The 72089-nt window shown below is 32.4% G+C and overlaps 3 protein-coding genes and 1 pseudogene across 5 annotated transcripts; all 4 read right to left on the reverse strand.

The window, feature by feature from the left end:
* Nucleotides 1-18801: 18801 nt before the first annotated feature.
* On the reverse strand, nucleotides 18802-26509 carry LOC105775572 (MDIS1-interacting receptor like kinase 2). Its single transcript, XM_052622502.1, has 3 exons — nucleotides 26369-26509; nucleotides 19626-21231; nucleotides 18802-19488 (listed from the first exon to the last, which is right to left on the reverse strand). The coding sequence occupies exons 1-3, from the start codon at nucleotides 26507-26509 to the stop codon at nucleotides 19100-19102; spliced, it is 2136 nt and encodes a 711-aa protein (XP_052478462.1). The 3' UTR covers nucleotides 18802-19099.
* Nucleotides 26510-29872: 3363 nt separating this feature from the next.
* Nucleotides 29873-38311, reverse strand: LOC105777742 (MDIS1-interacting receptor like kinase 2-like; annotated as a pseudogene).
* Nucleotides 38312-53788: 15477 nt separating this feature from the next.
* LOC105777741 (MDIS1-interacting receptor like kinase 2) lies at nucleotides 53789-57723 on the reverse strand. Of its 3 annotated transcripts, none has more exons than XM_052621790.1 (3): nucleotides 54709-57723; nucleotides 54191-54575; nucleotides 53789-54092 (listed from the first exon to the last, which is right to left on the reverse strand). In XM_052621790.1, exons 1-3 carry the CDS (start codon nucleotides 57707-57709, stop codon nucleotides 54062-54064), a joined length of 3417 nt encoding a protein of 1138 aa, XP_052477750.1. In that variant the 5' UTR covers nucleotides 57710-57723; the 3' UTR covers nucleotides 53789-54061. The 3 variants fall into 3 exon arrangements, with proteins under 3 accessions (XP_052477750.1, XP_012456596.2, XP_012456595.2); XM_012601142.2 differs by having other exon boundaries at nucleotides 53789-54049; nucleotides 54155-54575; XM_012601141.2 differs by having other exon boundaries at nucleotides 53789-54049; nucleotides 54150-54575.
* Nucleotides 57724-64480: 6757 nt separating this feature from the next.
* LOC105775573 (probable leucine-rich repeat receptor-like protein kinase At1g35710) lies at nucleotides 64481-67993 on the reverse strand. The gene is made up of 3 exons (XM_012598080.2): nucleotides 67336-67993; nucleotides 64744-64805; nucleotides 64481-64639 (listed from the first exon to the last, which is right to left on the reverse strand). Exons 1-3 carry the CDS (start codon nucleotides 67991-67993, stop codon nucleotides 64481-64483), a joined length of 879 nt encoding a protein of 292 aa, XP_012453534.2.
* Nucleotides 67994-72089: the final 4096 nt, after the last annotated feature.

Below are 72089 nucleotides of genomic sequence, written 5' to 3' on the forward strand. Positions count from 1 at the left end.
AAAAGACAACCAACAATGTCTTTGTCAACCACCAAAGCGGAGTACCGAGCAGCAGCGATGGCAGCTCAAGAGAGCAGTTGGCTTATGCAACTGTTAGAGGAATTGCATCAACCAGTAACGTATCTTTCCTCTATATTGCGATAGTTTGTCAGCAATACGTTTGACAGAGAATCCAGTTTTCATGCAAGAACTAAGCATGTAGAGGTGCATTACCACTTTATCCGAGAGAAAGTCTTACAAGAGGAGATTGAGTTGAAGCATGTTAGAACGGAAAATCAAGCTGTAGATTTTGTTTACAAAAGGCTTGAGTGACAACAAGTTCGAAAGCTTCTATCATCATCTTGGTGGGGCAAACAAAGAAGAAGCTGATGTTGAGGGGGAGTATTAAAGATATCAACACCAGAGCACCAACACGTGGTCATTTGTGGACCAAGTTTATCTCCATATTTTCTTTGTTTGTTTATTAGCTATTTTTGGTTACTTAGTTGTTTGGTTGTTACCAAATTTTTTGTGGATCTGTTTTGCCTATAAATAGGTCTTTGCTAAGCCTATAAATATGCAGTCATTTCATTTAATAATATCATCATCCCTTTGCAGCCTTATTCTTCCTGTGAGTTATATGTTCTTTCTTTTTGTCGTTTGTCAGCTATTAGTTCTACATATAGGCCTTTATTAATCCTCAAGACATCAATCGAAACCTCGTGAAAAGCCTTAAGGTCTGGAATAAGACCTTTTAATTGATTGAAAGACACGTTCACAAATTCAAATGATGCATATCATTAAAAGCTTCTAGGATGGAACCGTTGAGCATGTTGTGAGAAAGGTTTAATACTTCCAAAGATTGTAGTTTTTCAAACTATTGTGGGATACCTTCAATAAGTGAATTCTGACTTAAATCTAGAGCATTAATGTAGCTTATTGAAGGTGGAATGCTCTATTTGAGATTGCTCTTGCTCAAATTCGAATAACTTGGAGCAGTTTGTAAGATCATCAAGAATATTCCCACTTAAATTATTTGATGCTAAGTTAAGTTCTTTTAGATTTGAAAGATGCCTAATCTTTGACGGAACTTTGCCTGAAAATTAGTTACCTCTTAGCAGAAAGTGGGTAATCATTTTCAAAGCTCCTAGTTCCTTAGGAATCTCACTAATTAGGTGATTCAAAGAGAGATCAAGTTCCTCTAATTGACTTTCATTTCCCAATTCAAATGGTATATTTCAGGAAATGTTATTGTTAGATTATGACATTTCCCCAATTTGGAGAAAGTTCACCAAAAAAAATTGTCTTAATAATAAAAAATTCAAATTTGGATGTATATGCCAAAAGCTTTTGATATATTTCCTGTGAAATGGTTTTCATCAAGCCTAACTGAAGAATGGAGAGAATGTCGGCAAACAAAGAATATAGATGTTTCAATCACTCTCACAAGTGGGAAAAATGCAAGTTGTAAACATGATGTGAACATGTTTATACTTTTCCTATCTTTTAAGGTTTTTAGGCATGCTCATTACCCTTCAATTTTTAAATAGGAGAAATTTCACACTTAATCACATTTAAATTCATATCTTTCTAATTATAATAATATAATAATATTAATTGAGTTTAGATTCAATCAAAATTTTTATAATTAATTTTAAAAGTTTTTAATGAAATATCATCTTATAATACATTATCCATAATATATTTGATAATAGTGAATAAATATTAACAATGGCTAATTATTATATATGAAAGCCGCGATTATGAGAGCCAGCTTTAGCAATGGACCCAACTTTTCTCTCCATGTAAAGCAATGAGTGGTCTCTCATACCCTCGAAGATTACAAGAGCAAGGAAATAAAGGTGTAGAAGAATTGGACGAAGGAGACTTAAAATGTGCTTGGTTGAATGAAAAAACGGAAGGCAAGAATGAGAGAATAGAAAAGTGAAAAGAAAATTAATTTTAAGTGTGTTTGGTAGAAAAGAAAATTGATAGGAAAGAAGATATGAGATGTCATTTTTCATTCTAATGTAAAATAAAAACAAGGCATAATTGCAAAAAATACCCTCAATGTTTAGGGGTTTTTGGATTTGAGCCCTTAACCTTTTTTTTATTGACACACTACAACAAAAATGGTTTTTAGCGGCATTTTTTTGGGCTTATGTGGCGTTTTGATAAGCACCGCAAAAAACACAACTATATATATCACCGCTAAATTTTGTGGCGTTTTTAGAACATGACTTTTAGCGGCGATTTTCCCATAAACGCAGCTAAAGTTCCTTTCCCACAAATGCCGCTAAAGAACATGACATTTAGTGGCGCTTTTCCCACAAAACGCCGCTAAACAACATGACCTTTAGCGGCACTTTTACCAAAAACGCCGCTAAAGGTCATATTCTTTGCTGCGTTTTTAGTAAAAGCGCCGCTAAAAGTCATGTTCTTTGGCGGCGTTTGTGGAAAAATGACACTAACTTTAGTAGATTTTTAACAACCCATTTTCATTTATATAGAACCCGAATTGTCAACATAATTTCCTGTAACATCAAATCCAACCAAAAACTGTAAATCTAAATGATACTTCAAATCTAACAAAAGAAATATGTATATGATCTAAATTAATAAATGAAATAACAAAATATATTATATTCAAAATTTATATTTTTAAAATATTCTCACAATAAGAAAACAAACGTCTAAGATGGCGGATTCTGCGACTGCTGAAACATCTTCATTATATTCTGAAGCTGTAGCTGGAGTTCGTCATGTTTTCTACTTGCCTCTGCTTCCCTCGATGTTGTCTCCGCTTTAAGTTGTAGATGGAATTCTTCATATTTTCTTTGAGCCTCTACTTCTGTCGATGCTGCCTCCACTTTAAGTTGAGCAATTTGCTCAATTGTGCTAACTTGCATCTAAGTCATCTGGTCTCTTAACCTCTAAACTTCAGCTTGAGCCTGATTCCTCGAAGGCATGTATTGTTGTGAGCTGGATCCAAAATATTGGGTTGGGTTAACAAAAGATCCTTGAATTCAAACCCGACCATACTTTTCAGGACCCAAAACTTCAGTAATAATTCGGTTATCAATGTCATCAAGATTAACAGAACTATCACTCAAAGCGATTGCTTCATACTTCGCCCTTTTATCCCTTAGTTTCTCCTAATAAATCAATCAAAGAGTTGGAAACGAAATATATAATCAAAACAAATGCAACATAACTTAATATTATTTGCATTACAAATGACGAATTAAACCATTATAATTAAATATGATAAATATTTAAAATAATTCAAATTTTATTAAGTAAATATACCATAATTTCTGCAGCTTCAGTAGTCATATGAGATCCATCTTTCTTTCTATGTGTAATGTCAAAAAGTTAAAGGCGTCAAACTTTTTGACCAGATGACAGTTCCTACAATATAATAGGAAAAATATTATTTAGTAGAAAGTAATTAACATTTGACATAATTAATAAATTCAAAATACCTTCTCATCAGCTACACAAGCAAATTTTTCGACCCAGCTGTGTGCGTGAATTTTTGTTTTTGCCTACTTGTAGTTCCAACTCACTCACGATCCTACATTATGAAGTTATTATTACGTATATAGTAAATACTATAAACTGAAACAATTATAAGAGTTTAGAAGTACGTAATACCTCTCATTTCTTTGAATTTCAAAATCTAACTCCATCTTCCCATTGGTACCTTAGCATTCCCGGCGGGACATTTTGCACTTTCTCTTCGAGGCTTATATTTTTCTTAAAATATTTCTTTTTTAAAGAACTTTTATGGTCTCTCAATTTGTTTTCCTAATGCCTTCTTCACATAATTATCTGAGACCTCTAAATCAAATCTCTCCTACAAATAACACAAGTTTAGAAAGTAAATGTAAATGAAACTTAAACCAAAGTATTATAAATTACATTCACGTTATTACCTTAATATTATCGAGAGCTTGATTTTTGTTACTATCAGGCATATGATGCCATGACTCGTAGTTGATAGGCAACAGATTGGCATTTCATGCTATAATGCCCAAGTATCCTGCTAAAAGTCGAGCTTCTAATCTAATAGGCTGACCAAGACTGTTTCTAGCTACTTTGACACGTTTGACAGAATTTAACTCGTATAAATCTTTTAATAGTGTATGTCCTCAAATTTTGCGCCTCCCACCACTTTCAGCTAAAAAATGGTATATTATAATATAAGAATTTGAAACAAAAATCAATAATAAAAGTCAACATGCATGTAAATTAAAGTTAACATTACTTTGAATTTCTACAGATTCGTCAGCTGTATTCAGAAATTTCGAACATCCAATAGCAGTCTTGTTCACTATTTGTTTCTTTCGAATTTGGAGGATTTTGAATAATACTGAGATCTTACAATCTTCTTCTAGGCATTTTATCTAAAATACACATAAAATAGTTGAAATATTAGTAACTAATTACAACAATAATAGTACATATAAAATAGTTGAAATATTTAAGAAGATTAGGATTTAAATTATAATATTACGTATAATTAAAAAATCGTAAAATCTTACTACATCATGATTCATAAATATCTTCATCCACATCTTGGCTAACCCATTGAAATTGTGTACTAGTACTAGGAATAGTTTCATTTAAGTTTTGTTTTAGAAAAGACAAAGTTTCTGATCTTTCGTTGATGTCATCTCTACTTCCATTTTCCATGTCAAACAAGTTTTTAGGGGTGTTACGGGGTACAACGTACCAACCCTCATCAGTTGGATCTTTCGAGTAAAAAACTTGTTTGACTTGAGAAGAAAATACATACGGCTCGTCTATCAATTGTTGTCCAGTGTAAATTAATCTAGAGAAGTTCATCATTGTAAAACCAAATATATCTTTTTTAATTCTGCGAGCAGTATTAACATCAGCCCAATCACATCGAAATAAGACAACCTTCTGTTTGCCATAATAATCCAACTCAATAATGTCAGTAAGAAGTCCGTAATACTCCACATTTCCCTCAACAGGATTACTGTCCCTAGCACTAGCGTAACTTGTAATTGAAAAATTAACAATTATTCCACAATTTTAAGTCCTCCTCAATCTTTTTGAGAGATTTTGTATGAAACCTGAATCCATTAATAAGAAAGGCAGCATATCTTTTTACTACTCTATTCAGACCTTGAGAAAGTCATTTAACTTTGTCATTGACGTCCTTTCCACTCCAAACCTATTGAATCGAAATTAAATTGATTAATTATAAATGTTATACGAAAACATTATTATTTGTCAATGAAAGCTTCAGTTACGTACCGTTTGCCCTAACCATTCATGAAAAGATTCTATGAATAACTTATAAATCGGTCAATGTTGTAATCTTCGGGAGCATGAACGAGATCTCAAGACTTGTTTGTACTTACTATGTTAAAAAGTGGATTACTTGGTTAGAAGATAAACAAATTAAAAAGATGAATATTTATTAAATTCTAAAACTTACTTGCGTAATGGTTCAATTGGATCTTAGTGAAAAAGAACATATCGATGTGCTTGTACCCAATATCTATCATCTAAGTGTGCAATTTCAACTTTAGCGATTGGTTCTCCATAACTTTGAAATAGATAAGTTTCAGCTAAGTTATGATTAGTGAGCCCAACATTTCTATTTGGTCTATTCAATCTTGTTTCAACATCTTCTAAATATCTAGAGCAGAAAGTCATACACTCCTTTGCCAAGTAACCTTCAGCAATTAATCCTTCTGGATAACGCTTATTACAACAATAAGACTTCAATTTGCATAGGAACCCAAACACGATATACAACATTATAAAAAAGTTGTAACTAAAGGTATATTCATGAATGAATGAAAACTTTACAAATAAATTAGCACCTCTTTATAGGATACATCCACCGATAGAAAATCGGTTCACCAAGTTTTGCTTCATGAGGGAGATGGATTAGTAAGTGCACTATAATAACGAAGGAGGAAGGTGGAAAGATCTTCTCCAACTTGCATAAAGTCAAGGCGGCTCGATCTTGTACTTTCTCAAGTTCTTCAGCAATAAAAAATTTACCATAAATAGCTTTCATTATATTGGATAATTCAATTATACAAGACGTCACATTTTTTGACATACAACACCGTAAAGCAACTGGCAATAAATCTTGCATCAAGATGTGATAATCATGTGATTTTAGGGAATATAGTATTCGATCTTTAAGACTCACACATCGAGATATATTTTAGGGAATATACGCATTGGGACCTTTATATCTTTCAACACCATGTAGAACACTTCTTTTTCTTTCTTCCACATTGCAAAAATAGAAGGCAGCAACTGAGATTTTCCATTTGAAAGTAATTGGGGATGAAGATTGTAATAACCCAAATTTGCCCGGCCCAAATTAGAAATAAATAAATAAACAAAAATATAAATAAAAACAAAAATTATTAAAAGTCTATCAGTCCATATTACAAACCGAAAATGCATTAGACCCACTAAGCCCCAATATCACAACCCAATTATTAACCCAACTACCCAATTACAGACCAAAATAGCTAAACCCAAACCCACTAAGACCCACTAACCTAACCCTAGCCCAGTTACGAAGACCTAACACTTAGCCTAGCTGAGGAAGAAACCTTAGATAGCAACAGCTTCCAGCGCCGCAGCCACCAAGGCCATCCTCCGCGCTTGCTGAGCCACTCTGCACTCACGCAAGCCCCCGTACGCGCGCGCTCGCCACATCCGTACGTGCCACGTCCCAGCTAGCCTTCGTACGACCGTACCTGCGTAGCAAACAAGCAAACAACCATGCATAAAAGGAAAAGGACAGCAAAAAAATCGAAAAAACAACGAGCAGAGAAAATAGATGTGATTTTATCTTCATTTTATTTTTATTTCTTTTTTCCGATTCGGCTATATAAAGCGAAATACTACAATGTAAAGCTTCTACACACGGAGATTGAATAAAAAAACAAGAAAAAAATATTCAAAGTTTCGCAAGGTTTCTTTTTTAAGTTTCTCTTTGTTTTTTCTTTTTTATTCTTTTGTTCATAGCTAGTGTAAAAAAGGGAAAAGAGAAAGCAAGTTCAGAGTGAGGAACGTACCTGGTGGCCGACTTGCCTTCTACTCCATCGCAATTGGAGCCGGAAGGAGGTTAAAGGTGAAATGGCGCACCAACGGAGCTCCGTTCACTCCGTCCAAAATCGGAGATGAATGGGGATTTCGGGATTGCGGCACATAGGGGAAAAATGACCATTTTTTAGGGTTTCTTAGGTTTTTTGAAAAGAGATTGAAAATTTGTTGGTTTTAGGCTTAGTTTAGCCTTTATTTGCTGAAAGAAACGACACCGTTTAGGGGTTTATGGCCATAACCCGATGACCCGACCCGAGCGTGGTAAGACCCGCGCATTTTGGTCTTGGAGGGGACATTTGCGCCATCATCCCCTCTGATTTGTTTCGTAGTTTCAATCTGATCTTTCTTTATTTTCTAAATTGGTCCCATATGTTCGACTTGATTATGCTTTGGTCTACGCTAAAGACGCTGCGTTTTGGGGAAGGGGAATATTTCCCATTCGGTCCTCATATTATTCGCGCGTCACGATTTTGCCCTCCATTTTGATTTATTTTCATTTTTCTCCTTCCAGTTCTGTTTTGATTTTAATTTAATCCTTTACTTTGTTTGAATTTGTTTTTTTATATTTTATTTAATTATTTGTTATTCCACTATTCTTGATATATTTAATTCTAATTCTAATAATAGTTCGATGTTAAAATGTAACGTTATCCAAAACTTATAGTTAATCTTATTTTATTGTATATTATTATTAAAATTTATCAAGCATTGTTATAGAATTTGTGTTTCATTACTTTAAATTCATTCTATTTGTTCTTTTAAATCTATTATATATATTGTTGTTTCAAAATTATTACGTATTATTATTTAAAGTTATCTCATATTTATTTTATTGTTTTAATTATAATTTGTACTTATCTTAATGTTTTCATTTTATTTATAAAATTCTTCCTTACATTTTGCTATATTTTTTAATCGTTCTCTATAAATATAATATCGCATATAACATTATTTTATATAATAAATTATTTCATTTTTATACGTATGGTTTTATTTTACATCATTATATTAACTTTGAATCCATTTAGCTTTTTAACATTGTTGTTAATATTTGGATGATATGTGATATGAAATCATGGTATTAATGTGTTTTGTATTGTTATTTATACTTATTGATTGTTTAACATTCACTAGTATATGTTTTAGTTTATGAATCGCCATCTCGCATTGTGTATTATTATTCAATCATTTTTTACTTGCTTAAAAGGTTACGTTTCACATTTTTTAAATACCGAAATCATTTTATACAAAAGTCTTTCAAAACAATTCGGGATCCTCGAAAAGATTGTGCCGTAACTTACTAGATTCCAATCTTTCTCGGGATCTAAGAAACTGAATATCCCTTTTAAGTAAAACATCAATAAAAAGCTCACTCTCAGAAATTCGATAGGCTATGACCAAACGCATCGAATATGGCATGTTGTTTTCTCGAGACGAGGAATTTTCTAAATAATGAATAATAAATAAAGGCAATATTCGACATTTAGGAATTTCGAGAAATTAAACCTTAACTTACTGGGTTCTGATTTTTTGTTTGACCCGATTAACTAAATGTCCTGGCCTCTCAAATGCATGGGTTTTTTTTAAAAAAAAAGGGGATAGATCTAATTTTGAAGATTAAAAATGTTGCGCCCTAACTCACTGGGTGTGACATTTTCTTTAAAATAAGAGTGTCTCACTATTCAAATCAAGGAATCCAAAGGATCGTATTTTAAAATCTTTTCAAAGTTTCGACACTAAGACATTAAACAATCGATTCGGTACCAATTTTGGGCGTTACGAGGGTGCTAACCCTTCCTCGTGTGTAACCGACTCCTGGACCTATTTTCTCAAATCTCGCAAACCTAAAATTTATTTTTAATGGTGAACTGATCACACCTTAATAAAAGATCGGTGGCGACTCCCACTTTATTTTCCAAAGTCGATCCTATTTTTTAAATTTAAAAAGGTGGTTTCGACAAAGATCATGCCGAATTCCTATGTCAACTAGACCAAGTCGACTCTGAATATTATCTTTCGATTTTCTATTGACATTCAGAATTGTCCCAATGATGTTCTCGCAAACATTCTTTTCAATATGCATGACATCAAGATTGTGTCACAAAATGTGATGCTCCCAATAAGGCAACTAAAAAAAAATACTTCTTTTTTTCCACAAGTCCACCTCATTAGGATCATCCTCTTTATCATATTCATCATCAATTTGCCAGTCAACATCGCCAACATACACCTCCCTCAGTCTTCTCTTTGTTTGCATGTTGGGTGGTTGATTCATCTTCTCGTAATTAAAATTGATATCTTTTAAGATGAACAAGATTTCAGATCCAATGGTCTGCTCAGGAGCTTCTCTGAACTCTTTAGTACAATCAAATAGAGTATTTTGAAATTTAAATCTATGATTTCCATCTAACCACTGATGATGCCCCATATAAGAGAACTTTTTCCCATTATATAACCATTTCGAACATGTTTGGTCCGCACAACAAGGACAAGCATAACTTCCTTTGGTATTCCAACAAGATAAATTGACATAAGTTTGGAAATCATAAATAGTATACAACAAAGCTACATGTAAATAAAAGTTCTCATTTCTTAAGACATCATATGTTTCAACACCCGCCCATAATTGTTTCAACTCTTCAATAGGTGGCTACATATAAATGTCAATATCATTTCCGGGACCTTTCTCTCCAGGGATAATCATAGATAAGATTAAAGAAGATTGCTTCATGCAAATCCACAGAGGCAAATTGTAAGGAACAAGCATTACAGGCCAAGTACTGTACGAAATACTCATGATTTTAAAAGGATTAAATCCATCAGATGCTAGTTCAAGCTTCATATTCCGATGATCGCTTACAAAGCTTAGAAATTTACTGTCAAATGATTTCCAAGCTAAAGAATCTGCAAGATGCCTTAATAATATATCATCGATTCGTTGATCATGATGCCACCTCATAGACTAGGTTGTCTTTGACGACATGAAAAACCTTTGAAGCCTTGGTATTAGTGGAAAATATCGCAAAATATTTATTGGCTTCTTTCTTGATTGTGCTTCACCTTCATCCTCATTCACATCTTCTGTATTCCTATTAATCCAACGAGATTTACCGCAAACATGACAAGACTGTTGGTTTTTCCTATCACCCCAATATAACATACAGTCATTTGGGCAACTATGAATTTTGCCGTACCCAAGGCTTAAATCTTTTATCAGTTTTTTCATACCTTTACATGAATGAGAGATTTTTGCAAACGAAAACATATCTCTCAAAAGCTCTAACAGTAGTGTAAAAGAGTTTCCGGTCCTCCCTCATAAACATTTTAAGTGAAAAAGACGAATGCAGAAGGACAGTTTTGAAAATTTCGATCGCTCATAAATTTCTTCATTCATTTCATTAAGTAACTTGTAGAACTTCGCTGCTTCTCCATTTGGCTCTCCATCAGGTACACTTCTTCCCGTTTCGATAAAAACATTTTCACCAATATCACAATCATCAGATGCAATAATCTCAGGTGGAAATGATTGCAAACCATGATTGCGCATATGAAATGCATCCTGCAACATACCTTCCATGTCATCTTCTCTAACAGGCTGATGGTAAGCATTATGAGGATAAGTCGGATTAATCATTGAAGAGGTTCTATGAGGTGTACACTCTCCATGGAAAATCTATTTTTTATACCCCAAAATAAAGCAATCAACAATTAGATGTTTGTAGACAATTTCACAAATATGCCAATTGATGTTGCCACACTTCTTACACGGGCAAAGAATCATATTCTCTTGGCTTGCATTTTGAAATGCAAAATTTAGAAAAATTTGTACTCCATTTCGATAATTCAGGCAAGTTGTTTATTTATAAGTATAATTAAGAGTAGGGAAAAACAATAGTATTGCTCAAATTTCTATGATTCTTATATATTTATGTAAGTTATGATATGATATATATTTATGTATTATGTAAGTTATGTAAATTATGATCCAAAGTTTTTTTATTCTTTAAATGTTTATGTAAGTAATGATTATCATCTTTGAATTTTAACTTTAAATTTAACCCTTTAATTATACTCTTTTAATTTTTAAATTTGTGTTTTCGTCACCTTTATGTTTACTATACTTAAAAGATAAAATTAACAAATTAATAATTATATGTAATAAAGTTAATATTTGTTAGTTTTTCATCTATTAATAATTGAATTAAGAAAAACAAAATTTCATTTTTTGGGTAAGAACAAAAGGGCAGAATGAAGAAGTTGGAGAATTTTTGTTGTATAAAATAAAACTCATAACTTAAGAAAAGAGGTATGCGTTTGGATATGCGTCTCAATATTGTTTATGGGTAAGTTTGAGGCGCTGAATTTAAGGTTTTAAAATTAATTAAATCAATTATTAAAATTTATAAAAAATTATTATTAAAATAAAAACTTGATTCAACAGATGGTTGAACCTCAATCAATTCTAACAAATCAAATTTGAAATTTTTTATATAAATTATATGCGGATTTAAATTAGAATTTTTCCAATTCAAAATTTTAATTCCATCCTATTTTATAATAGATAATTATTTAGATAGGTATTATTAATATTTTTTAAAATAATTTATTAGGTTAACAAACAAATATTGCTTTTCAAATGTAAAATAAAATTTGGAGAATAAAAGATTAATTGCAGAATAATTTTCCAAGTAAAATAATATTATTTTGTAATTTTACCAATTAAAGAAATTGATGTGTAATTTTCCAAGTAAAATTATAACAAATCTCAACATTTAATCATAAGTAGAAAACTTCCCTCTCAACCTTTCATTTATTTATTTTTATGTACATTTTTTTTCTTCTTTTCATTCTAGTTTTAATGAGAGGGAAATGTGAGGTTTAAGCCGTTGTTGGAACATTTTAAAAGGAAAAAAAGCACAAGCACTTGTTTTAGGCAATGAATTGAAGCTGTAGTAGTGGTTGATTGAAATTATAAGCTATATTGATTCTTTTTCACATTTAATTGTAATCAATAGAAAAAAAATGAAAAAGCAACCATTAAAATGGAAGGAATATATGATTGCAAAAGGTAGAAGAAACCCAGAGAAGCTTTGTGTTCATCTAACACCATAATGAGAAGTTAAAGAAGCTAGCTAAGACCCAACAATTGTTGAACCCTATGTATTTATTGGAAGCAAGGGATAATAATTTAATGATATTATGTGCAATTTAAATAGAGCAATTAAATATACATACATACCTCTTAGAAATTGTAAATTGGATAGTAGAGTCGATTCCAGCAACTAGTGTTGTGGTGAGCAAAGTATGCCCAAAACTTTTGAGATGCTATAAGAAGAATAAAAAGAAACTCCATAATAGCAAAAATAATAAAATAAATGAAAAATAAAAGAGTATAAATAGCAAAATTACGAGTGAATTAACTTACATGACGAGTGAGAATGGTGCGAACAAAGCGAACTGTAGCAACTTCTAAGTATTTTTCCCTTCTCCGAGTCAATAACAAAACTTTTTCTATAACATTGTTAAGGATAAAATTACACCTGCAAATAATGAAGATAAGGTAATTAACATCTTCAGTTCATAAGCCCAATTTTACAGAACACAACAATTCACATAAGTTTGAGAGAATTTCAGGCTTTGAACTATTTTTACTTTCAACTTTTCCGGCATTTCTAACAATTAGCAGACATATATATAATAAATCACAAATGAACATCCAAAATTTTTACACCTGCATAAATAAACTCCAAACTATTGTGGACACAAAACGGGAAGATAACACAGGTACAAGGTATGAAAATCACATTATATTAAAATCACATGACAAGCATTCTTCACCCTGATTTCTAGCATCTTATATCATAACAATCACTCAGTGATCAACAAAACAAAAAAGATCAGCTAAAGTTTTGATTGTGCTCGTTAGACATGATAGAGAAAAAAGACACAAGCAAATTTATCAATATTTAGCTTATTCAATAACTATATCTCTATGCATGAAGATCCAAGTTGCAACCGTGCCTGGATTAAAATTTGAAAAATGTTTTTGCTTCTCTAAGAATTGCAATAAGAACAGCACCGCATTCTTGTGCAGTAAAGCAAGACAAGGGTTAGAAAGAGGTTAAGCTAGATCCAAAAGTCATGATCTTAAACTATGAAGAGTAGAAGAAAAGGATCCAAGAAATATGCCCCAGTTATTTTGGTATTTAGGTTGAGCATAAGTCTATAAAATTTCCCATCTACCAAAATATAAAATTTGCACAGAGAAATCAAGAATCAAAGGTAGGCAATTGACAATTAACAATCTAGTAATGAAGGCAAGTTATTGTTTCTCTAGTTTAGTGAAAACCATTTCCCCTTCCTATATGCTAATTGTAAACAATTTTGTCTGGTTAATGTAGTGGTTCTCATGAAGGATATGTTTACTTGATCAATGTGTTCTAGAAGGCATCACATTGGTTTTATTCTTTTTATTTAAGAGCCAAGTTTCAAGGCATTAATAGAAAAGGGTCCCTTTTGAAAGATGAAACATGGAACCAATTGAAAAGATAAAGCATGCTCTTTTTTTTTACTTAAAACAATGAGTGGGGTAATATATTCTGAAAAGATAATAGAAGCCAAAAGTTACTTTAGCCAACAGCTTTGTGAATTATTTTCATGCATCTACAATCTATGAAATTTCTATTGGAATTGGACCGGTTAGATTGTTTCTCATGAAATAAATGTGTGAAATTGTACTCAGCCTTCCTATGTCTCTTGGAATGGAACCACTGATTGAATTGTAGCGTAAGGAGATCGTATAAAGACTTTTGAATAAGCCAAATTCTAAAGGGGTATTCCCAGAGAAATTATTGTGTGACAAGGCAAGGAAGTTGAGGTTGGAAAGGTTCCCGATGTATGAAGGAATGGACCCATACAATGAGTTGTTTCGAAGATCAAGCGTAATCAAGTTGGGGAAGTAAAAGAAGTTGAGATTGTGAAGCTTATCGCTCAATTTCAGTTCATATTCTCTCAGGGTCATATTGGTGACGCTTCCAGCATTGTTGCAAGTGATTCCAGTCCAATTGCAATGGTTTCTTCCGCCCCACAAAGAAGAGAGCAAAGTTTGGGTGTTGCTGGGGAGACTGGCTTTCCATTTTAAAAGCGCTTCAGCTTCCCTGGAGGGTATGGTTTTAGAAGAGAAAGCATGGGAAGATGCAAAGAAGAGGAAGGAAGAAGAAGATTTCGAATGGTATTGAGAAAGAAGGCATCAAAGACACTGCCTATTTATACAAAAATGTCAGAGCTGTTCCAATCACTCAGACAAATACATTTTCTATTATACTATATAGGAATAGTTATTTATTAGGTTTTTCCTTCAAATAATTATTAATTAGGTTTTTATATTTAATGAAATTTCAAGGTATATTAATTTGTGCATTTAGATTACGTGTTGTCACTTTGTTAAAATTTTTTTATCTGAATTTATTTTTATGGATTTATTTTATAATTATTTTAAGTATTTTAACGAGATACCAACATATAATATATCATTAGATTAAAGAGTGAGTAAAATACAAACCTTGATTATTATATATGAAAGCGGTGAGGATAATATGCCATATTTGTATAGTTAATAGTTTAATAAAGGAAATTATCCCATTTGTTATCTAATTAATTTTGTCATTTAAAATGAAATCTTTGTAATTTTATCATTCAATTTTTAAGGTGTTTTTATTTTATTACATAAGTATTAAATCTTTAATGGCAATTAACTATATCGACACATCATGTTTACACTTTTATTTTGATCATCTAATTTTAAGTCATTTTCATTTTGATTACTAGAAAAATATTTTCTTTTGAAGTATGGAAAAAATAAAATTAAAATGAAAAAATGATAAAAGTTAAAACAATACATTAAAATTTATCAAATAACACTTATTTATCTCATTGCCAAAATTCTAAATTATATATCTTAAAACTATAAATTACTATAAACAATATTTATATTATATATCTGCTAAATTTCAAGGCGTTAAAACTATAAATTCTATACCAGTCTTAAATTTCTGATCTTTTCTCTTTCTCCTTAGCTATGTTCTTATCGTGGAGGTCCTTTGATGGCAGCGATGTAAAGGGCTCGATGATGTAAGGTTCTATGAAAGAACTTTTATTAGCCCCATGAAGCCGTTAAAAATTTATTGGTGGCCATTGACAATGGAGGAAAAAAAGAAATTATAGGTCCATCACTAAATGGAAGTGTATGTTACTGCCCAAGGTATAAAAACGGACAAAATAAAAAGAAATTTTAGAATTGAACACATTTAAAACCTACCTCCTTCTGACAATAATAATTATGTTGAATGGATTAAGACTTAATCAATTTCTTTTATAATTAACTTTAAAAAAGTTTTTAATGAAATATCAACTTAATAGAGTGAATATGAATAATGACTAAATATTATATATAAAAGCGACAATTATGAGAGCCAACTTTAGCAATGGATCCAACTTTTCTCTCCATGTCAAGCAATGAGTGGTTTCTAATACCCTCAGAGATTCCGAGAGCCAGGAAATAAAGGTGGAGAAGAATTGGATGAAGGAAGGTGTGCTTGGTTGAATAGAAAAGTGGGAAGAGAGGAGAGAATGAAAATGTAAAAAGAAAATAAATTTTAACTGCACTTGCTAGGAAAGAAAATAAGAGAGATACAGTGTCCATCCTAATGTATAAAATAAATCATTTTCTTTCAAGAGGATAGAAAATGAAAGAGGGATATGTGTGTGTTCTAAATTATACATTTTTAAAATGTTCATTTTCTTTCCTCTCATTTTTTCAACTCTACATAGAAAGAAATTTATTTTTCTTTCAATATTTTCATCTTTCCTATCAAGTACACCTATGAAAAGAAAAAAATATTTTTATGATTTTATTTTTCTCTTTCAATTTTTTATCACTCCAATTTTTTTCCACCCTACCAAGCAAAACCTCAATAATGGAGGATGTGCAGGGACAAAGCTAATTCATGCAAAATAGACATGTTCAAAGTATACCTAACTTGAATGGGTTGGACATACTTTTAACAAATATTTTTAAATTTGGGATAATCTTGACTACCAAAATTAACATTTAAAAAAATAAAATAAGTTAATGCTTGGTTTGTATTAGATACATAATTATTCAAGTTTATTTTTTACCTAATTAATATTTAGATACTATTGTCACGCCTGAAATATAAATGGTTTAATTGAAATAATTAACCAAGTAATGACTTAGGTTTAATAGTTAAGTAGTTAGTGCACTCCTTAGAGGTTTTAGGTTCAAACAACTATTTCCCCATTTATTTTCTTTAGTTTTCAACAAACTAAGGTAAAATTTATACTAAAATAAATATTATTTGAACAGATAATTTAACAAGAGTGGGTAGTAGATCAATGATTAAGCATCTACTTTATTTTTCCCCTTCTTTGAGCCACCCCATCTTTATCATCGATCCTTTTATTTGTCCTCCTTAATTTCGGCCAAAATGATGGGTTAATTGCCAAACCACCCCTAGGATTTTCAAACCCTAACTATTTAAATCAATCTTTTTCCAATTGAACTAGGTTTTCTTTCTTTCCCAATCCTAACCAGAATTTTGTTTTTCTCCCTATTTCTTCTTCCTTTTTCTTTTATTGTTTACAATAAAATTTACATCTTTTTGTTGCTGAGAATTATTTTGTTTTTTCGAATCAGAATTAATTCCTGTTTGAAACTTTTTTATATTAAATTTGTATTTGTCGATCGTAATACCCTTAGTCTTTGCCAAGAATCGGTAAGTATGACTCAATCCCGATGTTTAATCTTGAATCTTTATAAAAAAAATTACTTAATGATAATCTTGTGATCAATTAAACGATCTTTCTCAGTTCTTACTAAAATCTTCCATAAATCTTGAATAATCTTGAAATAAACCATTGATTCTTGTGTAAACGTCGTTTGAAGGACCCGTCTTAGGTGAATCGAACTAGATTTGATCACAAGGGACGTCATTCGGGCTTCTGGTGAAAGGTATGTGTTCTTTTACGAGCGAATCATGGAAAATCATGCCTAGAATTAGTGCCACATAGTTTGCCACATAGGTGTGTGGACCACATGACCCCTCATACGGCTATGTACCTCTAAAACCCTAGGTTAGTTCGAATCTCACACGACCGTGTCTCCCCTGTAGGTTAATTTTACAATTTCCACATGACCACAGTATGTTACATGGCCTAACCACACGGCCGTGCAACCCCTCCACACGGTCTATAGCATATCACATGGCCTGACCACACGGTAGTGTGTCCCCTACTTTATGTTTTTTTTTTTAAATTTATGATTCTGTTGAGTTTAGTCCTTACTTGATCCTTGAATTGTTCTTAGAAGTTTTTGTGCACTTAATAGATCCTTGAATTCGTGTTTATATGAAAACCAATGATTTATATGCCTGAATTACTACTGCTATAATGTGTTTATTGATATTGATTAATTGAATCATTAATGTGTTATGAATAAACATGTGATATTAATCATGCCTACTCCTAAAGTGTTATTGATAAATTGTGAGTGTTAATACTGTTATTGCCTTATTGAATACACAATAAACATATTTATTGCTAGTGTTGAATGGAATAAGTGTTAAGCATGCCTACAGATTTTTGCTTTATTATGTTATAAAGTATGTCATATTGCATTGCATGAGGCGGGATGATTTGTACGGAGGAAGAGTGGCAATATAGTAATCTACAAACAAGTGGTGCTTGTCCACAAACCAAGTGGCAGTTTGTTTAATCTGCAAATATGTTGTTTAATCTAAAGTGCTTTAAGATTGTGCTTATTATAAGAATTGCTAACCCATGTGCTTTGCGTATGATTTTGTTTCAGTTTTCTTGTATTTGAACTCACACCAAGCTTCATAGCTCACTCTCTTCACTTTACCTCTTTCCTATAATAAATAATTCAACCGATTTTGAATTAATTATTACGAGGGTGGTAAGAACGCTAAGTTTTTCAAAAAAAAAAAGGACTAAGTTTCCACTAAAGATTAACAAATGTTTTAAAATGACAATTCTATAAACTCCGCCAGCTTAGTGGGTCATCTCTGTGGCCAATGTAATCTTCCGAATTCGGGTCTAACATTTAGGCTGGGTTGGGGAGGTTACAACTATTTTATACTTTGACATTGCAATTATTTAATTTTATTTTTATCAAACTATTTAGAATTAAGGTTAATTTGATAGAATGTGTAAATTTTGAGGAGTAAATATGTTGTTATACCAAGTGAAAAGGCTACTCCATTATTTTCATTAACAACTTAATCGGTGGGTGACTAGAACAGAAATGAATGGTAACATTAATGATGAAATTGAAAGTTTTAAAGTTCAATGATAAATATATAGTTTACCCATATATAAAATAAAATAAAAGCAACATATTATAAACTTAAAACTAGTCAAGTTAGGGCTAGACTCAACTTTGAATATTGATGCTAGAGTATAGCATCTCATATTTTAAATGGACATAATTTTTTCTATTTCAAAACACAGGAGAAATTCTGTACTCAAATCATTAGGTTTTTCTAATACACCCTTCCAACTTCATCGAAACATCTGTACAGTGTTTAAATAATATATATGGAACTGAAATGGAGTACAAAGGATAACTTAACGGACATGATAAAATAGGATGCAAAATAAAACAAGATAATTTAAAAAACATAATAAAATCCACAACGACAACCGCAACAGTTTCTTCTATTCCAAGCTATGACATAAGCAAAATACTTGCCATCCTGCTACCCTTCCAACACACTTCATTCTATACATCTAAATTCAGTGCGTAAGCATTTGATTCTCAACAAAGGCTTTATCATTAGAATGCTTCACCATTTTCAAAACAAAGCTGAGAAATAAGAGATAATTGGAAGAAACAGAGATAAAAAAGAGTTTATATAAAGAAAATTTACATACCATACCTAGAAATATGTTTGATACTGTATCACCTTAGTTAGTCATTGCAGACTACATCACTCAATAGTTCTTCAAATTTTATGGACTTGAAAGGGCTCGGTAAAGGAAGGGATTGACGACCAAGCGCTTGAGAAACTTGCTGCATGGTAGGCCGAAGTTGGGGATTGCCATTCAAGCATGCCAATGCTATCTTCATAGTACAGACCAAGTCTTCGGCAGATTGGCCTACTGGTAGTGAAAGGCGTTGGTCTATTATGTCTTTCAGTAAAACCTGTTGGTCATTTGACAGCGATGACGATGTCGATTCCAGTGATGAAAAATACGAAATAAGATCACCAGGATGCCTCCCCAAACAAACTTCCATCGTTATCACCCCAAAACTGTAGACATCACACTTCTCATCTACTCTCATTGTATAAGCCAACTCTATATAAAAATTGTTATTAATTAGCATATGCTATATGAACATTGTCTATTTAACAACATTCAAGAAATTAACAGTTTTAATCAAATAGATGCCATGTTGGAAACATCTTTAAGGAAAAAAAGATATTAAGTAATACCTGGAGCTATATACCCGTAGGTTCCTGCAAGTGAAGTCCAGTTGGAGGAGTCAGGCTTTAAAATCCTAGCAGTGCCAAAATCAGAGACACGAGCTTCATAGTCCAAATCCAAGAGAACATTGTTGCTAGAAATGTCTCGATGAACTATAGGTTGTGAATGGCCACGATGCATATAAGACAAAGCATTTGCTAATCCTTTAACAACATTTAACCTATTCTTCCAGTCCAGCTCCTTAACCCGTTCATTGTTGCTTAACACCATTCTCAAACTTCCCCTTTCCACGAGCTCATAAACCAGAAAAGAATGCTTTGGATGTGAACAAAAACCATACATCTGCACAATGTTACGGTGCCTTATTTCTAATAAAGCACTAATCTCGCTTTCAAAGGCTTTCAAGTTGTTGTTGAGAATGTTGTCTTCAGATTGGTGAAGCTTCTTCACTGCAACCACTTGACCAGTTGGTAATGCAGCTTTATAAACACTTCCGTATCCTCCTAAACCAATGCAATAGTCGGAGCTAAAATCTTCTGTGGCTTCAATAATGCTGTCATGGAGTACTCTTCCATTAAATCCCAATACAGTAAAAATATCTCCTTGTGGTTCATCCCTTGGCTCTGATTCTTTTGTTTGAGTCTTTTTGCAGAAAGTAAAAAAACTTCCAACCAATAAAAATAGAAAAAGTAGACCGCCAAAGAGTGGAAACATAACTGAAATGATGACTTTGGTCCTTTTTCCATGACCATGGTTGTCAACGAAAGAAGGAACACAAGCCATTAGTCCAGTGGCATTACCGCATAGGCCTTTATTATTTCTTAAGGCATCAAACGAAGCCTCATGAAAAGCCTTAAGATTTGGAATAGGACCTTCAAATTGATTGAAAGAGATGTTCACAAATCTCAAACCACGCAAATCATTAAAAGCTTCTGGGATGGAACCGTTGAGCATATTGTGAGAAAGGTTCAATACTTCCAAGGACTGTAATTTTCCAAACTGTTGTGGGATACCTCCAATAAGTGAGTTCTGACTCAAATCTAGGCTTTGAAGAGCATTAGTGTAGCTTATTGAAGATGGAATGCTCGCTTCGAGGTTGTTCTTGCTCAAATTCAAGTTGAATAACTTGAAGCAATTTCCAAGATCATCAGGAATAGGTCCACTTAAATTGTTTGATGCCAAGTCAAGTTGTTCTAGTTTTGAAAGAAGTCCAATCTCTGATGGAATTTTGCCAGAAAATTGGTTACCACTTAGAAAAAGACGGCTCATCGTTGTCAACTTTCCCAGTTCCTTAGGAATCTCACCATTTAGATGATTCGAAGAGAGATCAAGTTCTTGTAATTGGGTTGCATGTCCCAATTCGAACGGAATCATTCCAGAAATGTTATTGTTGGAGATCTGTAGGTTTGTTAGATTATGGCATTGTCCCCAATTTGGAGAAAGTTCACCGAAAATGTTGTTGTTGCTTAATGAAATAAAATTCAAATTTGGGTAGATACCAAAGGCTTCTGATATATTTCCCGTTAAGTGGTTCCCGTCAAGCCTAACTCTGTATAAGCTTGTACAGTTTCTCAAACTTGATGGAATCGAACCAGTCAATCTATTTTGGTTACTCTAAAATTAATATCATTTCTATTTTGGTTACTTTAAATTTTTTGTTAATTTAATCACTCTAAGTAAAACAATTGCTCAAATTTATCATTGTTATTAAAAATTCTATATTTAATCTACTAACAGGTTGCTAATATGACTTTTTTGTCTTTTAACTTAAGTTGGAGCCCTCTCTATAATTAGTTCAAAACACTTTCTTTTACTTATTTGTAGCATAAGACTAAAGTTCGTAAGTTTTCTTTTTCTCCTTCTTATTTGTTTCCAAGGAAAAGTAACAAAAAAAATGATAATAGTTTGGACTTGTTTATTTGACTCACAGGTTTTACAGTGTATGATGTTTATAGTGTTTATTTGTACATATTGGATTTGTACTCAAATTCAGTTATGTGTTTTCCAAATATCCTTCGCAATTTCTTCAAGATTTGAACTTACTATGGTAAACTTTTCTTTTTTTTTTAAGAAAAGTTTATTTTCCTCTAAATTCTTAAATTTTCAAAACTGGGTTGTGTTTTGTTTCTTTGTGTATAGGTTTAATTTATTAATAAATTTGGTTTTGCTGGGTAGTCAACTTTATTTTTGTCTGATATAAATATTTCTTAGGTAATCTCATATGATATTAATCTACCTTAAAATTAAACAGTTTTAATATATAATTTAGGATTATTATTTAATTTGACCTCTCAATTTGTCCATTTGTATCTAATTGATTCTTAAATTTTTTTTAAACCTAGTTGGTCTTTGAACTTGTATTCCATCAACCAGGTTGGTACCTCAGCACTAACACCATTAGTTGTGTAGATATGTCACTACTAGCCAACCCAGTAGTGCCATGTGGCAAACAAAAAATTTTAAAAATATAAATCTATAAATTATGTGTATACCATGTGATACTTAAATTTACCAAATAATCTAATTACATTTCATACTTAAATTAAGTAATATACTAAATTAGTTTTTTAGTACTTAATTTTTTCACTTTATCCAATAACATTTGAGATGAACTAAATATATAAAAACAAAATGGTTAAATTTCAAAGATAGTTCATGTACCTATTGATTTATGTGAATTTAGTCCATCTATTTTGATTTGCATTCGTTGAAAGGGCGTCCTCCTGGAGTAAGCAGCAGAATAGGAACGGGAGGGACGATTGGTCTTTACGGCACTTAAATGTGATTTGAGTGTGGGCAAAGGAGATTTTTGTACCCATGAGGGGTAGAAGAAAAATCAAACAAAATTCTATCTTGGCCGACCTCCCCAATTTGTTGACTCCATACCTACCAACTAAGTTCTTAAGTCTTCATCAACCTAAAAGATAGCTTCTTTCAATTGCACCAAAGGATATATGTTGCAATCAATCTAACAATAAACTTAAACACTCCTCAACCTTTTATTGTTGACGTTGTATTATTTTAAATCAATTAATAAGTCCTGATAATAATATGGATCTAAAATAATAAGTGATTGATAATATAGATCCAAAGTTTAATTAAGTACTAATGAAAATATTATTAATAAATAAATAAATAAATTTATATATTATATATTAAATTATCAATATATTAATATTATTTATATATAATGTTAATTTCACATATATAATTTTTATTAATCATTATTGATGAGGTGTTTTGATGGCAATGTAAAGAGCTGGGTGGTGTAGGGTCCTAGGGAGGAAGAGAAAAGAAGTTAATAGCGTGTGGAAATTAGAGAACCAATGACATTTTAAGGCCAAAGATTTAGAGGAGGAAGGATTGGTGTTTGCTAGGGATTGACAAAATTTAAACTATCCAATAGATTTCGAGTCTATTCATCTCGAATGATTTTTTTTTTGAAATGTGGATGCAGGATAGGATAAGTGGTTTATTTTCTTGGGATAGTAATATAGAGAAATTATGATAATTATTTGTCTCGTTCTAATTCATTTTATTATGTGAAATTATCATTTTATCTTTGTATATATAAACTATTAAAAGATACAAATGTAATAACATAATATAAAAAATTCATATATTTTATGTTTAAATATTTACTTGACTTTTAAAATATTTAAAATATCAAAGATAAGTAGCACAAAATAAATTGAAGGAGAGCGGAATGGGACAACGATAGATGTATCAAACATTAATAGAGGTAATAATGATTTTTAATATTATACATTTATAGTAGAGCGGCTTTAAAGAATTATGTGTATACATTTACTTAATTTTAAAATATTAAAATATTAAAAATAAATTGTAATAAAATAAAGTGGAGATGATAATGATTTTGAGAGATTACATCTCAAATGTTACTTGAGTGTCGGGTGGGGAGAGTTTTTCTACCCATTCCACCACACCAATCCTATCATCCAACACCCATCCAATTAATAATCATTAATTTGTTGACTAATAAATTTCTAAAGTCTTCATGGACTTCTTTTAATAGTTCCGTGGGGCACGGAACACGATATTTTATAATAAGTCTAACAACAGACTTAAATAATAGCCTCTCATGGTTTACGTCGTACTATTTTAGATTAAGGGTTACTTTATTTATTATTTTTAAAACGTTGTAAAATAGTATTTTAAGAAAAAATTTAATTTAAGATTTAAATGTATAATATTATTATCAAAACGTATTTAGAAAATTAAAATGTAAATTTTAGATAAGATATTATGAAGTAAAACTATGCATTTAAATAATATTAAAATTCATTAAAATTATGATATTTTACTAAGAATATAAAAATAATTTATTGTAACTCATTATTAGTATTTTATATCTAATATATAAATTTTAAATATTTTAAACGATTAATAAAATTATTTGTAAAGTTAATTTGAATATATAAACTATATTTTAAATATTACAATATAATTGTTGCAAATTTAAATATATAATGTTATATATTTGAAATAAAATTCAATAGGAAAATAATTGTATACCCAAGTTAAATATTACATAAAATACGCTAGATTATAAATAGAGGTTAAAAATGTCATTTGACTCCAAAAGTGATTTTCCTATATGCAAAAGCTAGGAAAAAGTGTTTTTACTTTTGAGTTCAAAAGCACTTTTGATTTTAAAAGATATCTATTTAGAATTGTTTATGGCTCCAAAAACACTTTTAACCCAAGAAGCACTTTTGAAAAGTAATGAGATACAAAGCCTTAATCTATAACTTTACATATAATACAAGACTAATGGCTGTGTTGAACCGAATGAGTTTAACTGCTACTGTTGGATTATGAGTGAAAATTTAAAATTCAAATAAGTACAAGGAAAAAGAATGACCAAATTGAAAATTACATGGACTAAAGTTCATCAAATTAAAGTATAAGAACTAGAATTTGACTAAAAATTATAATGGCAAAGTAATGATAGAAAATTCATGAAAAGTACTTATTTTGAAAAAATAATAATGTAATTTGCTCTATAATGACTAGTTAATTTAATTCTCACTTCAAACTTCAATTATTTAAATCCAACGAATTAAATAATAATTTGAAGAAATTAATTCAATTTTAAGTCATCTTTTATAGTTAGTGAGAAAACTCATTCACTATGGATAGTGATACATACAATTTATTTCTCCTAATCGTCGTTTTCATTCATTCCATAGTGTTGGTTCTACATGCAATTCTTTTTAGGTTATACCAAGTTAGTGGAGGACAATTGAATCTATATAATTAGGTTGAAATAATATGTAATCAAGTTTTGAATTCAAAAAATTGTTTACTAATTGAGTCATTCCACTAAAGTAATATGGTTGAGCTCTCCTTATTATATACCATTATGAAATCTACTTATAAAGTGCTCGTCCAATGATCTTGTCATATATGTGTTACCTTCATAGGATACCCTTTATCTCTTTGGGTTAAATATGCGCCCATAATATGATTGTAGCAACTTGGTTTTAGGCGATGTTGAAAAATGCGCTTTTTGTAACACCCAAACCCAACCTAGACGTTATGGCCGAATCAGAGAGTATTACAATGAAGGGTTTTGAAACTGATGTTACCTCGGTAAAATACCTTGTAAAGTTACTTGTTAAAAAGAGTCTAAGTTTTACTAAACATATACATTTCTGAAATCGTCGTTAGTTTGTTCATAGACCAAAACATAATTTGCAGCGGAAATCTTAAAAGCCGTTATATTTAGAAAACTCAATTCGTATTTTTAGAAAACATATGTGCGATCCTAGGGAAAATTTTAGAATTTTGGGACCACCATGCCCGTGTGGAACCCACACGCCCAATTTGGCCTAGCCCGTATGGTCCACACAACTAGCCACACGGTCGGACACGCGCCCATGTGGCGTCGACAAGCCAATTTTTGACTTTCACTGAACCTCATTTTCTCGTGTTTTCGTTACAGACTTGGTTCGTTTTCAAAGCAATTGCACCCCTACAGTGAACATCACCCTTGACAATGGTGACCTCAAAGCTTTACTACACACCCAAAGGGTCTCGGTTTTCCTGAAGAGCACCTAGCAAAATGGTATACTAAATTAATCTCATACACCAACAGAAACTAAAGTAAAAAAAATCAAAACTCCCTCAACACAGCAACGAACCATTACATACGGAGTAGCAGGACATAATCAAAAAGTTAAAACACCGTGATTAGAAGGGAGAATTTTGACAAAGATTAGAAAAGAAAATGAAAGTTCGGGAATGGAAAAAAAACAGAAAAGAACGTTAGAGGAGGAAAATTTTTTTGAGAAAAAAATAATAAAAAAGTAAAGACAATTTAAAATATGATAACATATCCCTAATTTTCCTCCAACTCCCTACTAACCCTCTAACTCTTAACTACCTGAGAATTTCACTTCCAGCGAACCTCTATCACATTACCGAAGCAAAAATTATCATCCTCACTCGCATGAGGATTTGAACACAAGACTTTAGAGTAAGCTAACACCTTACCACTTGAAATCAACAAGCTCATTTTAATATAAGTTTACAAACAATATTACATAAGTCCACCCAACAGGGATAAGGCTAGGATAAAAAAAATAACAGAATTTGCCAAAAGTGAGACTTGAACTCAAGACCTCAAACACACACCCAAAACACTTAGCCACTAAAGCAAATACACATCTGTGACAAAATTCACAGAAACAAAATTAAATTATTCAGGGCATTACACTTTTAGAACCCCATTTTCATAAACCGAGTTCTTAAAGGTAACTCGTTCTCCATGTACCAACATTACTAGTGGACCAAGGGTGTGAAATTCCATATACAAAACTCCAACTAAGGCCTCCTCTCCATCCGGATGTTCCACAATGTAATCCATTGTTGATGCTTCAATGCCTAATTCTTTGCTTATTTTTTCCTCTTATTAATGTTGTGAATATTGTGGAAGTTCTATGGAACAGCAAAAACATCTTGCTTACCCTTGAATTGTTGCAGAACTCAATCCCTTTTGTACCACTCAACAAAAATTTAACACAGGTGCATTAATGCACCACATGAGTGAATGGTTCTAAGCCGATAAGGGAATACACTCGGAACATTCGATGTAGTATATGATATCCACACGAATTGCACAATTAATAACATGATTATAGTGACATGAGTAAAATAACATAAATAAAGTAATTACATGACATGAATATATTTTTATTTTGAAAAAAAAATTACCTCCTCCCTGGCGTATGTCTATATCATCTATCTGTAGACAACGAGGGTTTTGGATTTATCGATCCTTTAAAAAGTAAACCATCTGAAAAAAAAAATTGTTAGATAATATTTTCATAAAAAAATAATTCTTTGATCGAAGTTTTAATTTTTTTTTATCTATTTACAAGTGGGAACACATGTCCGTGTGGGCCACACGGCCCGACCCAAAACCCACATAAATGTGATTGTCAATTTGTCAAATACAGTCCTTTAAATGTGATTTAATTTCGATTTTAAGATTGATTTGATAAAAGTTAATTATTGATTTTTATTTAATCAATTCTAAAACTTAAATTAAGCACTAAAAATTAATATTAAATTAATATTGTTATCTTTAAATGTAAAATATATAAATTTTTAAATATATATAAACCAGAAAATAGTAAAAAATGTGGAACTAACAAATTACTTATAAAACCAAAATATTTATATGGTTAGTTTTTTTTTTTTTTTGGATTAGGATTTTAGTCACCCGGTTGACTTTTTATAACTAATTTTTCTTAGTATGAGCATTGCATGTGAATAATCACGTTTAATTGTGGTTGCTATTTAATAAAATATAATAATTCTATATAATTAATGTAAGCAATATTTTTAAAAAGTAATTAAATTATATAATAAAATAGGTTCAGTATGCTCTAAGTTCGTGTATTTAAAAAAATATAACATTTTTAAATTTTTACTGGCAAATTTAATATAAAAATTTTAATGGTGTTAATAATTGAGTTTAAATTTTGAAAAGTTGAAAATTATAGAAATTTTAAAAATAAAAATATAAAATTAAATTCTAAAATTATAAAGAGTAGTAAGAATTATAACATATTTTAATCCATAAATATCTTAAAATGAAAATAATTTTAAATCATAATTAAAATATACAATAATGAAAAATATATATCTGTTTAATGTTTGAAATTTGAAGTCGATTTTTTACTCCTTAATCTTTATTGTCTAATTTTTTATTAAACTCCATTTTAATTTATTAAATTATACTTATTTTTTATTCTAAACTTAAATATATTTAATAAATTTATTTTTATGTAAACTATCACTAAGGATTTAAATAAATAACAAATTTATTTGTTTTTCTGCTAAAATTTGCGGATTAATTATATCTTATGGGGCAAAGTAACATGCCACATTATACAAAATCCTTTGGATGAATATTACAAAAAGGCACCTCGATTTAGTGAAAAGTAAAAAAAATGATACGTCAACAATTTGTAAGTAGGTTAATTAAATTTTTAACGGTAGTGACCAGTTCTAACAGTTATTTTAATTAGAGTGGCTAAATTAATAAAAGAAATTTAGAGTGATCAAAATAAGAATGACACTATTTAAGGTGACTTAGAATGACGCTTTTTTAAGTGACTTGCTGTGTAGTTTACCCAAAAAAAAATAAATACTAAACTTACATGAACAAAACACCATTTTCTAGTAAACAATCATCTTTTCCAAAGAGTTTCCTTTTGAAATAAGATTTTTAAAATTATTTTCATGTAAGTTTAGTATTTACTTTTTATTAAAATGTTTACTCATTTTTTAAAATGTAATTTAATTTATTTTTTTGGTTTCATTTTGTATTTCACATAATGTTATATTATCCATGTGCACTTGATGATTTGGAAAAAAAAAAACTTTACGTGTTGGATTTTCATTAACTGGTTTAACAATTTACTAATGGTACTGTTAATATAAAGTACCTTAATAAAACACATATTGATAGTTTAAGTACGACATTGGATAATTTGTGAACATACAAATACCATAATAAAATGCATATTAATAGTTCGGTACCAAATTAAACATTTTATGAAAATATAAATACCATAATAAAACACATATTGATAGTTCAAATACCACATTAAACATTTTCAATACTACATTAGATATAGGATCCAATTGTTTCAATAAAAAAATATGTTCTTCTTTTCCTTAAAAAATATTTATTTCTAGAAACAAAGTGATAGCAATATAATGTTCTTGGTCAAAGTACATGCTAAATCCTTGTCTTATAGTGACTAGATCAGATGAATCCTCAACTATCAACTCAATCAATTTAGTCCTTATTATATTAAAAAGAATCAAATAAGACGAAATTATAACATAGTTAACGTTTACTATTTAAAAATGACATGAAAATTATTTTCTATTTGTAATTCAACTCTTAATAAAAGATTCATTTGCAAAACCGTAAAAACAAGGGTGAAGTTGAAATTTATTTTTGGAAGGCGAAGTTAAATTATAAATTTTTAACAGTTAAAATGTAATTTTATCATCGTACTAAGTTTAGTATTCAATTATTGTTTCAAAATTAATAAAACTTTATTATTGTTATTATTATTATAAAAGGCATAGGAAAATTTATAGATTAAAGGAGAGAAAAAATTACACATGAAATTGAAACATGGTCCAAATGAAATTAGAGCAATCATGAATATTGAACGTCAACATTAAAATGGATATAAAAAAAATATGAAAAAGATTAAATATATGAAGATGAACTTCAGGGGCGATTATAAGTTATTTTAGTAGGGCAATGCAAATTTTTTGAGGTAAAACCAATGAGCTTCATTAATCAAGAAAATTGACCAAGACGGGGGAAATTCTGTATCGAAACTATCGTGCTTTCCCAATACAATCTTCTTACTTCTCCTCGATTTCAGTCAAAACATTAGTACAATCCGATAACAAAACATTAAATATTATACGAAACTGAAACGGAGTACAAAGGATAACTTAACAAACATCATACATGACATTCAAATGGAGGTAATTTAAGAAACTTGATAAAATCCACAACCGCAATACTTTCTTCTATTCCAAGCTGTGACATAAGGAAATACTTGCAATTCTGCTACCCTCCCAACTCTGCATCCAATTTCAGTGTTTAACCATCTCATTCTCAACAAAGCTGCGAAATAAGAGATAATTGGAAGAAAAAGAGTTTATATAAAGCCAATTTACATACCTTACCTACAAATATGTTTGATATTGTATCACCTTAGTTAGCCATTGCAGACTATATCTCTCAACAGTTCTTCCAATTTTATGGTCCTGAAGGGGCTCGGTAAAGGAAGGGATTGACGACCAAGGGCCTGAGAAACTTGCTGCATGGTTGGCCGGAGTTGGGGATTGCCATTCAAGCATGCCACTGCTATCTTCATAGTAGAGACCAAGTCTTCGGCAGATTGCCCTACTGGTGGTGAAAGGCGTTGGTCTATCGTATCTTTCAGTAAAACCTGTTGGTCATTTGATGTCGATGGCGATGTTGATTCCAGTGATGAAAAATACGAAATAAGATCACCAGGATGCCTCCCCATAAAAACTTCCATCGTTAGCACCCCAAAACTGTAGACATCACACTTCTCATCTACTCTCATTGTATAAGCCAACTCTATATAAAAATTGTTACTAATTAGCATATGCTATATGAACTTTGTCTTTTTAACAACATTCAAGAAATTAACAGTTTTAATCAAATAGATGCCATGTTGGAAACATCTTTAAGGAAAAAAGATATTAAGTAATACACGGAGCTATATACGTAGGTTCACGCAAGTGAAGTCCAGTTGGAGGAGTCGGGCTTTAAAATCCTAGCGATGCCAAAATCGAGAGACACGAGCTTCATAGTCCAAATCCAAGAGAACATTGTTGCTAGAAATGTCTCGATGAACTATAGGTTGTGAATGGCCACGATGCATATAAGACAAAGCATTTGCTAATCCTTTAACAACATTTAACCTCTTCTTCCAGTCCAGCTCCTTAGCCCGTTCATTGTTGCTTACCACCATTCTCAAACTTCCCCTTTCCACGAGCTCATAAACCAAAAATGAATGCTTTGGATGTGAACAAAAACCATACATCTTGTAGGAACAATGGCAGCAGCAAACATCAAACAAAGTTACAATACAGTGTTTGCAAGACTGAAGCAAGAAGAATCGAAGCAAAAAAGCAAAGCAAAGCAGAAATGAACAAAAACCAAATACTCAGCAAAGTTGTAACTGATCATTACATTTTTCATTCAAAATTTGAAAATAAAAGGAGTTACAATTTGTTCATTTGACAGTTACCTACTAATCTAACTGCCTCCACTAATTTACAACCAATGTAAGCTTAAGTCAAATACAAAATGAGCTGACATATCGCTTTTACATCACTATCCAATCACTAACTTAATCTTACTAACTATTAAAGCTAGTTGCAATTAAACCGAACTAAATTACAACAAAACAAAACAGCAATGCCGGTTGCTTCATTTGGTCCAAAACCATTAAATGCGCACCAAGCAAAGTGAAATTTGAGCTCGATAGCTGCTGATCTCGATAGTAGCATGCTTCTGGCTCCATGTTGCATTGCAGTCCAGCTTTCAACACTCCTCCTTGGACTGTATGCAACACATTCCAATTGCACTTCTCAAAGATTCAAATCGAGCAGCCCCTAAGGGCTTGGTCATTATGTCAGCCAATTGTGCCCCTGAGCTACAATGCACAAGGCTGACTTCCTTTGCTTGTTCAGCCTCTCTAACAAAATGCAGTTTGATTTTAAAATGCTTAGTCTTACCATGGAACACAGGGTTCTTGGCTATTGCAACTGCAGACTGATTATCCACCCAAATTTCAGTTGCTTCATCTTGAGTTTCATTAAGGTCATGAAGCAGCTTCCTTAGCCAAATGGCTCGATTAATCGCTCTCCTGCTGACAATGTACTCTGCTTGGTATGGGTGAAACAACGTTCTTTGCTTTTGAACTCAACAAAACATCCCGATCCAAGTGTAAAGAAGTATCTGAGGTACTCTTCATGTCATCAAGGATCTGCCTTGATCCTTTGTCGAGTAGCCTTCTAGTTTGATTGGTTCCCACTTTCAAACATTACACCAAAACTAGCGATTGCCCTTGATGTATCTAAGGACCCTCTTTCTTGCTTTCAAATGTGCTTCATTGCAACAATGCATGAATCTCGATAACAGTGACACCAAACATGATGTACGGCACGGTTGTCATTAGATACAACAGACAACCAACTAGGCTTCGATAGTGCCTCTCATCAACCCTCTGCTTATCACTCGCTAGTCGACTTTTCTCCTTGAGCCTTTGGTGTCTTGGCGCTTTCTGATTATGCATGCAAAATTTGTCTAGGATCTTCAAAGCAAATGAGTGTTGGCTGATGAAGATACCTCGATCAGACTGGTGCACTTCCATGCCAAGGAAGTAAGTCATGATCCCCAAATCTGTCATCTCAAACACTTGCTGCATTTGGACCTTGAACTCATCAATGAGCTCAACTTTGCTCCCTGTCACAAGCAAATCATCTACATACAAGGAGACAATCAGCAAGGTTTCATGTTCTGACCTTTTAACATACAGGGTAGGTTCACTAAGACTCTTCACAAATCCAAGATTGGTCAGGTAAGCATCAACTCTGTCATACCAGGCCCTTGGTGCTGTTTCGGACCATAGAGGGCCTTTCTCAACTTGTACACTTTGTCTTCATGTCCAACAACTTCAAAACCTTGAGGTTGCTCGATGAAGATCTCTTCCTTGAGAAAACCATTGAAATCTGATTTGACATCCGGTTGGTGAACTCTCCATCGCTTCGAGTGCTAAAGCAAGCAATGACTTAATTGTATCGATCTTGCCCTTTGGAGCAAAAGTCTCTAGGTAGTCAACACCATCTGCTTGATTGTAGCCCTTCACCACAAGCACGGCCTTGTGCTTGTTCGATGAGCCATCAGCATTGTACTTGGCCGGTACACCCATTTAACTCCTATGACCCTCTTGTGTTCAGTGCGCTACCAACTCCCAAGTCGATTTTTGTTGATCATTTCCAACTCGGCTTCCATAGCTTTCATCCGACACATTCTTAGCGACCTCATCAAAGTCTGAAGGTTCAATCACAGCAACATTGCACCTCTGATAGACATCAGCCAAAGTTCTAGTGCCCCTCACTGGTATGTCATCTACAACATCTTCTCCTGGTCCCTCTTCTATGGGTTCAGCAACCAAGTTCAACTGGTCCATTTCAGACATGTCAGCTTCAACACCATTCCAATTCCACACTTTTTCCTCATCAAACTTTACATCCCTGTTGACTAAGACCTTCTTTGCTGTAGGATCATACACTCTATAGCCCTTCTTGTTCTGCTTTGTAGCCAACAAAGATTCTGAGTTGCTCTGCTCTCAAGCTTGGTCCTTTTCTCTACTGGAATAAGTGCATAACATACACAGCCAAACACTTTTAAGTGTGTTACCACAGGTTTGACTCCATGCCAAGCTTCAAAAGGAGTTTTATCCTTGACTGCTCGAGTTGGCGATCTGTTGAGCGAATACTGCGAGGTGTTGTTGGCCTCAGCCCAAAACTGGCTTGGAAGCTTGCCTTGAAACAAGAGGCATCTGGCCATGTTCAGCACAGTCCTATTCTTTCTCTCACAGACTCCATTCTGTTGAGGAGTATAGACAGTTGTGAGCTGATGGTGAATCCCAGCACTGTCACAAAGCTTCTGAAATCTCTCAGACACATATTCAGAGCCATTATCAGTCCTCAAGGCTCTAATTTTGCAGCTTGACTGATTTTCAGCATAAGCCTTGAATTTGCAGAAGGCTTCAAACACTTCTGACTTTAGCTTCAAGAAGTAGACCCAGCACAACCTTGTTAAATCATCTATAAACAGGGCAAAGTATCTGTTCTCACTGATTGAGGGTGTTCTCATAGGGCCACAAACATCAGAGTGCACCAATTCGAGCTTGTTTTGAGCTCTCCAAGCCTTGTCGCAGGAAAAGGTAGTCTAGCTTGCTTACCAAGTCGACAAACCTCACAAACATTCCACTAACCTCAATTTTGAAATGTCATCAACTAAATTCAGCCTATGTAGCAAATCAAGAGATCTAAAATTGGCATGGCCTAGTCTCTTATGCCACAAATCAGTGTTATCAGCAAGGCTGGTGTATGCCTTTCTTTCTACTTGGCTAACATCCAACATGAAGCATCTATCAGTCATAGAGACTGAGATTAACTCCAGACCATTCATGTCTTGAACAGTACAACAACCATCCTTGAAAACTAATGTATAGCCCTTTTCAACTAATTGGCCTACACTAAGCAAATTCTGGTCTAAATCAGGTACAAAAGCACATCGTGATCGACATTACTGAACCAGTGCTAACCAGACACCTGCCCTTGCCCTTAGCCTCAATCAGCTTGCCATCTCCAATTCTAATCCTCGAGTGGAAGCTTCTGTCTAGGCCCTTGAACAGCTTCTCGTCTGCTGCCATATGGTGTGAGCAACCTTTGTCTAGTAGCCAATCATTCTTGGCTTTGGTTGTGCCAACAAAGCAAGTTCTTTGTGAACACATGCTCCTCCGAGCTTGAATGTCCTCAGCAGGTCTAGCTTGTTGCAGAGCGACCTTCATTGGTTTGCCCTTGCACACCTTCTCCACATGGCCAAACCGCTTGCACTTTCTACTTGAATATCGGCCTAAACCAAAGCAATACTTTTTCGAATGTGTTGTCTTCTTGCAATGAACACATGGTGGGAACACCCTTTTGCTTCATCTTTTCTGACTTGACCCTTCTATTATGCAGGGCTTCTTGCCTTTTGCACTCACACTCGAGCCTTCACGGCTTTAGCACGGAAAGCGACTTGATTCTCCTCCCGCCTATTTGCCCTCCTTTGCTCAAGTGCATACAGGGAGTTTATCACTCGAGACAATGAAATGGTGATAAGTCCCTCGAGTCCTCAAGTGAAGAGATTTTGACTCAAATTTCTCGGGGAGAGTTGTAATGACCTTTTCAACAACTCTGCTCTGTGAAGTCCACTCCCGGAGCCTAATCTTTGTTGACAATGGCCATTATCACGTCGAATCTTGCTTGATGGTCTCGAGACTCCTTCATCCTCAAATTCTCAAAGTCTCTCATGAGGTTAATCACTTGCTGTTGCCTTGTCTTATCAGTCCCCATGAACTCCTCCTTCAGCTTCTCCCAAGCCTGCTTTGGTGAGTCACAGGCCATGATGCGAGTAAAAATCACATCAGAGACTCCATTTTGCAAGTAGGCCATAGCCTTATGCTTCTTGGCTCGCTCCTCAGTATGTTGCCTCATCTGTGCAATGGTGGGATTGGCTCTTAATGGAGGTGGTTCACATCATTCTAGATCACACTCCAAAGATCATGTGCACGGAGATAAGTCTTCATTTTAACTATCCAAATGTGATAGTTTTCACCAGTGAACACTGGTGGAGGTGGTGGAGTGAAACTCATTCTGCTAAACTGATTTTAAGTGCTTCGATCCTTTCTGATTTTAAGCTTTGCTGATGGTTTTGATTTAAACTCAACAAAGTACAAAAAATGGCCTCTCAAAGATTCGGGCTCATGATACCATTTGTAGGAACAATGGCAGCAGCAAACATCAAACAAAGTTACAATACAGTGTTTGCAAGACTGAAGCAAGAAGAATCGAAGCAAAAAAGCAAAGCAAAGTAGAAATGAACAAAAACCAAATACTCAAACAAAGTTATGGCGATCATTACATTTTCATTCAAAATTTGAAAATAAAAGGAGTTACAATTTGTTCATTTGACGATTACCTACTAATCTAAGCGCCTCCACTAATTTACAACCAATGTAAGCTTAAGTCAAATACAAAATGAGTGACATATCGCTTTTACATCACTATCCAATCACTAACTTAATCTTACTAACTATTAAAGCTAGTTGCAATTAAACCGAACTAAATTACAACAAAACAAAACAGCAATGCCGGTTGCTTCATTTGGTCCAAAAACCATTAAATGCGCACCAAGCAAAGTGAATTTGAGCTCGATAGTCTGCTGATCTCGATAGTAGCATGCTTACGGCTCCATGTTGCATTGCGATCCGACTTTCAACACATCGCACAATGTTACGGTGCCTTATTTCTAATAAAGCACTAATCTCGCTTTCAAAGGCTTTCAAGTTGTTGTTGAGAATGTTGTCTTGATTGGTGAAGCTTCTTCACTGCAACCACTTGACCGATTGGTAATGCGACTTTATAAACACTTAGTATCCTCCTAAACCAATGCAATAGTCGGAGCTAAAATCTTGATGGCTTCAATAATCTTTGTCATGGAGTACTCTTCCATTAAATCCCAATACAGTAAAAATATCTCCTTGTGGTTCATCCCTTGGCTCTGATTCTTTTGTTTGAGTCTTTTTGCAGAAAGTAAAGAAACTTCCAACCAATAAAAATAGAAAAAGTAGACCGCCAAAGAGTGGAAACATAACTGAAATGATGACTTTGGTCCTTTTTCCATGACCATGGTTGTCAACGAAAGAAGGAACACAAGCCATTAGTCCATTGGCATTACCGCATAGGCCTTTATTGTTTCTCAAGGCATCAAACGAAGCCTCATGAAAAGCCTTAAGATTTGGAATTGGACCTTCAAATTGATTGAAAGATATGTTCACAATTCTCAAACCATGCAAATTATTACAAGCTTCCAGGATGGAACCGTTGAGCATATTGTGAGAAAGGTTCAATACTTCCAAGGACTGTAATTTTCCAAACTGTTGTGGGATACCTCCAATAAGTGAATTCTGACTCAAATCTAGGCTTTGAAGAGCATTAATGTAGCTTATTGAAGATGGAATGCTCTCTTCGAGGTTGTTCTGGCTCAAATTCAACTCGAATAACTTGACGCAATTTCCAAGATCATCAGGAATTGGCCCACTAAAATTGTTTGATGCCAAGTCAAGTTGTTCGAGTTTTGAAAGAAGTCCAATCTCTGATGGAATTTTGCCAGAAAATTGGTTACCACTTAGAAAAAGACGGCTCATCGTTGTCAACTTTCCCAGTTCCTTAGGAATCTCACCATTTAGATGATTCGAAGAGAGATCAAGTTCTTGTAATTGGGTTGCATGTCCCAATTCGAACGGAATCTTTCCAGAAATGTTATTATTGGAGATCTATAGGTTTCTTAGATTATGGCATTGTCCCCAATTTGAAGAAAGTTCACCGAAAATGTTGTTGTTGCTTAATGAAATAAAATCCAAATTTGGGTATATACCAAAGGCTTCTGATATATTTCCCGTTAAGTGGTTCCCTTCAAGCCTAACTCTGTGTAAGCTTGTACAATTTCTCAAACTTGATGGAATCAAACCAGTCAATCTATTGTTGTCAGCTGCAAATTGAGTGAGCAATCCTCCCAGGCATACATTCTCAGGTAATGAACCTCTAAGATGGTTGTCTGATAATTCTAATATTTGTAAATGAGTAAGATTGTTCAGAGTTTGAGGAACAAGGCCTGATAAACTATTGTCAAAAACCTTAAGTATCGACAACTTGTTTAAGTTTCCCATGGAAGTTGGGATTGAACCAGAAAGCCCATTAAAATGAAGCACAAGTCTTTCCAAGTTAGTCAAGTTTCCTATGGAATCAGGGATGGCACGAGTGAGACTATTGTTCGCCAACTGCAAGTCGAAAAGAGGTTCAAGCATTCCTATCTCATTGGGGATAGAACCAGAGAGATTATTACTCCAAAGATAGAGAAAGTTTAGGTTACTTAAGTTTCCTATACTTGCTGGGATAGGACCACTTAGGTGATTGTTTGAAAAATCAATCATCCAAAGTGATCTAATTCTTCCGATCTCTTTAGGTATAGAACCATTGAGCCTATTTTCAATGAGCATAAATTGGGATAAATTCTGCAAGTCTCCAATAGAAGTAGGTATTGTACCAGTGAGATGGTTTTGGTAAAGAAAAAGCAAAGAAAGTGAACTCAACCTTCCTATATCAGAAGGAATACTTCCAGAGATATTATTTTGTGACAAGTCCAGGTCATGAAGCTTGGTAAGGTTCAAAATTTCTATTGGAATGGGACCAGTTAGATTGTTTCTCCAGAAATAAATGAATGAAATTGTACTCAGCCTTCCTATTTCTCGTGGAATGGAACCACTGAGTGAGTTGTCTACTAAGGAGATCAAAGAAAGACTTTTCAATAAGCCAATTTCTAAAGGGATATTCCTAGAGAAATTATTGTGTGACAAGTCAAGGAAGTTGAGATTGGAAAGGTTCCCGATGTGTGAAGGAATGGACCCATACAATGAGTTGTTCCGAAGATCAAGCGTAATCAAGTTGGGGAAGTAAAAGAAGTTGAGATTGTGAAGCTTACCGCTCAATTTCAATTCATATTCTCTCAGGGTCATATTGGTGACGCTTCCAGCATTGTTGCAAGTGATTCCAGTCCAATTGCAATGGTTGCTTCCGCCCCACAAAGAAGAGAGCAAAGTTTGGGTGTCGCTGGGGAGGCTAGCTTTCCATTTTAGAAGAGCTTCAGCTTCCCTGGAGGGTATGGTTTTAGAAGAGAAAGCATGGGAAGATGCAAAGAAGAGGAGGAAAAAGAAGAGTTTGAATGATATTGAGAAAGAAGGCATGACTTTGATAGTTGAAGTTAAGGATTTTTGGTTGTCAATTGTGATCAAATACATTACCTATTTATACAAAAATGTCAGAGCTGTTCGAATCACTCAGACAAATACTTTTTCTATTATACTAAATAGGAATAGTTATTTATTAGGTTCTTCCTTCAAATAATTATTAATTAGGTTTTTATATTTAATGAAATTTCAGTGTATATTAATTTGTGCATTTAGATTATGTGATGTCTCTATAATTATTTTGAATTTATTTTTATGGAATTCTTTTATAATTATTTTGAAGTATTTTAACGAGATACTAACATATAATATATCATTACAGATAAAAACGATGTGTAAAAATACAAACCCGATTATTATATATGAAAGCGGTGAGGATAATAAGCCATATTTGTATGTTTAATAGTTTATTAAAGGAAATACCCAATTATCAATTTTAGGCTTAAAATGAAATTTTGTAATTTTGTCACTCAATTTTTAAGATATTTTTGTTTAGTACCAAAGCATTAAATCTTAAATGACGGTTGATTGTATATGTTACATCATGTTTGCACTTTAATTTTGGTTACCAAAAAATATTTTTTAAGTATTGATTGGGATAAATATAAGGATTAAAATGAAAAAAATATAAAAATTAAAATAATACATTAAAATTTGTCAAATTACATTTATTTATATCATTGTCAAAAATTCTAAAATATACCCTTTTTTTATGAATTACAATAATAGAGTAAAGCTTGAACAATCAACATAACTAGCATGACTCAAACTTAGACTATACCTAAAACAGTAAGCACCCTTAACCATTGTATCATTACATAGATTCTCCAAATTATACATCTTAAAACTATAAATTACTATAAACAATATTTATATTATTATAAATCTATAAATTATGTTTATCATGTGACGTTCTAAGAGGCTACCACGTGGCACCACCATATTGACTAGAAATGTCACGTTAGCACAAACTACCGGTGTTAATATGGAAGGACAAACCTGGCTGATGGAATACAAGTTCAAGGACTAATTAGATCTAAAAAAGTTTAGGGACTAACTAAGTACAAATAGACAAGTACATAGGCCAAATTATATATTATCCTTATAATTTAATTTATTTAAACTAAGACCTTGCTTGATAACCAATTGAAAAATAAATTAAATGAGCTGAAATTTAATATTTTTAGTGATTTAAATTTTTTAAGCATGTTTGATAATTCAAACTAAAAAAAAAAAAGAATGATAGAATTTTTAATGAAAAGAGTTGAAACTAATAACTAGATAGGAGTGTGGAATTCTTTTAAATTTTTTATTCTTTTAACATTATCCTTAGAAACATTTTAAGTTAAAAATTTTAAACTTATTATTTACCAAATAATCTAATTAAATTTCATACTAAATTAGTTTTTTAGCAATTAAAATTTTCACTTTATCCAATAACATTTGAGATGAACTAAATATATAAAAACAAAATGGTTAAATTTCAAAGATAGTTCATGTACCTATTAATTTATGTGAATTTAGTCCATCTATTTTGATTTGCATACGTTGAAAGGGCGTCGTCCTGGAGTAAGCAGCAGAATAGGAACGGGAGGGACGATTGGTCTTTACGGCACTTAAATGTGATTTGAGTGTGGGCAAATGAGATTTTTGTACCCATGAGGGGTAGAAGAAAAATCGAACAAAATTCTATCTTGACCGACCTCCCCAATGAATCCATCCCTGCCAACTAATTTCTCAAGTCTTCATCAACCTAAAAGATAACTTCTTTCAATTGCACCAAAGGAGATATGTTGCAATCAATCTAACAATAAACTTAAACAGTCCTCAACCCTTTATTGTTGACGTTGTATTATTTAAATCAATTAATAAGTCATGATAATAATATGGATCTAAAATAATAAGTGATCATAATTATTACATTGATAATATATATAGATCCAAAGTTTAATTAAGTACTAATGAAAATATTGTTAATAAATAAATAAATTTATATATATAATGTTAATTTCACATATATAATTTTTATTAATTTAAAATTTTGATGAGGTGTTTTGATGGGAATGTAAAGAGCTGGATGGTGTTGGGTCCTAGGGAGGAAGAGAAAAGAGGTTAATAGCGTGTGGAAATTTGAGAACCAATTTAGGGGAGACTAGAAATGCAAAAAAGTTTGAAAAGTAATTTATATACGTTTAAAATAAGTCCGAGGAAGGATTGGTGTTTGCACCAATAGATTTCGACTCTATTCATCTCGAATCAAATATATATTTTTTGAAATGTGCGTGGATGCAAAGTAGTAATATAGAGAAATTATGATAATTAACCCATTTTATTATGTAAATTTATTATTTTATTTTTGTATATATAAGTTATTAAAAAATACAAATATAATAACGTAATATAAAAATTCATATATTTTATATTTAAATATTTACTTGATTTTTAAAATATTTAAAAATTGAAGGAGAGCGGGATGAGGCAACAATAGATGTATCAAATATTAATAGAGGTGATAGTGATTTTTAATATTATACATTCATAACAGAAGCGACTTTAAAGACTTATGTTTATATTTTACTTAATTTTAAACTATTGAAAATATTAAAAGTAAATAGAAAAAAAAATAAGTTGTAATAAAATAAAGTGGAGATCATGATAATGATTTTTGAGAGATTACATCTCAAATGTTATTTGAGTATCGGGTGGGGAGAGTTTTTCTACCCATTTCAACTTTTAGATTCCACCACACCAATCCTATCATCCAGGACCCGTCCAATTAATAATCATTAATTTGTTGACTCCATGGACTTCATTTAATAGTTCCGATATTTTATAATAAGTCTAACAACAGACTTAAACAATAGCCTTACATGGTTTCCGTCGTACTATTTTAGATTAAGGGTTTTTTTTAAATATTAAAAAAAAATTTAATTTAAGATTTAAATGTATAGTATTATTATCAAAACGTATTTAAAAATTAAAATGTAAATTTTAGATAAGATATTATGAAGTAAAACTATGCATTTAAATGATGTTAAAATTCATTAAAATTATGATATTTTACTAAAATATAAAAAATAATTTATTGTAACTCATTATTAGTATTTTGATATCTAATATATAAAATTTAAATATTTTTAAACGATTAATAAAATTATTTGTAAAAGTTAATTTGAATATATAAACTATATTTTAAATATTACAATATAATTGTAGCAAATTTAAATATATAATGTTATATATTTGAAATAAATTTCAATAGGAAAATAATTGTATACCCAAGTTAAATATTACATAAAATACATTAGATTATAAATTTGACTCCAAAAGTGATTTTCCTATATGCAAAAGCTAGGGAAAAGTGTTTTTGCTTTTGAGTTCAAAAGCACTTTTGGTTTTAAAAGATGTCTATTTAGAATTGTTTATGGCTTCGAAAACACTTTTGACCCAAGAAGCACTTTTGAAAAGTAATGAGATACAAAGCCTTAATCTATAACTTTACATATAATACAAGACTAATGGCTGTGTTGAACCGAATGAGTTTAACTGCTACTATTGGATTAGGAGTGAAAATTTAAAATTCAAATAAGTACAAGGAAAAAGAATGACCAATTTGAAAATTACATGGACTAAAGTTCATCAAATTAAAGTATAAGAACTGGAATTTGACTAAAATTATAATGGCAAAGTAATGATAGAAAATTCATGAAAAGTACTTATTTTGAAAAAAATGTAATTTACTCTATAATGACTAGTTAATTTAATTCTCACTTCAAACTTCAATTATTTAAATCCAATAAATTAAATAATAATTTGAAGAAATTAATTCAATTTCTAAGTCATCTTTTATACTTAGTGAGAAAACTCATTCACTATGGATAGTGATACATACAATTTATTTCTCCTAATCATCGTTTTCATTCATTCCATAGTGTTGGTTCTACATGCAATTCTTTTTAGGTTATCCCAGGTTAGTGGAGGGACAATTGAACATATATAATTAGGCTGAAATAATTTGTAATCAAGTTTTGAATTCAAAAAATTGTTTAGTAATTGAGTCATTCCACTAAAGTACTATGGTTGAGCTCTCCCTATTATATACAATTATGAAATCTACTTATAAAGTGCTCGTCCAATGATCTTGTCATATATGTGTTACCTTCATAGGATATCATTAATCTCTTAGAGTTAAATATGCTCTCGCAATATGATTGTAGCAACTTGGTTTTAGGCGATGTTGAAAATGCGCTTTTTGTAACACCCCAAACCCGACCTAGACGTTATGGCCGAATCAAAGAGTATTACAATGAAGGGTTTTGAAACTGATGTTACCTCGGCAAAATACCTTGTAAAGTTACTTGTTAAAAAAGAGTCCAAGTTTTACTAAACGTATACATTTCTGAAATCGTCGTTAGTTTGTTCATAGACCAAAACATAATTTGCAGCGGAAATCTTAAACGCCGTTATATTTAGAGAACTCAATTCGTATTTTTAGAAAACACGTGAGATCCTAGGAAAAAAATTAGAATTTTGGGCCCACATGCCCGTGTGGAACCCATACGCCCAATTTAGCCTAGCCCGTGTGGTCCACACGGCTAGCCACACGGCCGGGCACACGCCCATGTGGCGTCAACAGGCCACTTTTTGACTTTCACTGAACCTCGTTTTCTCGTGTTTTTGTTACACATCTGGTTCATTTTCGAAGCAATTGCACCCCCACAGTGAACATCAACCTCGACAATGATGACCTCAAAGCTTTACTACGCACCCAAAGGGTTTCAGTTTTCCTGAAGAGCACCTAGCAAAATAGTATACTAAATTAAACTCATACACCAAAATCTCTCAAAATTGCGACGAGCCATTACATATGGAGCAGCAGGACGAACTCAAAAAGTTAAAACATCGTGATTAGAAGGCAGAATTTCGACAAAGATCAGAAAAGAAAATGAAAGTTCGAGAATGGAAAAAAAATAGAAAAGAACGTCAGAGAAGGAAAATTTTTTTGAGAAAAAAATAAAAATAAAAATAAAAATTAAAGAAAATTTAAAATATGATAACATATCCCTAATTTTCCTCCAACTCCCCACTAACCCTCTAACTCTTAACTACCTCAGAATTTCACTTCCACTGAACCTCTATCACACTACCGAAGCAAAAATTATCATCCTCACTCGCACGAGGATTTGAATACGAGACCTTAGGGTAAGCTAACACCTTACAATCAACAAGCTTATTTTAATATGAGTTTACAAACAATATTACATAAGCCCATCCAACAGGGATAAGGCTAGGATAAAAAAATAACAAAATTTGTCAAAAGTGGGACTTGAACCCAATACCTCAAACACACACCCAGAACACTTAGCCACTAAAGCAAATACACATTTGTGACAAAATTCACAGAAACAAAATTACATTATTCAGGGCGTTACACTTTTGGAACCCCATTTTCGTAAACCGAGTTCGTAAAGGTAACTCGTTCTCCATGTACCAACATTACTAGTGGACCAAGGGTGTGAAATTCTATATACAAAACTCCAAATAAGGCCTCCTCTCCATCCGGATGTTCCACAATGTAATCCATTGTTGATGCTTCAATGCCTAATTCTTTGCTATTTTTTTCCTCTTATTAATGTCGTGAATATTATCGAAGTTCTATGGAACAGCAAGAACATCTTGCTTACCCCTGAATTGTTGCAAAACTCAATCCGTTTTGTACTACTCAACAAAAAATTAACACAGGTGCATCAATGCACCACATGACTGAATGGTTCTAAGCCGATAAGGGAATACACTCGCAACATCCGATGTAGTAAATGATATCCACATGAATTGCATAATTAATAACATGATTATAGTGACATGAGTAAAATAACATAAATAAAGTAATTACATGACTTGAATATATTTTTATTTTGAAAAAAAATTACCTCCTCCCCGGCGTATGTCTATATCATTTATCTGTAGACAACAAGGGTTTTGGATTTCTCGATCCTTTAAAAAGTAAACCATCTGAAAAAATAACTTGTTAGATAATATTTTTATAAAAAAATAATTCTTAATCAAAGTTTTAATTTTTTTACCTATTTACAAGTGGGAACACATGTTGTTGGTGACTCATTAATGCTAGAAATGACATCTTGTACAATGCCCAGGATTGTAGTAGTATCAGACACTCGCCTATATCTTATGTATCGTGTTTAGTTGCTCAAAAAAGCTCACGGTACAACATTGCTAATACTACTGAACCCCAATTGTACGAATGAGCAGCTTGCAAATCAACCAATAGAGGTAAGTACATCAGGTGGACTTTATTGTTATTTCCGTCTAACATAAGTACCCCATGTCAGTTGCAATATATACGCTTGAACAGTGAACATCTTCTCCAACTCAGTGGCACTACTCCATAAGGTTTCAAAAATTTTCTTTAACTAGGAAAATTTCAAATTGGTAAACATAGCTTCACCATCACCAGACGATCGTCTCAGCAACTAATAGCAGAGCTCGCAGATTCATACAATAACAACTCATTTTCAGTGGTGTTAGAAACAATCGTTTCGTGACCACAATTCTGACGTGTGAGTTCAAAATATTAGTTATTTTATATTTACGAAATTATTTAAGTGTCATATTAAAATTTGGTTCAGTAATTTGATAGTTTGTTAATTAAAGAAAAATGGCTAAATTGTAAACTTAGTAAAAGTGAGTACTATGGATCTTCTTAGTGTTTGAAGGCTCAATGAAGCAATTGGACCATGGTTTTCATAAATTTTAATGGACAATGGCATTATTTATTTAATTTGGTAGAGTAAACATGGTTAATGGTATGATTAGTTTAAATTAATCTTAAAAGTCTTAATAATTACAATTTTGCTTGAGTACATATTAATTATAATGAAACAAAAAGATGAAATGATGATCATCTTTCTCTCATCTTTCTTCATGGCCAAATGGTGAAAGAAAACTTAGGGTTTTAACTTTTCAATTTTCAACCCTTGATTGGTAATTGATTTCTAGCCCATTTCTTATAATTTTTATGTTTTTGGAATCCCAAGAAATTGATTTTGTAATAGTCCATTTTTCAGTGGTTTCAAGGCCACAAATCCGACGATTGAGTCCATAAATATTATTATTTAATGTTTATGAGTTAAACGTAGTATTATATTAAATTTTGATGTGGTAATTTATGTTATTAGAATGAATAATTAAATTCAAGTGGTTTTAGAAAATGATGTACTGAGACCTCGTTTCTATAATCTGAGCCCGTAAATATTTCATTTACAGAGTGTTGTTCGGGTTATATATAAATTTGGTTAAGAAATTTTAAGGTATAAATAGTTAATTAGGTAAAAGGACTAAATTGTAATAGATGTAAAAGTTAAATGCTATGGATTGTTATGTGTTAATTGAGCATAGAAACATATTTGAGCGGGTTTATATGGTAATTATACCATATGAATTGTGAGTGGATGGTTAGGTGAAGATTTTTATGAAATTTTATTAAATAATAAAGGGCAAAGTTGTAGTTACATTAATAAATAAAATTAAAACATGAATAAAAAGATGAACAAAGTTATCTTTATCATCTTTATGAGGGGAAAAGGCTAAAACTCCATCGAAGCTTCAACCAAGCTTTTGGCCAAGTTTATTTCACATGCTTGATCAATAAATGCTACAATTGAATTGATGGTCACTAAATTAACTATAAATATGACAAAGGCAAGCGCACTTATTGAACAATAGTATAGCTATGGTGAGTAGGGAATATTGTATCCACGAGGACTAAAAGTACTAGTAGTTATTGTCTTTTTATTATTTAGCCAATAAATTGGAGTGATTGTTTTTAATCTAAAGCTACTAAACTAATCTAACTAAGAACGCAACAAAGAATAAAATAGGAAAATAATCGAAGATAACCAATGAGATAGACAATACCCAGGAAATAATCAACCTAAACTTCACCTATTATTATGAATCTGAACTAAACGATTTATTCACTTGTTACTTGATCCGTATAAATCTTTAAATTATGTTAATATCTCTTTCGAGAGTAAGAACAACTAACTCTAGGTTGATTAATTGAAATCTCTTTCTAATTAAAACCCCTATTGTCGCATTAACTCTATCTATGGATTCCCCTATTAGATTTGACTCTAATTCGGTAGATTTATGTTGTCCTATTTCTAGGATTGCATGCAACTCCACTCAATTATTCTAGATCTACTCTTAAATAAGGACTTTTGCTCCACTGAAATAAGCACATTAAACTTGAATTAATATTCTAGAAATATTAAAACAATAAATAAACATACATAATTGAGAACAAGAATCAAATATTTATCGCGTAAACAGAAATCAAATAATAAGATTCATCATAGGTTTCATCTTCCCTAGGTATCTAGGGAATTTAGTTCATAATCCTGAATATAAACATCTCAAAGTTAAAATAACCATAAGATAAAAAGAAACTCAATTAAACTTCAAAAGAAATTAAACGGAGATCTTCGATCTTGAAGGAGATTCACTTCCAAGTTGATTCCGATGGCTTTCTTCGAGTGTTTTCTTTGATCTTCTTGATGGCTCTTATAACAACTCATTTTTTAGTGGTTTTGGGGCTACCAAATCCGACGAGTAAGTTTGTAAATATCATTGCTTAAGATTTACGAGGCAAATGTGATTTTTAAAAAGGTTTTTGATTTGATAATTTATGTTATATAAGTGATTTATTAAGTTCAAGTGGTTTTAGAAAATAATGTATCGAGACCTTGCTTTGATAAATTGAGCCATAAATATTTTTTATAAATATTTACGGAGTGTCATTAAGGTGGTATTAAAGTTTTGTTAAGAAATTTTAACGTTTCGATGGTTAATTATTTAAAAAGGAAAAAAGTGATTCTCGAGACTCCGTTCCCGTAAATTGAAATCGTAAATATTTATGTAGTTAATTAGGTTTCGATTAACTACACAACAAAATACACCCAAATGTGTCTGGAATACGCATCAACGAAAGCAACATAATATTGATGACCAACCGAATAACAAGGGGTAGGTCCCCATAAATCTGCAAAATCTAACTCTAAAGGAGCAGTATACTGAGTTAGAGAAGATGAAAATGGTAGTTTATGGCGCTTGCCTAACATACACGCATTTCACAAAGGACTATTCTTATTTCTAGAAACAGAAACATTACAAGAAACAAGAACTTGATTGAGAATAGCAGCAAATGGGTGTTCTAATCGCTAATGCCATTGATCAAAACCCGTGAGAGTATTAGATAAAGACGGCAAACCAGCAACAGATTGAATCGTAGTCAAAGCTGAAATAGAAGCAGGGGAGATGCCATCAAACGAACGAACAACAAAGAATTGGTACAAGTCATTGACCTCAACCTCGTGAAGTAGAACATATTGCGTCTTCATATCCTTTACAAAACACCGATCAGGAAAGAACTCAAAGAACACATGATTATCCTTGGCAATTTTAGAAACTAATAGGAGATTTTTATGAATATCAAGGACAAAAAGAAGATCATTAAGTAGCAATGAAGTAGACTTAGTGGTAAGAATTGAGTCACCAATTCGTGAAATAGTAACTGAAGAACCATTTGGATAACCACATTACCTGAACCCTAATACGACTGTGAACTATTGAACTAAGTAGAATCGTGAGTGATATGAGTTGTGACACCACTATCAGGGTACCAAATAGGATCAGCAACAACAGATGGTGTAGCCTGAGTAGTAGAGACAACAGTAGCAAGACCAACATTCATGGCTGGAGTAGATATTGAATTAGGCCAAGAACTAACCCCAAATTGAGTCCCAGAATAAATGTAACTAGCAGACCCTGAAGTGAATTGTGGCCCAAAATGAGACGAAAGCCCAGAGTACGAGGGTGGAGCCATTCCAGGAGTAAAACACATGTAAGCGGACGCACCCGATCCAGTCACAAAGGAAGGCGTATGACCAGCACCAAAATTAGAGTGAGCTCCTGAATTAGACAGCTCATCACCATCAACATCATACCGATAAAAACACCGACAGGCTACATGATCTAGTTTACCACAAATCTGACATTGCATGTGACTGCCACCACCAAACTGCCCACGACCACGACCACGAAACGTACCAGTCAATCGTTGAGACTGAAACACTTCTGGTGGTGGTAGACCAAATTACGACGGAAGATCTGATGAAGCAATCTTGGTAGCTTCAGCAACATTAGTAAAGAACGACGAAAAATGCACCTGTTGTCGAGCCTCAGCATCAAGACGAGCCATGGTAATATCATGGAGATCAAACGAAACTCAACTGGTTATAATAATCAACACAACATGATCAAACTTAGGAGCTAGGCCATTGAGGATGGTCGATTGTTGTTCTGCCAGAGATATATGGTGGCCACAACCAACCAAAAAATCACACAAGTGCTTAATCTCTGTAAGATACACTGACATGGAAAGAGTTTTTTTCTTAAAATGAAGCAAAGATCGAGACCTCATCACTTTGGTGGTGGTCTGAGTCCCAAGAACCTGTGTCAAAGCCTCCCACAGCTTAGCCGCAGAGGATGGGCTCCCAATCAATTGATTCTGCAACGCCCAACTCACGATGGAAAGCAACCATACCAAAAGAGTTGAATCTTGCTTCTCATACTGTGCGAATGCCGAATTTTCAAGAAAAACACCATCCTCCCCAATAATCAACTTTGGTAGAACAGCAATTGTTTTCTCAACGAAAGGCAGAAGACGATGGGTCTTAAGCGCAAGCAACATATGCTACTTCCAGGCCAGAAAGTTACTATCATTATTGAGAGTAGTAACTTTCAGAGAAGCAAATGCCATTGGAGTAAACGATTGGACAGCCGCAAAACCAGGAGAGCCAATGCCAGACTCCATTAATGGAGGAACCGCCGAGCATCTGATACCATACTAGAAAATCAAAGAAATATAGGATTTATTCATATCATGATCCATACATCAGATCTGTTTTATACACTAAGATAACAGTTCAACAGATGCTTAACAGATTGTAACTACTTGTAACAGAATACTAATTGCAACAGAATCATAACCAGCTAAGCTAACTATAATTCAACTAATCCTCATCTTCAATATTTTGCAACTACTCTGTAGTTGCTAATATTCCCCAACTGAATTTATTCATAGGAAATCTTGAAATACAAATTGGGTGATTAACTAGAGCTTTATTCACAGCTAATTCATAACAAATGCTTATACATTTTAAAAATGAAGTTGAGAAATAAGAGATAAATGGAAGAAAGAGAGATAGAAAACAAATATACATACCTTACCTTGAAATATGACCCAAATTGTAGCACCGTACTTAGCCATTGGAGACTACATCTTCCAATAGTTCCTTAAAATTTATGGTCGAGAAAGGGTTTGACAATGGAAGGGATTGACGACTAGGGCCTCAACAACTTGTTGCATGGTTGGCCAAAGTTGGGGATTGCCATTCAAGCATGTAATTTCTATCTTCATCCAAAAAAATCCAAAAATTGTTTCCATCAAGCCTAACTTTGAAGAATAGAGAGAATGTTGGCAAACAAAGAATAGAGATGTTTCAATCAGTCTCGTTAGTGGGAAAAATGCAAGTTGTAAACATGACGTCAACATGTTTTTACTTTTACGACTACTTATTATTTCTCCAACTTTTAAATAGGAGAAAATTTCATATTTAAGTACACAAATCACATCTTTCTAATTATGAGAATTGTAATACCAATTTTGGTCTGGCCTATTAACAAATAAACCCAAACAAAAAATACAAGCCCAATAAACGGGCCCAATAGCTAATTCCTAATCCAGGCCCAAGACTAATGGAAAATGGATGGGTTGGGAAACCCTAGCAGCAGCCCCTGCCTCCAGCAGTCCCAATCGGCGTACAACTCGGAGCTAGAGGCCTCTTTCGCAAGAGTTGCGCCTCCACGTGCGCGGCACCCCTCAACAACCTTCATACCTGCGGCAAAAGCGGACTTAAACGAGAGTAAACGTAGAAAATAAGGAAAAATAATTCTTTCGTCATTTTTTGTGGGGTTTACTCGGCTATATAAGGCCGATTTCAATCGGTATTCAATGGAGGAGAAAAAAGATTGTATTGGAAAAATACTAAATCAAAAGGAAAAAGAATTTTTGAAGGTATTTTCGGGGATTTTTCTTTTTCTTTTTGTTCTTTATTTTAAAACTAAACGAAAGGAAAAGGAAAAGGGGTGTTCACCTGCGTCGATCTGCCAAATCGGAGCTGGAGTGAGGCGTCGTGCTCGCTGAAACTCGCGGTGGTGATCGAGGGACTGGCGGCGGCATTTGGGGTTGGGGTTTTGAAACCCTAACAGAGAAAAAGAAAAAGAATTGAGGGTTTTTTTTGTTTTTTTTAGTTATAAATGTTTTTTTTTGTTAAAATTTAGTTTAAATAAGCAGATCAAAACGGCGCCGTTTTGCCCAGGCCTAGACCCCCGCGGTGACCCGACCCGGAGGGGAGGATCCGCACGTTCCGGCCAAATGGGGAATTTGTGCAATCAGTCCCTCCCTCTTACAACGTGTTTAAATTAAGTCCTATTTCATTATTTTAAAAATTGGGCCGCATATTTTATGTTTGTTTCAATTTAGTCCCCATTGCTTGACGTTTGGATGAGGATAATTCCCCTTTTGGTCCCCCACGTTTGTACGCGCATTCAATGTGGTTCTTTTTAATTTGCTCGGAATTTACCCATTATTTTTCTTTTTAAGTTCAAATTAAGTTTTTTTTTTGCCATTTTAATCATTCTTTACCACGATTTTCTATTATTATTATTATTATATTATTATTATTATTTATTATTACTATTACTATATTTTCTATATATATATACGTACGCACATTCTACATAGTATATATGCATATTTAATATATATATATATATATATATATATCTATATTAAACTTTATAAGTACATGCATTCGCATTTTTTTATAGTTTTTAATTTTCACATACTTTTTATTTCACATATATACCTATGCATTTTATTTTTATATGCATACCTTTTTTTTACTATTTTCATATTTATAAACATGCATTTTTTTATTAGTTTTTTGGTTTGATGTATTTCATTCCTTCTTTTTGTTTGCAAATTTATTTGTATGTTGTACTTATATATATATTTGTAAATATTTATTCATATTGGTCTTAAATTAAAGTTTGCTTCATATTATACATTAACTTTTATCATGCCTTTCGGGAAATATATTTTGGTTTTATCGAAGCATTAAAATCATCATATTTTTACAAATTTCCAAAATATTTGGCATTCATGATTCTCGGGAAAGATTGTGTCCTAACTTACTGGATTGCGATTATTTTTCGATAAATTTAGAAAGCCAAGTATTTGTTTTGCAATAAATTCGCAAATTTTAAATAAAAGCTTATTCTCGGGAATTCAAAATGTTGGGTCCTAACTTACTGGTCATGACATTTTCTTCTCGAAATAAGAATTTTCAAAAGCAAAAGGCAATATTCGAGTATTTTGAAGATTTAAAAACATTGTGCCCTAACTCACTGGGTGTGGTGTTTTATTTCTTTGAAATAAGAATGTCTTATTATTTTAATTCGTTCATGAAATAAAAAGTTTCCTTTTAAAATCTTTTCAAATTTTCGACACCAAGACAGTAAAAAAAAATCAATTTGGTACCAATTTTGGGCGTTACGAGGGTGCTAATCCTTCCTCGTAAATGGCGATTCGAACCTGTTTTCTCAAATTTCGCAGACCAAAATTATTTTTTAAGGTGGGCCAATAACACCTTAATAAAGGATCGGTGGCAACTCCAGTTTTGTTTTTTAAGTCGAAACTAAAAATTTTTGTTTTCAAAAAACGGTTTCGACAAGAATAATAATGGTGTTAATTAAGTTAACACTTAATCATTTTTTTTCTAATTAACTTTAAAAGTTTTTAATGAAATATCAACATTGTGTATAATATATATGATAATAGAAAATAAATATGAAAATTGACTGATTATTATATATGAAAGTGGGGACTATGAAAGCCAACTTTAGCAATGAATCCAACTGTTCTCTTCTTATCAAGTAATGAGCGGTCTTTCATACCCTAAGAGATTGCGAGAGCCAAGAAATAAAGGTGGAGAAGAATTGGATGAAGGAGGTTCTTGGTTGAACAGAAAAGTGGAAGGAGAAAAAAGAATGAATGAAAAAGTGGAAAACAAATTTAAGAATTCTTGGTAAAAAAGAAAATTGGAGAGATAATATTTTTTATCTTAATGTATAAAAATAAATCACTCCAAATTGGAATTATAAGAAGAGAGAGAATGAGAGAGATGTATGTTAGTACAAAATTATGCATTTTTGAAAATGTTTATTTTCTTCCCTGTCATTTTTTGACTCTACCAAGTAATGAGTAGAAAGAAAATTACATTTTCTTTCAAATTTTCAACTTTCCTACCAAGCAAAACCTCAATAATGGAGGATGTGTAGGGGCGAAGCTAGAAATGTTTATAGGGGCCATATTTATATAAAATAGACATGTTTAAAGTAAACCTAGCTTGTACTAGTGGGACATACTTTTAACAAGTATTTTTTAATTTTGAAATAATCTTGACTATCAAAATTAACATTTAGAAAAATTAAAATAAGTTAATGCTCGATTTGTATTAAATATCACAATTATTCAAGATTTTTTACCTAATTAATATTTAGATACCATTTTATAGTTTGACATTGCAATTATTTAACTTTATTTTTACCGAACTATTTAGAATTAGGGTTAATTTAATAGAATGTATAAATATTGAGAACTCAATATGTTGTTATACCTAGTGAAAAGGGCCACTCCATTATTTTCCTTAACTACTTAATCGGTGGCGCCTAAAAGCGAAATGAATGATAACGTAAATGATGAAATTGAAAGTTTTATAGTTCAATGTTAAAAACAGAAACACACTGATAATATTGGGTGAGTAATTGTATAGTTTACCCATACATAAAATAAGAATAAAAGCAACATATTCTGAACTTAAAACTGATAGGAGAGATTAGGTTTAAACTTTAAATATTAATGCTCGAACATGAGTCTAATTTTTCTAACTCACTTAATAAATTTTTTATTTAAATCCTCCCAAGTATGAAGTTGGACTAAGGGTTTCAATAAATAATCTGCGCTTGAATAGATTGCTATCGATAAACTTTTAATAAAATAATATAAATTGTAATTTAATTCCAAGATTAAATTTACATCCTAAAAAATATTTGTGAGAGGAAAAATTCTTTTGTAATTTGTAATGAAGAAAAATTTGTGTGGTGTATTTGCATGGTTATAATTTAAGTGATAATTACTACCTTTTATTTCAACCACCAATCTAATAATATACGATTGGGCAAAATTAAATTATATGAAGATGAGTTATAGTAGTTTTAAATTTTAAAAAATTAACAGGCCAATGCAGTAATGAGGAAAAGGGATCAAAAAAGAGAAGAAATTTTATTCCCAAATGATCATCAAGTTTTGTCAATACACCCTTCCCACTTTCCCTCGATTTTAATCCAAACATCGTTACAATCCAATTACAAAACATTAAATATTATATACTGAACTGAAATTGGGTACAAAGGATAACTTAACAAACAAGATACAATAGGATGCAAAAAAAACACATCATGATAATTTAAGGTGTGAATTCCACGCTGTGACGTAAGGAAAATACTTGCAACCCTGCTACCCTCCCAACACACTTCATTCTCTACATCCAATTTCAGTGTTTAAGCATCTCATTCTCAACAAAGCTGCGAAATAAGAGATAATTGGAAGAAAAAGAGTTTATATAAAGCCAATTTACATACCTTACCTACAAATATGTTTGGCATCGTATCACCTTACTTACCCATTGCAGACTACCTCTCCCAACACTTCTTCCAATTGTATGCTGTTGAAAGGGCTCGGTAAAGGAAGGGATTGACGACCAAGGGCTTGAGAAACTTGCTGCATGGTTGGCCGAAGTTGGGGATTGCCATTCAAGCATGTCACTGCTATCTTCATAGTAGAGACCAAGTCTTTGGCAGATTGCCCTACTGGTGGTGAAAGACGTTGGTCTATCGTATCTTTCAGTAAAACCTGCTGGTCATTTGACATCAATGACGATGTCGACTCCAGTGATGAAAAATACGATATAAGATCACCAGCATGCCTCCCCATACAAACTTCCATTGTTAGCACCCCAAAACTGTAGACATCACACTTCTCATCTACTCTCATTGTATAAGCCAACTCTGTATAAAAGATTTTACTAGTTAGCATATGCTATTTGAACTTTGTTTATTTAACAACATGCAAGAAATGAACAGTTCTAATCAAATAGAGAACATGTTCAAAGCATTTTTAGGAAAAAGAATTAGTTAATACCTGGAGCTATATACCCGTAGGTACCCGCAAGTGAAGTCCAATTGGAGGAGTCAGGCTTTAAAATCCTAGCAGTGCCAAAATCAGAGACACGAGCTTCATAGTCCAAATCCAAGAGAACATTGTTGCTAGATATGTCTCGATGAACTATAGGTTGTGAATGACCATGATGCATATAAGACAAAGCATTAGCCAATCCTTTAACAACATTTACCCTCTTCTTCCAGTCCAGCTCCTTAGCCTGTTCATTGTTGCTTAACACCATTCTCAAACTTCCCCTTTCCGCGAGCTCATAAACCAGAAAAGAATGCTTTGGATGTGAACAAAAACCATACATCTGCACAATGTTACGGTGCCTTATTTCTAATAAAGCCATAACCTCGCTTTCAAAGGCTTTCAAGTTGTTGATGTGTATGTTGTCTTCAGATCGGTAAAGTTTCTTCACAGCAACCACCTGACCAGTTGGTAATGCAGCTTTATAGACACTTCCATATCCTCCTGAACCAATGCAATAGTCGGAGCTAAAATCTTCAGTGGCTTCGATAATGTTGTCATGGAGTACTCTTCCATTAAATCCCAATACAGTAAAAATATCTCCTTGTTGCTCCTCCCTTGGCTCTGATTCTTTGGTTTGAGTTTTTTTGTAGAAAGTAAAGAAACTTCCAACCAATAAAAATAGCAAAAGTAGACCGCCAAAGAGTGGAAGCATAACTGATATGATGACTTTGGTCCTTTTTCCATGACCATGGTTGGCCAGAAAAGAAGGAACACAAGCCATTAGTCCAGTGGCATTACCACATAGGCCTTTATTGTTTCTCAAGGCATCAAACGAAGCCTCATGAAAAGCCTTAAGATTTGGAATAGGACCTTCAAATTGATTGAAAGATATGTTCACAAATCTTAAACCACGCAAATTATTAAAAGCTTCCGGGATGGAACCATTAAGCATATTGTGAGAAAGGTTCAATACTTCCAAGGACTGTAATTTTCCAAACTGTTGTGGGATACCTCCAATAAGTGAATTCTGACTCAAATCTAGGCTTTGAAGAGCATTAATGTAGCTTATTGAAGATGGAATGCTCTCTTCGAGGTTGTTCTTGCTCAAATTCAAGTTGAATAATTTGAAGCAATTTCCAAGATCATCCGGAATAGGCCCACTTAAATTGTTTAATGCCAAGTCAAGTTGTTCTAGTTTTGAAAGAAGTCCAATCTCTAGTGGAATTTTGCCAGAAAATTGGTTATCACTTAGATAAAGACGGCTCAACATTGTCAACTTCCCTAGTTCCTTAGGAAGCTCACCATTTAAATGATTCGAAGAGAGATCAAGTTCTTGTAATTGGGTTGCCTGTCCCAATTGGAATGGAATCTTTCCAGAAATGTTATTGTTGGTGATCTTTAGGCTTGTTAGATTATGGCATTGTCCCCAATTTGAAGAAAGTTCACCGAAAATGTTGTTGTTGCTTAATGAAATAAAATTCAAATTTGGATATATACCAAAGGCTTCTGATATATTTCCTGTTAAGTGGTTCCCTTCAAGCCTAACTCTGTATAAGCTTGTACAGTTTCTCAAGCTTGATGGAATCAAACCGGTCAAATTATTTTTGATAGCTGCGATACGAGTGAGCAATCCCCCAAGGCACACGTTCTCAGGTAATGAACCTCTAAGATGGTTGTGGGATAAGTCTAATATTCTTAAATGAGTAAGATTGTTCAGAGTTTGAGGAACAAGGCCTGATAAACTATTTTCACAAATCTCCAGTATCGACAACTTGTTTAAGTTTCCCATGGAAGTTGGGATTGAACCAGAAAGCCCATTAAAATGAAGCACAAGATTGCCCAAGTTAGTCAAGTTTCCTATGGAATCAGGGATGAGACCAGTGAGATTATTGTCCGATAACTGCAAGTCGAAAAGAGATTTGAGCATCCCTATCTCACTGGGGATAGAACCAGAAAGCCCATTAAAATTAAGCACAAGATTATCCAAGTTAGTCAAGTTTCCTATGGAATGAGGGATGACACCAGTGAGATTATTGTACGCTAACTGAAACGCTAAAAGCGATTTGAGCATTCCTATCTCATTGGGGATAGAACCAGAGAGATTATTACTCCACAGATAGAGCCATTTCATGTTGCTTAAGTTTCCTATACATGTTGGGATAGGACCAGTTAGGTGATTGTTTGAAAGATCAAGCAGCCGAAGGGATGTAACCATTCCGATCTCTTTAGGTATGGAACCATTGAGCCTATTGTCAACGAGGACAAATTGGGATAAATTCTGCAAGTCTCCAATAGAAATAGGTATTGTACCAGTGAGATGGTTTTGGTTAAGGAAAAGAATAGAAAGTGAACTCAACCTTCCTATATCAGAAGGAATACTTCCAGAGATATTATTTTGTGACAAGTCCAGGTCGTGAAGCTTCGTAAGGTTCAAAATTTCGATTGGAATGGGACCAGTTAGATTGTTTCTCGTGAAATAAATGTATGAAATTGTACTCAGCTTTCCTATTTCTCGTGGAATGGAACCACTGAGTGAATTGTCTCCTAAGGAGATCAAAGAAAGACTTTTCAATAAGCCAATTTCTAAGGGGATATTCCCAGAGAAATTATTGTATGACAAGTCAAGGAAGTTGAGGTTGGAAAGGTTCCCGATGTTTGAAGGAATGGACCCATACAGTGAGTTGTTTCGAAGCTGAAGCCAAATCAAGTTGGGGAAGTAAAAGAAGTTGAGATTGTGAAGCGTACCTCTCAATTTCAATTCAAATTCTCCTAGGATCACTTTTGTGATGCTGCCAGCATTGTTGCAAGTGATTCCAGTCCAATTGCAATGGTTGCTTCCGCCCCACAAAGAAGAGAGCAAAGTTTGGGTGTTTCTGGGGAGGCTAGCTTTCCATTTTAGAAGAGCTTCAGCTTCCCTGGAGGGTATGGTTTTAGAAGAGAAAGCATGGGAAGATGCAAAGAAGAGGAAGAAGAAGATGAGTTTGAATGGTATTGAGAAAGAAGGCATGGCTTTGATATTTGAAGTTAAGGATTTTTTGTGAATTGTGATCAAAGGCATTGCCTATTTATACAAGAATGTCAGAGCTGTTCCAATCACTCTGACGTTTATGCTTTTTATATTATACTTTGTATGAATAGTTATTTATTAGGTTTTTCCTTCAAATATTATTAATTAGGGTTTTTTATATTTAATGAATTTTCAGTTTATATTAATTTTGTTATTTAGATGTTATTTGTTTACTCTTAATTCAAGTAATAGGTATTATTATTGATGCAAAAAGATATAAGTTTGAGTGCAGTGAAACATATTATTCTTTTATTTATAAAAAGTTTATGTAATAAGAATGTTAAAAGAAAAAGAAAAAGAAAGACTTGTCTAAATTTACTTTTATAATTATTTATAAGTTCTTTTTAATGAGATACCAACATATATAATATACCATTACAGTAAAGATAGTGAGAAAAATACAAATCCTCATTATTCATCTCCTCTCTCTTTTTAAGTGCTCAATTTCAATCCTGGAGTGAGCAGCAGAATATGAACGGAAGGGGTACTTAAATGTGACTTTTCTACACACGAGGGGTAGAAAAAAAAAATCATACAAAATTCTATCATGACCGACGTCCTCAATTAATAGTATGTTGACCAATAGCTCCCATTCCATTCCCAACATTAATTTATTGACTCCATCCCTACCGACTAATTTCTCAAGTCTTCTGCATGAACCCAAAACATAACTTCTTTCAATTGCTATGAGGGCAGCAAAGGAGATATGCTGCAATCAATCTAACAATCAACTTAAACAGTCCTCAACCTTGACATTGTATTATTTTAAATCAAATAATAAGTCATGATAATAATATGGGTCCAAAATAATAAGTAATGATAATAAATAAATTTATACATTAATTATTAAATTATTAACATATTAGTATTTTTTACGTATAATGTTAATCTCACGTATTTAATTTTTATTAATTCAAAATATTGATATTATCATTATTGATGAGGTGTTTCGATGGGAATGTAAAGAGCTGGATGGTGTAGGGTCCTAGGGAGGAAGAGAAAAGAGGCTAAAGCGTTTGGAAATTTGACATTTTAAGGCCTAAGATGTAGTGGAGACTAGAAATGCAAATACGTTTCAAAAGTAACTTACATACGTTTAGAATACGTTCTCATCTAGTGAGCAGCACAATATGACCGCAGGAAGGATTGTTGTTTGTTGGGGACAAATTTCGATTTGTCCAATAGATTTCATCCACTTAAAATGGAACCATTTTTTTTCTTTTGAAATGTGGATGCGAGATAGGATGAGTGGTTTTTTTCTTTTGAGATAGTGATATGGAACAATTATGATAATTATTTACTTCGTTACAACCCACTTTATTATATGAAATTATCATTTTATCTTTGTGTACATAAGCTATTAAAAGGATAAAAATGTAATAATATAATATAAAAATTATATATTTTATGTTTAATTTTTTTAAAATTGTGTTTGTATGTTTACTTGATTTTTAAAATATTGAAAATTTTTAAAATAAATAGTAAAATTAAATAGTAATAGAGAGGTGGGAGAACGGTGGATGTATCCAATACTAATAGAGGCGATAGTAATTTTTAAGATTATACATTTATAATAGAGTGGCTTTGAAGAATTATATTTATATATTTACTCGAGTTTTAAAATATTAAAAATAAGTAACAATAAAAAAAATATCTAACATTAATGGAGATGATACTACATTTCAAATGTTAAAAAGTGTGGGGTGAGGAGATTATTCTACCCATTTCATCTTTTAGATTCCACCAAGCCAATTAATCATACTTGGTCCATAGCTCCCAACATTAATTTGTTGACTCCATGCCTACCAACTAATTAATTTCTAAAGTCTTCATGGACTTCTTTTAATAGCTCCGAGGTGGCACGGAACAAGATATTCTATAATAAGCCTTAGCCCTTTCATGGTTTACGTCGTACTATTTTAGATTAAATTGGAAATTTTAGATTAAGGGTTACTTTTTATTATTTTTTAAAAGTGTTGTAAAATAGTGATTTTGAAAAGTTTAATTTAAGATTTAAGTGTTTAGTATTATTGTCAAAACATACTTAGAAAAATAAAATATAAATTTTAGACATGATGTTATGAAGTAAAATATGCATCTAAATAATATTAAAATTCATTAAAATTATATATTTTACTAAGAATATAAAATTATTTTATTGTAACTCATTATTAGTATTTTGATATCTAATATTTTTAAACAATTAATATATATTATTTGTAAAAATTAATTTGAATATATAAAGTATATTTTAAATATTAAAATATAATGGTTGCAAATTTAAATATATAATGTTATATATTTTAAATAAATTTTAATAGGAAATAATTGTATACCCGACTTAAATATTACATAAAAGACATTAATTTATAAATAAAATTTAAAAATTTCATTTAACTCCAAAAATGTTCAAAAGCTAGAAAAAGTGTTTTTGCTTTTGGGTTCAAAAGCGCTTTTGACCCTAGAAGCACTTTTGAAAAGTAACAAGAAACAAAGGCTTAATCTATAACTCTATATATAATACAAGACTAATGGCGGTATTAAACCAAATGGGTTTAATTGCTACCATTGGGTTAGGAGTGAAATTTTAAAATACAAAAGTGCAAGAAAAAGAATGATCAATTTGATAAGTACATGGACTAAAATTGATCAAATTAAAGTATAAGAACTAAAATTATACCAAAAATATAATGGCAAAGTAATGATAGAAAATTTGAAAAAAATGTAATTTACACTAATTAATTTAAATCTTATTTCCTACTTTAATTATTTAATTGTAATAAATTAAATAATAATTTGAAGAAATTAATTCAATTTCTAAGTCATCTTTTATACTTAGCGAGAAAACTCATTCACCGTGGATAGTGGATACATGCAGTTTATTTCTCTTAATCACAATTTTCATTCATTTCATAGTATCGGTTCTACATGCAATTCGTTTTGGGTTATACCAAGCTAGCAGAGGGGCAATTAAACATATATAATTAGGCTGAAATAATTTGTAATCAAGTTCCAAATTAAAAAATTATTTAGTAATGGAGTCATTCTACTAAACTACCATAACTAAGTGTTTGTCCAATGACCTTGTCATATATGTGTTATATTCATAGGATATCCTTAATCTCTTTAAATTAAATAACACTCCAAAACCCGACCCAAAATTTTTGACTATATTCTAGATGTCAAATTGACAACTGAAATTACCCTAAATCTAACACCAATCAACTTTATTAAAGCTTATCTAAAAACTATATTTGCTCGCATTTAATTGAATCGTTAATAAGCTTTATTAACATATTACAAACACTAAAATTAGTTATTGCTTAAACTAGCTTAAAACCAGATTAACAGCTCATGTATCAAAATTTTGTAACCAAAACGGATGAGTAATTTTGGAAAATGGAACTTCAAACCGGAATTTGCTAGGTAAAAATAAAACCTTTTACCTTGATATAAAACCAAAAATAGTTACTTAAAATCCATGCACAAAATCATAGTTAGTTCAAAACCAAAAAATAAATAAAACCCCGTAACTCTACGAGTCCAAAAAACAAAAACTCATACCATAGTTTGTATAAATTTGCTTACAGTTCAATTAGAAATAATATTTTTTTTATCAAACCCTTAGTAGAAACTTATTAAACCAAACTCAGAATGAGTAACTCCAAGACCTCCAATTTCGCTGAGTCCAACACCTAACCTCGTAGATTACCTAAAAAGAAAAAACTAAGAGGAATAAGCTACAAAGCTCATTGTGAGTCTAAAACAAATGTAATAAGTAGAGTCGAACAAAATTAAACAAATACAGAAACATACAATAGCTCAGGCTTAGAGAAGCAAAATTCGAATCACACTCAAACATCATAATAGAATAAAGCATCATATAGTACTTTACACTAACAGAAGTGCAAATATCATTTTCAAATGCAATATGACGAACAACTTGCCTAATCAATCGCTACACACCATCTCCATAAATCCCACGCACACACCAATAAGGGTATACTAAACCCTTTCTAACCTCTATAAACCAATATTAGGTTATGGTGGACCAATCCAACAAAAACACACCATGAAGTGGTCGTATGCCACTTGAATGTTATGCAGTTAAGTTGCTAACATGATTTGCAATTTTATCGCCAAATAATATCAAGGCAGGTTAACTGCCAAATCAAAGTTCCTTCTTTTCATAACCATATCCCATACAAAATGCAAATGCGTATCACATAGTTTGTACAAATAATTTTTGAATTAGACATGTTCATAATCAATTTTTTATAACTCACATCAGACTCCCAACCAATACAAGTTAGCGGAATCAATAACATGCACAAATTTTGATTTACACATCCAATCAATCTTTTATCACATCATAATAACCACTTACAAAAATAACAAAAGTATACACATACATACAAATGCAAGAACGTAACCAATAGAGGTTTAAATTAGCAAGGGATCACTCAGGGACTAAAACGAAACAATTTGCAAAAAGGTGGAAAAACTGTAAAAACAGGACTACATGGCCGTGTGGAAGGGTCTAGACCGTGTGACAGGAGTACACGCCCGTGTGTCTGGGGGACACACCCATGTGATTGAGATACATGGCCGTGTGGTTGAGAGACACGCCCGTATGACTGAGGTACTCGGCTGTGCGGCCAGACTGTGTAACTCTCTATGCCCGTGTGACAAAATTCATAACTAAAGAAGCAGGGGAGAGACGACCTTGTCTCAAGCCGTGTGGAAACTCCCAAGGTCGTGTACGATTGACATAATCCCTAATAGAGGTCTTATAGCTGTGTGGCCATCTTGTTTGACTTGAAAAATTACCTAATTTTTTAAGTGGCACGTGACTGTGTGGACCACCCATGTGGCTCAAAAACCACTCCAATCCTTTCTACAAAACACAAAAATTAACCACAAAAATCATCCCTTAATTATAAGTGTTTAAGAAACACACCTGATAACGCAATTCCCAGCACCAAAGATTGACCGATTCATCTCCACTCAACCAATATGAAAAACTCGACCGCTTCAAAATCTTATTGAGTGAAAATACCAAAAAATAGATGAGACCGAAAATAGTGTAAGAATGCTAGAGCTTTAGTAAGGAAACAGGGAAACAATAAAAAGAACTTATAGTGATGAATATGGTGGAAAAAGAAAATTTAGTAGCAACCAAAATCAAAATCTGAAATTGGGAAACTAAAATGTGGAAAAGGGTGTGACATGAGAAGAGTTGAAAAAGTGAGAAATTTTTAGGAGTATAAAAAATTAACCATCTTTAAGCTCACATGAGACTTAAGGGTAAACTAACACCTTACCACTAAACCAGCAAACTTATTTTGTTCCTAAAACGCAAAAACTAACTTAACAGTCCATTCGAGCCATTGACCCAACAAATAGACCTTAATATTTCTATCCCAATTTCGAGGTGTGACATTAAATATATTCCCACAATATGATTGTAACGATTCAGTTTTAAGTGGTGTCAAAAAATACGATTTTGGAACCCCATTTTTGTAAACCGAGTCCATAAAGGTAACCCGTTCTTCATGTACCAATGTCGGTAGTGGACCAAGGGTGTGAAATTCCACACACAAGACTCCAATTAAGGCCTCCTCTTCATCCCGATGTTCCCCAATGCAATCCATTGTGGATGCTCCAATGCCTAATTCTTTGCTTCTTTTTCTATCTCATTAATGTTGTGAACATTGTCGAAGTTCTGTGGAATGGAGGGAACATCTTGCTTACCCCCGAATTATCACAGAACTCAATTCCCGTTGTACCACTCAATGGTTGAAAAATTCAACATAGGTGCATTAATGCACCACACGAGTGAATGGTTGTAAGTTGATGGGGAATACACCCATAACGTTCGACGCAGTATATGACGTTCACATGAACTGCACAATTAATAACATGGTTATAGTGACATGAGTAAAATAACATAAATAAAGTAATTATATGACATGAATATAATTTTATTTTTAAAAAAATTAACTCCTCCTCGACTTATGTCTCAATCATCTGTCTGTAGACAACGAGGGTTTTGAACTTCCCAATCCCAAGAAAGTAAACCATCTGAAAATAAAGCAAACTTGTTAGATAACATTTTCATAAAAAAAATTTAATCAAAGTTTTAATTTCTTTTTACCTATTTACAAATGGGAACACATGTTGGTGACTCATATATGCCAGAAATGACATCCTGTACAACGCCCAGGACTGCAATAATATTAAGTACCCACCTATATCTTGTGTATCGTGCTTTGTTGCCTGACAAAGCTCACGGTATATGTTGCTAATACTATTAAACCCCAACTGTACGAATGAGCAACTTGCAAATCAGCCAATAGAGGCAAGTATATTAGGTGGATTTTATTGTTATTTGCGTCTGACATAAGTACCCCTATCAATTGTAGTATATATATACACCCGAGCAACTCACATCTTCTCCCACTTAGTGGCACTACTTGATAAGGTTTCAAAATTTTGTTTTAACTAGTAACAATTCAAACTAGTAAAAGTAACTTCGCCATTGCCAGGCGATCCTCCGAGCAATTGATAGTAGAGCACCACAAGTTCATACACTTTACCTGAACCCGTGACCATATCGCTGTCAATTGGGAGTCTGAGTTACAATGTGACATCTTCTAAGGTAATGGTGTACTCCCCACATTGCAAATGAAATGTGTGGGTGTCCGGCCGTCAGCACTCAACTAAGGCAGATATTAAGTTGTCCATCAACTCAAAAATCCTGATCAATGCCATTGTTTCAAATCTGGCAACATACAAGTATGACAAAATACGTTTGTCCAACTGGTAGCTCGGACCATGGACACGCGCCCTCAAGACATGATACTCACCCTGTCCATAATAAATTAACATATTAGTTAAAAATGCCAATTAAAAAATAATAGTGTGCAACTTTAGAAATATATTCGTGAATAACAAGTAACAAAATTTCTTACCGGCAAATTAATCATCTTTGTTGTGTGATCGGTTGCTTTGATCAAAGAATCCATTTCGATAGCTGTACAAACAAAATTGAATACACATATCATTTTAAAACATAAATGCTTCCTTAATGATATTTACCACAACCCATTTTCATTAATAATTTTATTTTTATTTTATTTAAATGAAATATTCACGTAATAAAAGTTTTAATCACCAATTAAAAAACCAATTAAAATAAATTACCGTAATCCAAATTTAAGTATCTTTATTTTATATATATATATATATATAAACACAAACGAACTTTTCTTCTCCCTGTAACTCAAACACTAACAATTTTTACCAACTAAAAATAATCTTAAACATTAAATCTAAATATTGTAAGTAAAATATTATAATAAACAAATTATTATTACAAACTAAAAAAAACATACATATTCAAACTATCTTAATCTATCCTTACAATTGAAACACAAATATAATCTTTACAAATAAAAATTAACAATAATTTAAAATATAAACATATATTTAATATGCAAATTATTATAACAAACAATAAAAACATACATTAAAATTATCACAATTTTTCTTTAAAACACCAACACAATCAAATTTTTCCTCCCAAATTTTCAACAGCCAACACACACACACACACACAAAAAAAAATATATATATATATATTTTTTTTTTTTTCTTCCTCAACTTCGAATTGAGTTCCGAATTAAAGGTATTGGGAGGAGGGGGAGCCTGTGACCGATTGGTCATGTTGGCGGTAGGGTGTCAGCTTGGTGTCGCTTCGTGACGTGACCAATCAGTCACGGGCTCCCCCTAAATGGCCTTTAATTTCCTTTTTAGCTTTCTTTTTTTCTCTTCCAGTCCACTTTTTTAAAATATAATTGGTGCCACCTAACACGTTGACAGTGCCATTATAAAAGTACTTTTTTCCCCGTTATTTCTCACCGTGTATACTCGTATTTTCACGGGTATTTTAAAAAATATATATGAATAGCCAGTGTGTCAAAATTTTTTTTTTTTAAAGCCTAATGATTAAGGAATGATTAGCTAAAAAAGGAGGTGATATCGCCAATGTGTCAAACGGCACGAAGATCACTGTAATAAACACTCCATTTTTATAAATAATTTTTCTTTCAACATATTTTTATAATTAATTAATTTTGTAATATTATTTTTATAAAAAGCATTCAAACTCTAATTTGTGTTGAAGAATCAATTTTGTATGGTGCATTTGCAAGGTTCTAAATTAAGCGATTAATGCCCAGTACTTGCAATAGTCCAACCTAATTTATTCATAAGAAATCTTGAAATACAAATTGGGTTATTCACAGCTATTTCATAACAAATACTTATAGATTTTCAAAACAAAGTTGAGAAATAATAGATAAATGAAAGAAAGAGAGATGGAAAGCAAATTTGCATACCTTACCTAGAAATATGACCCAAATTGTAGCACCATATAGTTCCCCGAATTTTATGGTCGAGGAAGGGCTCGACACTGAAAGGGATTGACGACTAAGTGCTTAAACAAATTGTTGCATGGTTTGCGAAAGGTGGGGATTGCCATTCAAGCATGCGACTGCTTTCTTCATAATAGAAAATATAGATTTCACATATATAATAAGGGTAATTATATGTTATTATTTACTAACATAATAGGTTAGCCCAAATTAAAAGTGATCTAATTTGCTTAAAATTTTATTGGGCTTTAATAATTAAATAAAGTATGGGTCAAATATGTGTAGATACTCTAGTAATTGAGTTCTAATATTCAAATTCTAATTAATGATGGACTAATTAGGAATTAGAATTAATATGCCAAGGTTATAAACATTAGGGTTATGGTACTCAAATTACATACAAGATATCTTTTCTAATATCCCATCCTTAGGAAAGAGAGAACAAATATTCTCTGAATTTTTTGTATGCTAATTTGGAAGATAAAATCCCCAAGATTTGTAGATTTCAAGGAATTTATAGATTTAAGTACGCTTCCGCATCTAGTTTTATTCTTGTTTTGTTCTTGATGATTTGACATGAAAAGATCATGATTTATGATTTAATTAAAGTTTTATATCATATATTAATTTATTATTCTAACAAGTGGCATCTGAGCCTCGTCATATCGAATCATTGAGAATTGATTAAGGTTCTTCCTTTGAATGATTGATTCATGAAATTTCATGGGTTTATCTGTTGATCTTTGAAGGTTTATATTAAAATATTTTTTTATGATCTTGATTATCTTAAATTCATCTTAAAATTTTAGGGTTTTGTTTTAATTTTTAAATTTGGGTGATTTTCGAATTGATGGATTCAATTACAAAAATTTGGAATATTTGACACCTGTGTTTTAATCTTTTTCTTGCGATTCAATTTGTTTTCTTTTTCATGATTTGTGCTACTGTATGTTATATATATTTGCAAATGTTTCGTCACTTTAGGACCTTCAAATTGATTGAAAGATATGTTCACAAATCTCAAACCACGCAAATTATTAAAAGCTTTCGGTATGGTACCGTTGAGCATATTGTGAGAAAGGTTCAATACTTTCAAGGACTGTAACTTTCCAAACTGTTGTGGGATACCTCCAATAAGTGAATTTTGACTCAAATCTAGGCTTTGAAGAGAATAAATGTAGCTTATTGAAGATGGAATGCTCTCTTCGAGGTTGTTCTTGCTCAAATTCAAGTTGAATAACTTGAAGCAATTTCCAAGATCATCAGGAATAGGCCCACTTAAATTGTTTGATGCCAAGTCAAGTTGTTCTAGTTTTGAAAGAAGTCCAATCTCTGATGGAATTTTGCCAGAAAAATGATTATCACTTAGATAAAGACGGTTCATCATTGTCAACTTTCCTAGCTCCATAGGAATCTCACCATTTAGATGATTCGAAGAGAGATCAAGTTCTTGTAATTTGGTTGCATGTTCCAATTCGAATGGAATCTTTCCACAATTTTTATCGTTGGAGATCAGTAAGCTTGTTAGATTCTGGCATTGTCCCCAATTTGGAGGAAGTTCACCAAAAAACTTGTTTAAGTTTCCCATCGAAGTTGGGATTGAACCAGAAAGCCCATTAAAATGAAGCACAAGTTTTTCCAAGTTAGTCAAGTTTCCTATGGAATCAGGGATTACGCCAGTGAGATTATTGTTCGACAACTGCAAGTCGAAAAGAGATTTGAGCATTCCTATCTCATCGGGGATAGAACCAAAGAAATTATTATTCCACAGATAGAGATAGTTCATGTTACTTAAGTTTCCTATACATGTTGGTATAGGACCAGTTAGATGATAGTTTGAAAGATCAAGTAGCCAAAGTGATCTAATCATTCCGATCTCTTTAGGTATGGAACCATTGAGCCTATTGTCAGCGAGGTCAATTTGGGATAAATTTTGCAAGTCTCCAATAGAAATAGGTATTGTACCAGTGAGATGGTTTTGGTAAAGAAAAAGTACAGTAAGTGAACTCAACCTTCCTATATCAGAAGGAATACTTCCAAATATATTATTTTGCGCCAAGTCCAGGTAGTGAAGCTTGGTAAGGTTCAAAATTTCTCATGGAATGGAACCACTGATTGAATTGTAGCGCAAGGAGAGCATAGAAAGACTTTTCAATAAGCCAATTTCTGGAGGGATATTCCCAGAGAAATTATTGTATGCAAAGTCAAGGAAGTTGAGGTTGGAAAGGTTGCCGATATGTGAAGGAATGGACCCACACAATGAGTTGTTTCGAAGATTAAGCCAAATCAAGTTGGGAAAGTAAAAGAAGTTGAGATTGTGAATTGTACCTCTCAATTTCAATTCATAATCTATCAGGATCATATCGGTGATGCTTCCAGCATTATTGCAAGTGATTCCAGTCCAATTGCAATGGTTGCTTCCGCCCCACAAAGAAGAGAGTAAAGTTTGGGTGTCGTTGGGTAGGCTAGCTTTCCATTTTAGAAGAGCTTCAGCTTCCGTGGAGGCTATGGTTTTAGAAGAGAAAGCATGGGAAGATGCAAAGAAGAGGAAGAAGACGATGAGTTTGAATGGTATTGAGAAGGAAGCCATGGCTTTGACAGTTGAAGTTAAGATTTTTGGTTGTTAATTGTGATCAAAGACATTGCCTATTTATACTACAATGTCGGAACTGTTTCAAACACTCAGACAAATACTTAGTATAATACATTTAATAGTTAATTAAAGGGGAAACTACTCAGTTGGTCACCCGGTTTTTACGGCGTTTTCATTTTGGTCACTTAGAATTAAATTTTTGTGATTTTTTGACCTAATTTTTTAAATGATTTCATTTTAGTAATCTGAGTAATAAATTTTTAATGACAGTTCACTGTACATGTCTTATTATGTTTAGACTTTCATTTTGGCCACTTGATTTTTAGGTTACTTTTATTTTGGTCACTAAAAAATATTCTTTTTCAAATATTGGTCGGGGTAAAAAATAAGAATTAAAATGGAAAACAGTAAAAACTAAAATAATGTATTAAAACTTGTTAAATTGTACTTGTTGATCTCGTTGTTAAAAAATTTAAATTATAGATTGCTATAGATTAAAACTATAAATTACTATAAACGATATTTATATTATATATATGCCAAATTTCAAGACGTCAAAACTATAAATTACTACAGATTAAAGCGTTATAATTCTATACCAGTCTCAATTTTTTCTTTTTATTTTTTTGAGGGTACAATCTGCGATCTTTTCTCTTTCTCCTTAGCTAAGTTCTTGACGGTGATGTAAAGAACTCGATGGTCTAATGCCCTATATGCAAGAACTTTTATTAGCCCCGTGAAGATATTAAAATTTTATTGGTGGTAAAACGGAGAAGTTGGAATTTCTATCCTATCGATTTATTTAATTTAATTTAATTATTATTATTATTTTTATCAGATTTAAATTTTCTCTTTTATTTTTGCATAGAGCGTTACATATCGTAAGTACTATTACTAGTTGGTGCATAACCTGATTAAATTGAAATGACAATTTTAGATATCACAATCTTTTGAGAATGATCGACTTCATATACTACCATTTGCTTAGTCTTTAAGCATAAAATTAGTATTTTGATGAATTAGACACCCATCATAATTAAAATGGACCAATTTTCAAATATATACTACCATACATCCAAAATATTAATAAGAATTATAGCTAAAAATTTTGTCCACAAAATTTCTAACAATAAATAAAGCAAGCTTTAATTATAAAAAAAATTTGCATGACTTACAAAAAAAGTTTTAGTAATGAAAACAAAATTGAATGTGAAATTGAGGATAATTTTATTAAAAAGAATTAAGTTAAGGGATTTAAATTTGAAAATATGATATAGCAAACACTTCAAATCCTTTAGTTTTGGTCTTTCTATTTTAACTTTGATCATTGGCAATATTTCAAGTGAATTAAAGTGCAAAATGTCGAAGTTCTTTGTCAAAGTCTTCGGCCATACTTGGTTTGATGTTGGTCTAAAAAGTATCATGCTTTTTTTACTTTTCTTTCTTCCAGCCTTTCATACCTATTTTGGAAACCCCTAAACATTTACCTAAGAAAAATCTTGAAAAAAATGTAAAAGAGAGAGGATGTATTGGAGATACTTCTTACCATGCAATCATATATTCATTACGCTATTAATGAAATTCATTTCCTCACAATTTTAACTCTCCCTATCTTATTCCATAGGTTTATGGCGTTTTGGAAGGGTCGGCACCAAGAAACAGAAGAGATTAAGCATCTTACTAATTGTCATAGAAATGTTGTGTATCTTTCTCAGTTTTCCATCAAACCATTGCTTCTGTTAGAACTAGAATATGCGTGCTCGCAATGTTTCACAAAATTGAGTTAAAATTTTTAAATGCGATAAGTATAATAAATATAATCGTTTAATTCTTAATGAAGTACATATTTAGAGTTGAGGTATTAAATTATTGTGAAAAGAATATTAATATTATAGAATAAATTAAAATATAAAATTTCATGTCATGAAAAATAAAATAAACACGAAATATAAAAATGAATTATTAACATATAAAAATTAGGCATAATATCAAAAATAGCCCCTAATGTTTGGATGTTTAGTCACTTTGGCCCTTAATTTTTTTTTTGAGATCACTTTCGCACCTAACGTTTTTTTGTTGTCAAATTGGTCTATTTTTAACGGAGATGCTAACGTGACCGTTAGGTGACTAATGACGCTAATTTGGAATTTTTTACTCCACCTAGGTGCCAAATGTATGTAAATGCTGACGTGGTATGATTTTGTCTTATATGCCATGTCAGTAAATGAATTTAAATTTAAAAAAAACCTAAACACAAATGGGCACAAATAAAAAAATGTAAGAGCTTTTAAATGAAGAACCCTAAATCTCGAATCCTCTCTTTCTCCACTAAAATTCTGCAGAAATCGAAGCTTGAAATCTAGTGAGCTAGTGAAAGAATTGAAAATATTGTTTTAAAAAAGTGATTGGAAGCCATCAATGGAGAAGTTGTCTCATTCGAAGTTGGTTTCTTCATCACGATGGGAGTTTGTTTATGATGAAGAGAAAATAACATGTTTCTGTAACAAGTTAGCTCTGAGAGAGAGTTTGTGGAGCAATTTAAACCTAGCCAGAAGGTATTATGGTTGCTTAGATTTTCGGGTAAACATATATTTAGCCAATTTGTTTTAGGGTTAATAAAAAATTGGGGATTTTTTTTATTTTGTTTGATTTTTGTGTCGGCTAGACTAAATTGGTGCTACAATTCGTCGTAGCATTAGATTTTTGAGTGAATTGTAGGGTTTATATAATAAGTCTCATTAAAAAGTCGAACTTTTTTGTGTGAATTGTAGGTTGGTGGATGCAGATTTTTTAAGTGGTAAGATAATAAACTGTGTAACAGGGCGAATGAAGTAATACTTGAATTACATGATAGTGAAAGAAAACTTGCAAAAGAAAATACGAGACTTAGGAAGCAGATTATGAAGTGTGGAAGTGTTGAGATGTGTGAGAGTGGTAGTAGAAGCAGTAATGTTGAGATGTCTGAGAGTGGTGGTGTGCAAAATGTGGGCAAGGACAACCAAACAAAAGAGGTCAATCATGATGTTGTGGATCACATTGAATTAAACACAAAGATTAAGAGTTTGAAGCAAAAATATAAATCATTCAAGAAAGAGAAAGAGTTTTATGAGAAAATGTTTATTTGCAATGTATTATTTATCTTATGTGTCACATTATTTAGGAATGTTATAATTCGAAAAGTATGGTGTCATGTTCTTCTTTTTTGTATATCTAGTACCTTCAAACTTTGTTGTTGACATAAATTGTCATATTTGAATTGGTGTTTGTATCTAATTTGTGGGAAGTATAA

The sequence above is a fragment of the Gossypium raimondii genome, chromosome 10 (assembly GCF_025698545.1).
Source record: "Gossypium raimondii isolate GPD5lz chromosome 10, ASM2569854v1, whole genome shotgun sequence".
NCBI lineage: Eukaryota > Viridiplantae > Streptophyta > Magnoliopsida > Malvales > Malvaceae > Gossypium > Gossypium raimondii.

What these genes read in the sequence shown, in the direction of transcription:
- LOC105775572 (XM_052622502.1), bottom strand. Translation starts at nt 26,509, where the DNA reads ATGGATTACATTGTGGAACATCCGGATGGAGAGGAGGCCTTAGTTGGA. An exon ending in ACTCGGTTTATGAAAATGGG is followed by an intron (nt 21,232 to 26,368) that starts GTTCTAAAAGTG and finishes TATTAATTTTAG; the next exon opens with AGTAACCAAAATAGATTGAC. An exon ending in CTACGGGTATATAGCTCCAG is followed by an intron (nt 19,489 to 19,625) that starts GTATTACTTAAT and finishes ATTTTTATATAG; the next exon opens with AGTTGGCTTATACAATGAGA.
- LOC105777741 (XM_052621790.1), bottom strand. Translation starts at nt 57,709, where the DNA reads ATGCCTTCTTTCTCAATACCATTCAAACTCATCTTCTTCTTCCTCTTC. An exon ending in CTACGGGTATATAGCTCCAG is followed by an intron (nt 54,576 to 54,708) that starts GTATTAACTAAT and finishes TCTTTTATACAG; the next exon opens with AGTTGGCTTATACAATGAGA. An exon ending in GGAGAGGTAGTCTGCAATGG is followed by an intron (nt 54,093 to 54,190) that starts GTAAGTAAGGTG and finishes CTTATTTCGCAG; the next exon opens with CTTTGTTGAGAATGAGATGC.
- LOC105775573 (XM_012598080.2), bottom strand. Translation starts at nt 67,993, where the DNA reads ATGAACTATCTCTATCTGTGGAATAATAATTTCTTTGGTTCTATCCCC. An exon ending in TCAAAATTCACTTATTGGAG is followed by an intron (nt 64,806 to 67,335) that starts GTATCCCACAAC and finishes TTGTTTGTACAG; the next exon opens with CTATCGAAATGGATTCTTTG. An exon ending in CAAAGATGATTAATTTGCCG is followed by an intron (nt 64,640 to 64,743) that starts GTAAGAAATTTT and finishes TATTATGGACAG; the next exon opens with GGTGAGTATCATGTCTTGAG.